Below are 72,089 nucleotides of genomic sequence, written 5' to 3'. Positions count from 1 at the left end.
GTCCAGGTCTCATGTAGACACTCAGAATATAGGGATGAAATTAATATGGTCTTTGGCCTGGAAAATAATACAGTCTAATGAGAAAGACAGGATGTCTACAAATAAATTACCCTACTGACTAGAATGTAATATAATATTTACAGTGTGTTACAGGACCACACTCTGGTAAGTCAGCAACATCACAGCAAACAGTAGGGTTTCTGCCACCAATTATGGAAACTGAGTCAGCTCAGTCCCTTGGGCTATAGGCTTTTTTTCCGGGAAAACTCATCTGCCCCTACTTTCCTGGCATTGCTAGCACAAGAACACATAAAAGATTTTACATTTTCTCAGAACCAGAATTGTTCACGCAGAATAAAATAGAAACATAGTGGGAGAATGTCCTAGATCTAAAACTACCCTTAGTGATGTTGAAAGACTATCATTTTGAAATCACTATTAGACGTTTACAGGGTAAAAGTTTAATAACAAACGCACACAAATAAGCAAACCTATACTCTTTCAATTCTATTATTGCATTATCCTTCTTCTTTACCAAAAGACAGTGGTACCAAAAGATGATGCTTCAGAACCTTTCTTTCTGCCATGATAGTTACTCCAATGGAGTATTGTAGTTCTTTTCAATTTCCTGATGACTAACCCTGACCCCTTCCCACCTCTTCTCTCTGAAGAAAGCTATCAGAATGCGTGCAGCACTACGACTGTAAGAGTAAACACAAGTCTACCCTGATCGCTTTATATGTTTATCTAGAAATAATTATAGATTCAGAGACGATGCAAAGACTACAGAGAAGTCGTTTGTGCTCTTTACCTAGTTCCCTCAATGGTAACAACTTACATAATTATAGTACAATATGAAAACATTGACATAACTAGAGCACAATATTAAAACAAGGAAAACAACATGGGTAAAATCCACAGACCATATTCCGATTTCATCCATTGTACAATGTATTCATGGGTCTGTGTGGTTTCATGTGATTTTATAACCTGTGTACGTTCGTGCAGCTACCACAGTGATCACGCTACGGAACTGTTTTGTTACCACTAAGATCCCTTGTACTGTTCCTTTGTAGTCACACTTTTTTCTCTCTCATTTGCCCCATCCATAAAAACCACTAATCTGTTCTCCATCTCTATGATTTTGTTATTTCAAGAACGTTATATAAATGCCATCATGTGGTATGTCACACTTTGACACTGGCTTTTCTCAGTCAGCCAAATTCCCTTGAGATCCATCCAAGTTGTGGCATGTATCAGTAATAATAATAATAATACTCAGTCACTAAAATCGATCAATAATCATGGAAATCAATGAATAATCCATCCAAGTTGTCATGTGTATCAAGTGCATTCCTTTTCATTGGTGCATAGTACTCCCTGGCATAGATGTGTCACAGTTTATTTAATTGCCTACCTGCTGAACATTTATGTCATTTCCAGGTTTTGTCTATTACTCATAAAGTTGCTATAAACATTCATGTATAAGATTTATGTGGGCACTCGTTTTCATTTCTCTGAGATAAATGCACAACAATGCAATTGCCAAGCATGTAATAATCACATTTAATTTTGTAAGAGATGGACAAACTGTTTTCCACATGGCTGCCATTACTTTAAGTTCCACCATCAATGCATCGTAATCCAATTTCTCTGCATCCTTACCAGCTTTTGGTGTTGTCACTATTTTTTGTTTTAACCATTCTGATAGGTCCATGTTATATATGATTGTGGTTTTAATTGCATTTCCCTAGTGCAAATGATGCTCCACATTTTTTCCTGTTTTCATTTTCCATCAATACATACTATTTTGTGAAATATCTATCCATAGCTTTTGTCTATTTTCTATAGGGCTTTTAAAAATTTTGCCATGGAGTTTTAAAAGGTTGTGTTATATTCTAGGTATGAATCCTTTGGCAGATGTATGGTTTGCAAGTTTTCTTCCAGTGATTGATTACTCAAAGTATGTACTTAGGGGAGACCCTTGAGGATGGTGGGGTAAGGACCCATGAAAATATTCTTCTCCATAAAAACAATGAGAACACCGGCAGAAATTCTGAATCAACTTTTTAAGAACTCTGGAAACTAACTAGAATACATAAATAACTCTTACAACTTAACAATAAAAAGACAATAACCCACATAAAAATGGTCACATGATTTCAATAGACATTTCTCTAAAGACTCCATAAAAATTGCCAATAAATACATGAAAAGATGCTCAATATTGTCAGCCATTTGGATAATGCAAACCACAACCACAATGAAGTTATAATAAATACAGCCGCCTAAGGCTAAAACAAACCAACAAAAGATAACACATATTGGTGAGGATGTGAAAAATTAGGATCCCTCACACAACTGATGGTGGGAATGTAAAGTGGTGCAGCTGCTTTGGGAAAAAAAAAAAAAAAGTCTGGCCATTCCTGAAAAACTGAGATGAAGTTAGCATATGACACAACAATGCCATTCCTAGGTACAGACTAAAAAGAAATGAAAATATCTGTCCTCAAGAAACCTTGTACAGGAATGTTCACAGCAGCATTAGTCACAGTAACTAAAAAGTACAAACAAGCCAATCGTCTACCAACTGATGAACTGATAAACAAAATGCGGTATGTCTATGGACATACTGGAAAATTATACATGTGTAGAAAGAGTGAAGTATCGCTATAGCTAGTATGCGCACGAACCGTGAAAGCATGCCGAAAGGAAGCAGACACAAAAGGCCACGTGACATGTGATTCTTATATGAAATGTCCAGAACAGAGAGACAGAAAGTAGATTAATAGTTGCCATGGGTGGGGAAAGGTGAGGTTGGGGAGTGAGTTTTATTTATTTTTTATTTTTGTAGAAGATTTTATTTATTAGTCAGAGAGAAAGAGTATGTGCACGCGAACGTGCCCACACACGCACACACACAGCCGGCTCTCCACTGAGCAAGGAGCCCCATGTGGAACTCGATCCCAGCACCCTGGTTTCATGACCTGAGCCGAAGGCAGGTGCTTAACCACTGAGCCACCCAAGCACCCCTGGGGGAGTGCCTTTTAATGGGTATTTCCTTTGGGAATGATAAAATATTCTTGAATTACTGTTGTTTGTACAATGTTGCGAATATAGTAAGAAAGGATACAAACTAATGGTTGCCGGAGGGGAGGGGACGGGTGAAACAGGTGAAGGGGAATGGGAGATACAGGCTTCCAGTTACGGAACAAGTAAGTCATGGGAATAAAAGGCACAGCATAAGGTATGCCGTCAGTGGTACTGTAATAGGGATGCAGTGGGACAGACAGATGGCAGCTACACTTGTGAACATAGCATAATGTATAAATTTGCCAAATCACTAAGTTGCACACCTGAAGCTAATGTAACATGGTGTGTCAGCTATCCGCAAATAAATAAATAAGCCTGTGCAATGTACACTTCAAAAGTTGCAAAACTTTATAAAAAGTACATAATTAGCTCACTTTGGTCTTTGAACTAGCATTGGTAACCAACTATGTCTGCCATCTTTCACAACTTCCGTATCCTGTCAATGCAACTGAGATGCCCACCTCTGGGGAACAAAAAGGGAAAGTGCTTTCTAAAGCTCTGTCACCGGAGAACTGGTTTCTTTGGGCTCATATGGTCCCCCTCTGCTATTTTATATGCTGGTGTGTCATTCTGATGATATAGAACTCCACAGCCCTAGGGTCTTTTTTTTTTATTTTTTATTTTTTATTTATTTATTTATTTTTTTTTTTTTAAAAGATTTTATTTATTTATTTGGCAGAGAGAGATCACAAGTAGGCAGAGAGGCAGGCAGAGAGAGAGAGGGAGAAGCAGGCTCCCTGCCAAGCAGAGAGCCCGATGTGGGGCTCGATCCCAGGACCCCGGGATCATGACCTGAGCCGAAGGCGAAGGCTTAACCCGCTGAGCCACCCAGGTGCCCCAGGGTCTTTTTTTTTTAAAAAAAGACATTCAGTAGGGATAATCATTGTACCTTTCTTAGAGTTTTCTTACGAAGATTAAAGCCAAGAGCTTAGAACGGGCACTGGCACCTGGCGAATAAGAAATGTTCGCTCTATTATATAACACACAAATACAGGTATAAAACAAAAACAGGGCTCAAATAAGAGCTTAGTGTTTTCTATCATTATTGCTGCTACTGCCACTGCTGCATTATCCCTTTTGGAAACGAACAGAGCCATGTGTGTAACACATTGGTCTTTCTTAGCCTACCCCCTATCCAAATGAGTAGTCATTATGGAGAAAGAATGATCATTTTTCTTTTTTATTATTACATATGTAATATGTTGGCTGTGACTTATAGGAAATAGGAAACTGCTCACATGTTTTTGGTTTTTGTCCATGTTTCTAGCTCACAGCTCCTAAAACACTGGGAATTCCCCACAATAAGGTTGATGAAGGTGTCTTTTGTTATGTTAATGGAGTGACTGTTGGACCCCACCCAGGGGCGGGGCTGGTTGCTAGGAGGACCTACTATGTGATTAGAGGTTTGGAACTTTTAGTCCCATCTCCCAGCCCAACTTCTGGGCGGGGCAAGGGGCAGGAAGTTGAATCAGCCAATGGCTAATGACTTCCTCATGAATATGCAATGAAGGCTCCATAAAAATCCAGAAGGCATCCATGCAGAGAGCTTCCCGCTTGTTGAATGCGTGTGCTTGGCGTCAGGGGTGCACCTGGAGGAGCATGGAGTCCCGGTGCCTTTCCCCAGTCCGTCACCCTATGAGCTCTTCCTCTGGCTGTGGATTGGTATCCTTTATCCTGTCCTTGACTGGCAACTCTTAAAAGAGTTTCCCTGAGTTCTGTGAGCCGCTCTAGCAAACTCGAAGAAGCTGAGGAGAAGGTTGTTGGAACTTCGGCCTGTAGCCTGTTGGTCTGGAGCACAGGTAAGAGCCTGAGGCTTGCGTCCGGTGTCTGAAGTGGGCGGCGGGGGGCAGGCTTGTGGGACGGAGCCCTTAACCTGTGCACTAGTTCTGGGTGTCAGAGCTGAGGTGCGGTGGAATCCCCCCCACGCTGGAATTGGCCCTGGCAACCCCAGAAGAGTGGCTCTGTAGAAAATTTGAAATATGTAGAATAGGAAATATATTTCAAATATAAAAATTACCAAATTAAAAATAGCCAATATGTATGTATGTGTGCATATATACATATATATACACACACATAGATATGTAAAGTTATATGTAAGTTGCATGTATATATTTCTTGGGAATGTGGAAGCCCATTTGTTATGAGAGTGGTAATTTCAAGAAATGTTTTGTCACACCCCGAAACAGGCAATGTGGTAGAATATCAAAGCTGGAAAGAATCTTGGTTTATTGTCTCTTATTTCATGCTTTGAAAACATGCCCTCTTCTGTCCTTTACTTCTGTCCATTTATTCCTGAAGTTCATGGTACAAATATTGGATAGTTTACTCTTCTTCAGTATAGTTTTGGTTGAAAACTATATTCTCCTCCAAACATTTATTTTTACAGACCAAGAAATGGAGAAACTGAAATTTTAATTCCTTTGTCCTTGGTCCCAAACTTCATAACTGAGCCTCTTTATAGTTCCCAGACCAGGGCATTACCTCATTGATTGGACTGAGAAGCATTTGATATAATGTCCAGTGCCATTTAGCAGGACGTTTGCATTTGGATTTGAGATATTTAATTTGCTTCTGAATGTTTATGTGTCTTCATATATTTAAAGTGAACTTCAGAAGGGGCGCCCGGGTGGCTTGGTTGGTTAAGTGTCACCTAAGCATCGTTAAGCAACTCTTGGTTTGGGCTCAGGTCATGACCTCAGTGTTGTGATGTCAGGATTGTGAGATCAAGCCCTGCATCAGGTTCTGCACTTAGAGCAGAGCCTGCTGAAGTTTCTCTCTTGCTCTGCCCCTCCCTCCGTGGTCTCTTCTCTCTCTCTAAAATAATAAATAAATAAATAAATAAATAAATAAATAAAAAGTGAACTTCAGGAACTCTACATAAGGTGGGACATGAACAGAAGTGTCTACCTCTTCCCAAATATCTACCTGTGGAATAAGCACAGAAATTAAAAGGATGGCAGGGGACCTGTTTCATGTTTGGAAGGCAGGTAGGAATGCTATTCACACACTAGAAATTTCAAGAATTTTCTTCTAAATATTATGAACATGTCAGCAGACTGAAGATAGGTCCAAATCCCAGTCTCTCTCTTCTGAAAAGCCATAACAGAATATGGCTACATGTAGAGGCCATGGTGGGAAAAGCTAACCATTACCACCTCATTTGGAAGGCAAGGCTGAGCCTTGGGGCAGATGTGAAACAAGCCTCCTCCAGCCCCTTTGCCAATAAAGAGCCACAGTATCCACAAGCAGCTACCCTGGAAGGCTCCAGGATGCACAGAGCGACCAGAAGCAGAAAGCCAGCTCTACAGATGGTCACACTTCTGACAACAGCCCCGGGAACAAGGCCAGACAGAACCATCAAAGAGCTGGAATGGAGGCTAAGCTAAAAGACATCTAAATACAAGAAGCTGTCCCACAGCTCAGTGGCTTTTCCAAACAGAAGGAAGTGATCAGAGAGAGATGAAAATCTTTCTGGAACTTCCCAAAGCACCAGCCTCCTCTCCATACTCTGTACCATCACCAACCATTACACTGAAAGTATATGTCTGCCCATTCTCTTGAATAGCAAACTGATAGTTAGTAAATGTATAAAAGGAAAAGCCATGCACATTTATCTGTGTGGGAGAAAAATTTATTTTGACCATAACCCCCTCTTTTTAAAAAATATTTTATTTATTTATTTGACAGAGATCACAAGTAGGCAAGAGAGAGAGGAGGAAGCAGGCTCCCTGCTGAGCAGAGAGCCCAATGCGGGGTTTGATCCCAGGACCCCGGAATCATGACCTGAGCCCAAGGCAGAGGTTTTAACCCACTGAGCCACCCAGGTGCCCCAACCCCCTCTTTTTCATGTAATAATAATTGGCATTCTACATTCACAAACTGTGTTTTGGGAAATAGTTTTAAGGGAAATGTTTTAAGCTAATATTATCTGCTCAGGTAAAGTATTATCGATATATGTTCTGAGCCTTTGCATAACTGAGAGAATGACTAAAATATCCTTTCTGATATCTATCTGTCTATCTTCAATGGCATTCATCAGCAAAAAGTCATATATATGAAAATGAATAACCCAGAAATAGAAAACGTGCCTTCTGAAACCAGTTAAATACAGTTAAATAACTTGAGTCTCATGCAGCTAATTGTTTAATGAGAACTTCCCTGCATTCCAAAGGCTGAGATAGGTAGGTGTCCTGAAACCTCTTCATCCTAAAGTGAGGAGCTAAGTCACGTATTAGGACTTGCAAAGCCGTGTGCCCAAACTTAAGTCTACCACCATGTGTCCATCATTGATCTCTAAGTAATATGAACAGAGGCCAAGAATTCTTTGAGAAATTGAAGAGTGTGACACATTTAGACTTTTGGTGTGACATATCTGGTCTCTCATGGGAACTCACGAGGGTGGAGAGGCAACTTTCTTCCCACGTGAAGCCAAGTCAGGACCACCTCAAGAGAACTGTTTGGAGAACTTGGTATATGACATTGATATTACACGGAACCAGACTTTTCATTATCTGAATGCCACTGGAGGAATTTTCTGTTGCCTGAGGATGGCCAGAAGGGATACGGAACATACCCAGTATTTTCTCTAAGGTCAGGGAGGAATACACTGATAAAACTTAAGTCTAACAGGAGGTGCTGAGATACCATCAAAGAGCTTCCTCCAGTTCCTACTGAGGCCAGGTCATTCAATGAACAGGTTCAGTAAATTTATAAAATATAATTTAAATGTCATAAATGATTCTTGGAAAAGACGCACAAGAAAAACATCTAATTCAATAGTAACCAACTTGATCTCAGATACAGGACTATGAAAAAACTTGAGGGAGTAAAGGGGAGAGGGAAGAAGTGCAGGGGAACTTGTAGGAGTGTAATTAATACGGTGTTTGAGTTGTTAGCACGTTATCCATCTCCTGCTTTTCTGGTAACAGAACCACTTGTTCCTTTTAGGAGCCTATTTTTGTGCTTCTTTTGGGATTCAGCTTTCCTTGGACCACTATGTGAGTGAGCATATGGCTCAGACCTGGACATGGCATACCATTTTCTGGTCCATTATGATTGGTTCAGCGATGCACACATGTCATGGGCTAAGGCGATCTCAGTCTTCCAAGGGACTTTTCCTGAAGTGATATGGCAATAGGCACTCTTATTCTCTGGGATCAGTAGCCATGACAATATGTGTCTAAAAGTTCTGGGGGCCATCTTTGTTACCAAATGAATCAGCCTAAAGTGAAAACAACCAAAAGAGAAGTAGAACTAAGAGCAACAGAGGGGCACCTGGGTGGCTCAGTCGGTTAAGTGTCTGCCTTTGGCTCAGGTCATGATCCCAGGGTCCTGGGATTGAGCCGTATGTTGGGCTTCCTGCTTGTCCCTCTCTCCCTGCCTTGCCCCCTTGCTTGTGCTCTCTCTTTCTCAAATAAATAAAATCTTAAAAAATAAAAGCAACAGAAAATTGATGACATCATTTGTGTCTCTGACTACAGTATTGACTAAAACTACAATCACTGCACTTTACAGTTATGTAAACCAGTAAATGCATATCCCTGGTATTAAGCTGTTTTAAAAATGCTTCCAAATTTATTTACAATGTTATCATGACCATGACCTTAAATCCAATAAATATGATAGGAAACCAAAATCACTGACCAATTTTATGAAAATAGATGCAAATACATTGAATGCTACCTTAAAACTAAAATCTAACAGATAGTAAATGAATACTATATCAATAAAAATGTGCTTTACTTCATAAATGCAAGGAATTAAATATTAGATAATTTACTAATATATTTCTTGCATTAATAATTGAGAAGAAAAACCATAAGTTTACCTCCATGGATGCCAAAACATATTGTCTTTTTTTTTTTTAAGTCTGTCAAAGTGCTATTCAGCTACAAGAAAATACAACTTTAAGTGTGCAATTTATTGAGTTTTGGCAAATTGGTATACTCCTATAAGCACTACCATAATCAAGATATAGAACTTTTCTATTATCCCCCAAAGTCTCTTGTGCCATCAAAGTTCCATTATGACCCCATCACTGTCAGTCCTCCCCTAACCCACATGTCTGGCACTAGCTCCCGGTAACTTCTGATCTGTTTTCTGTCACCATAGATTATGCCGTCTTTTCTCTAGTTTTATATAAATGGAATAATGCACTGTGTACTCTCTGTGTCTGGTTTTTTTTTGCTCAGGCTAATTTTTTTGAGATTCATCGATGTATCCTGTATCAGTAGCTCATATTCCTTTTTTGTTGTTAATAGTATTCCACTGCATTGACGAGTTGATGAATATTTGGATTGCTTATATAGTTTTTGGCTGTTACCAACAAAGCTGCTACAAACATTCATGTACAAGTCTATGTGAAGACATATGGTTTTATTTCCCTTGCATAAAAATGTAGGTGTGGGATTGCTGAGACATGATAAGTGTATGTTTAACATAATAAGAAATTTCTAAATTGTTTTCCAAAGTGATTATACTATTTTATATTCACACCAAAAATGTGTGACTGTTCCAGTTGTCATTTACCACCCTTTTGTAAATTTTAGCCAGTGTAATGGTATGCAGTAGTATCTCCTTGTGGTTTTAACTGGCATTTTCTTTTTTTTTTTTAAGATTTTATTTATTTATCTGACAGACAGAGATCACAAGTAGGCAGAGAAGCAGGCAGAGAGAGAGGAGGAAGCAGGCTCCTCACTGAGCAGAGAGCCCAATGCGGGGCTCAATCCCAGGACCCCAGGATCATGACCCGAGCCGAAGGCAGAGGCTTTAACTCACTGAGCCACACAGGCACCCATAATTGGCATTTTCTTGATGAATAATGATGCTGAGGTTCTTTTCCTGTGCTTAATGACTATTCATAACCTTTTACGAAGTGTCTGTTCACATCTTTTGCTCATTTTCATTTGGCTGTGTACCTTACTGTGGAGCTGTCTTTTTTTTTATTATTAACATATAATGTATTATTTGTTTCAGGGGTAGAGGTCTGTGATTCACCAGTCTTACACAATTCATAGCACTCATCATAGCTCATACATACCCTCCCCAATGTCCATCACCCAGCCACACCATAAGCTGTCTTACAGAGCTGTAACTTGTAGAGTTCTTTGTATATTATGTATGTAAGATTTTTATCAGCATGCTTTACAAAACTATTTCCCCAAATCTGAGACCTGCACGCTCATTTCATTAACCGTGTATTTTGAGGAGCAGTATTTTTTAATTTCGAAGTCCGATTTTCCAAATTTTCTTTTCATGCACTTCGTGTCCCCTTTAAGAAATCTTTGCCTTGGGGTGTCTGAATGGCACAATTGGTTAAGCAGCTGCCTTCAGCTCAGGTCATGATCTCAGGGTCCTGGGATGGAGCTCCCTGGCAGGCTCCCTGCTCAGTGGGGAGTCTCCTTTTCCCTCCCCCTCTGCCCCTCTCTCTGCTCATGCTTTCCCTCTGTCTCTCTCAAATAAATAAATAAAATATATATTTTTTAAAAAATTTGCTTAACTTTAGGCCAGAATGATTTTTTCTTTATTCTGTAAGTTTTATAGGTTTAGAACTTAGATTTAGGTCTATGGTGCAGTTCAACTTAATTTTTATGTATGGTCCAAGAAAAGGATCAGATTGTCTTGCATCCAACTGTTTCTGGACAATTTGTTTAAAAGACTATCCTTTCTCTGAATTGTCTTTGCACCTTTGTCAAAAATCAGCTGGTCATACACGCATAGGTCCATTTCTGGACTCTGTTTCATTCCATTGGTCTACATGTCTGTATCCTTATGCCAATTCCACAATGTCTTGATTACTGTCACTTTATCTTAAGTCTTAAAATCGGATGAAGTAGACTCTCTTAACTTCATTATTTTTGAAATTTGTTTTAGTTATTCTAGATCCTTTGGATTTCCATATACCTTTTTTTGAACTTTTTAAAAAGATTTTACTTATTTGACAGAGAGAGACACAGTGAGAGAGGGAACACAAGCAAGGGAGTAGGAGAGGGAGAAGCAGGCTTCCCATGGAGCAGGGAGCCCAATGCGGGGCTCAATCCCAGGACCCTGGGATCAAGATCTAAGCCGAAGGCAGACACTTAACAACTGAGCCACCCAGGTGCCCCTGGATTTCCATATACATTTTAAAATGATCTTGCCCCAAATTGGTTTTTAAAACTTTTTCAGCATTTATTCCTAATGAAAATTCGCAGCAAATTAGAAGTAGGTAATTTTTTTTACATTTTCATAGCATGATTATGTCTATCCATCTGTCTCTCTATCATCGCGTATATGTGCCAACAGCCAGCAACATACTCAATGCATAAATTTAAAAGGTATTTCGAAGCCACTAATGACTACTATGAACATCACTAATAATTAATACTACTTTGGTAAAATGACACAGATTTTGACTTCTGACTTCCTGGGTTTGCATACAAATCCAAGGCTTATAAGCTGTGAAACTTTAAGGAGGCAGTATAATTTATCTGGCCCTCAGATTTGCATCTGAAAATGAGGATGATAATTTTTGCTTACTCCTAAGATTAATATGAGAACTCAATTGGATGATGCATGTAAAGTGCTTAACCCATGTCGAATTCATACTAAGTACTTAATGGATTTTAACTGTTAATATTATCACTATTGGAATTTCTAGACAGTGTAATAATAAATAAATGAGAGAGAAATTTTAGAACATAGAAACCAATCCCTCCTTGAAATTCTCTTTTTTTGGGGGGGGGGGCTCCTGTGACACCACTTGGTTGTCCGTCTACCTCATGGCCCCCTCCTTTCTGTGTCCATTCCTGGGTCTCCTTATTTTCCTGATACAACCTTGGAGTGCCCCAGGGCTCAGACTTTGAGATCTTGTCTTTATATGCAAAATTATGTGGAGATCTCATTCAACCCAATGGCTTTAAATTACATCTCTACAAATAGATGAATCCCAAACTTTGTCTGCAACTCCGTCATGCCCCTGAATATACTTTGTATTTTTAACTGGCTACATGCATCTCCACTTGGATGTTTACTTGGAAACTCAAACTTACTGTGTACAAGGCAGGACTCTCGATTCTTCTACCCCAACCCTGTCTTTACCCAGACTTCCTCATCTGCTTAATAGATAAACCATTAACCCAGTTGTTCAGGCCAAAACCAGAGAAATACTTCACCCTACTGTTGATCCCCTTTCTCTCATAATTTAAATCCTGCCCATGAGTAATTATGACCAGTTCTATCTTCAGAATGTACCCCCAACACCATCATGTCTTGTCTGGACTATAGCCTTTTCTCTACTACTTTCCATGTCTCCACCCTCCCCTATCAGCCTGTTCTTTACATAGTAGCCAGAGTAATCACTATAAAATTTAAGTTGGATTATGTCACCTCTTTCATTAAGATTATTTCACGGTTTTCCACCTTGCCCAGAGTAAAAGTGAGAAATTTACAAGGCTATACACATTCTTCAACCCTCACTACTTCTCTGACCTCCCCTCCTAATTCTCCTTCTTGCTCACTCCACACCAGGTACACTGGCCTTCTTCCTTTTTCCTTTAAAATATCACTCATTTCTGATGTAAGGCAGCACTTTTCATTTGCTGTTCTCACCATCTGGAACACTGTTTACCCAGATGAAGATCTTGTCATGGCTTACCCCCGAACTTCTTTCAAGTCTCTTAAATGTTACTTTGTCAGAGCATCCTTCCACCTACTTAAAATTACAACCTCTCTCTGCCATCGTCACTCAATATCCTCTCTCCCTGCTTGATTTTTCTTCATAACACTTATCACCACCTGATATATTGTAGAAGGTTTTGTTGGATCATTATCTCTTTTCTGCTGTGAGGGTAGAGTTATCGTCTGTCTCATTCTGTGGCTGGGGACATTGCCCAGTGGGAGGAACAATGTCTGGCATAGATTAGGTACTGAAATGTGTGTTGAATGAAGGAATAAATGAATTGTTATAGTCAAGTGACATCATAATCAACATGGAAAGAAAAGAGAATAAACTAATAAATAGTGAAGAAAATAAAAGTGGATTTATTACAAGAGTGACAGAGCAAAAGTGAGGGAGAACCTGAAATAAGTGACAGTTAATAAAAAAATGGAGAGGAGCGAGGCAGAAAATAGAACAGTGATTGTGATAAAATATTAGAAAGGAAAGGAACTACATGGGGCAAATCATTAGTGAGCATATATAGTGATTGTATTTTTGTAAGATAAGAATGTGAGCTCCTTTTTTTTTCTTGGCCAGGGATGGGCTAGATACAGATTTTGAGGAGGGGGAGTATTTTCAATCCAGGGCCATTGCGGGTGGTTCTATTAAATTTTGAAGCCAGAACTTACAGTCTTCAGAAAAGCACATGGGCAGTTGGGCAGATAACTCTCTGTATTTCATTTAACCACATGCTCATTTTGATCCTGAGTATTACAGCTTGAGGATCTGCCTAGGAAATAGATCCATAAATAGTGGGGTAGGTTCTGCTGCTTACTTTTTGATATGAATAAGTATTTTTATATTTTCTTAGCTTTTCCTAAATAGACAACAGAAATAATGCTATATAGAATAAAGAAGTAGGCTTAACTAAAATTAAATATCAAAGCCTTTTTTATATACCAATATTACTATTTCAAAAACATAAAGTACAAAAATCCTATTCACAGTAGTGAAAGATATATTGATAACTAAGCACAAGTAATGTTTAATGTTTATATAAGTAAAATTGTGACATTTGGCAGCATAGAAAAAAATCTGAAATAGAAAGGAGGAACCAAGAAAGAGCTTACATGTTCAATAAAGGGTTATCTGCTTAATAGAGTACACCCTTATCAATAAGAAAAAATTGATTAAAAATTGATTAAAATTGAAAACAATAAAATTTTAAAAATCAAGGGATGAATAATCATAAAATCAAAATGAACATTTTTAGCAAACATACAAAGACTGCACAGCTTTATTAGTATTTAAAGAAATGAACATTAAGATAAAACATTGCTTTGAAATATAAAAGTATTCAAGGCTAGAAAACTTTGAGGGAGGAACACCTGGCGGGCTCAGTTGGTAGAATACGCAACTCTTAATCTTGGGGTGTAAGTTTGAACCCCACGTTGGGTATGGGGGATAATCAAATTTAAAAAATCTTAAAAAAAAAAAGAATGCTTTGAGGTAATGGGAAAGCTCCAGCCAACACTGTTGATCAGGGTATAAATTAATAAAATCATCTCTTGAGGGAAATTTAGTAATGTGTATAAAAATAATTTGACATTTTGTATCTTTTATGACCATAAAATTAAGTAAATAAGTAAAGTAAGCTTTACACTCAATGTGGGGCTCAAAATCATGACCCTGAGGTCAGGAGTTACATGCTGTACTGACAGAGCCAGCCAGGTACCCCTCCACGACCCGAAAATTTTATTCTAATATTTTAATCTTAGGAAATAGTCATAAAAATGAAAAACAAATTTTCTACAAAGATGTTCATCACAGCTTAAAAAAATTAGAGGCAACTTAAAATGTCCATCAATAAGGAAATGGTTAAACAAATTATGTTTCACTCACCATAGAGATGTATTCGGGTAATAAAACAATTTTATTCTATAAAAGAAATTGATATGATATATAGTAAAATGTTCACAAGAATATCTATTGGTAATTATTATTTTCTTTCTATATTTCTATGTTTTTAGATTTTCCATATTTTAATTAGAACTTACTACATTAATATTCGTACAAAATGATGAATATTATTTTATGAAAAATGATTTGGTTGAGCCAGATACTTTATTTTGGAGAATAAATTAAATAGTACAAGTTATTTATTCACTCCACAAATAATTATTGAGCTTATGCTATGTGCCAAAGAATGTTATATGAAGTTAAAACTGTAAACAAAATTTACAAAGTCTTCATCCTTACTAAGTGACTCTAGTCTAGAGGGAAAGACAGTGATTAAGTATGTAGCACAATGCCAGGGACTATGAGGACAATATAGCAAGGTAGGTTGATGGGGGTATTTTAGAAGTGGATGAGAAATGTCACTCTGAGGAGTTATGATGTCAGCAAATATCTTATAGAAGTGAGGTAGCCAACTATTTGAAGATTCACAGAAGGAACATTCTAGTCAAAACAACAGCAGTTAGGTGACGTCAGTGGGAATAGTGGAGTAAGGAACTTTGAAACCCCTTTCCTCCCAAAAAGCAATAAAAACGCTAGCAAAAATTATCAGAATCAATGTTTCAGAACTCTGGAAATTAACCAAAGGTTTGGAACAATCTGGGAACATTTATTCAAGAAAAATAGCTGAATCTTGGTAAGGATGGAGAGCTGTGTGGCATTTCAATCTGCCATATTTCTCAGCCCCTCTTCCCTGCTCCAGCCTAAAGAGCCAACAACCTGCAGCCAAAGTGAAGGGCAGTAGTTCAGCAGCCACCGGAGAGGACAGTCCCATTCCCATCAGTGTTTAATCTGGGGTTCTCCGGATGCTAAAAGCCCTGACAGCTGTGTGTTGTTGTTGTTGTTGTTGTTGTTGTTGTTGTTTTCTGTTTTGTTAATGCAAGGGCCTGACTTAAGCTTTGATTGCCAAGGATCTACTTCAAAGTGGGCTGTCTGGATTTAACACATTGTCAGCCATGTGACTAGACAAAGAACCAGGCCACCCTGCATTGAGGCTCCTCTGTTTTAAGGATCTTGATTGATTTAAGTAACTGAGCAGTTGGGCCACTTGTCTTTAACCCCACTCTTTAAATTCCTGGTCTTGTGTTTTAAGTTCACCAATAGAAATGAGCCCATGAAACCCTATGTATGCTCTACCTTTGACCCCAATAAAAGAACCCCATCCCATTTGCTTGCTCACTCTCTCTCTGCTCTCCGAGTGTTGTTGCTAAAGGGAATTTTTCAATAATAAGAACCACAAGGGTCAGTCCTAACATTGGTTGGGGAAGAGGTATCTATGGAAGGGCTTCCAGGGACTTATAGCCCATAGCATTACTAATGATAGGCTAATACCAGCATAAAACACCATAGAAGACTCCATTCCTGAGACTTGTCTTTATTCAACCTAACCCAAAACTCACCCAATGCTATCTTAAAGGAATTTGTTGAAAACAATTGAACAGTTGTTTAAAATTATAGCTGTTTGAGGCAGTTGGTAACAGGGCAAACAGTAAGCCAGCCAAAAGTTTAAAAGGAGGGGCACCTTGAGGGGCACCTGGGCGGTTCAGTCAGTTAAGTGCTTGCCTTTGGCTCAAGTCATGATCTTGGGATCTTGGGATTGGGCTCCATGTTGGGCTCCCTGCTCAGTGGGGAGTCTGTTTCTTCCTCATCCTCTACCGCACCCCTTTCATGTCCTGTCTCTCTCTCTGTGTCTCATAAATGAATGAATGAATGAATACATAAATACATAAATAAGTAAGGGAGGAAGGAAGGACAGAAGGAAGGAAAGCTTGGGAATAAGATGGGGCTTTGAAGAACTGACATATTCTGGAAAATCTAGAAGGCTGTGCACATGTGTAGAGAAGGGTCCATTCCTATGATTTTGTGAGTGCTCAGAACACACCCAAGAGCATCCTAAGCTGTCACCTTGTGTTGAACTCAAGGCTCTTCACAAGCAGGAATTAAAGACTAAAGGAGAGGTGAGAACACTGGAACTCATGAACATGAGGGCGGAGCCCCCAGGCTAACACTGGGAGACTTTTAGTTTCAGCATTTAGGAAATCTCTGTGTAGTCATTAGTTGACCAATAATCTAACTAAGCAGAGACTTCAGTGGCCACACACAACAAACAATTTGCTTATACCACACACAGAACTTCAGAGAATTAGTTCGGGAAAATAACTAAACAAGCAAACAACGGACAGGAAAAATCACAAACCCCAGGGAGGAGGAGGAATCCGATTTCTGGAGTTGACACATTATTTTATATAAAATGCCAAGATTTCAACAAAAAGTTGTGAGACATGCAAAAGAAACAAGAGAATATGGCCCACAAGCAGGCAGAAAGTCCTCAATGGAAACTGTTCCTAAAGAAGCACAGATTTGTCCTTCAGTAGACTTCAAATCACCTTTTATATACTCAAGATCTAAAAGAAGTGTGGACAAACAACAAAAGGAAACCAGGAGGCCCATGTATCACCAAATAGCGAATATCAGTAAAAAGAAATTAGGTATTTACAGCTCTAAATTTCATTCTAAGCACTGCTTTAGTTTTGTAAGTTTTGTTCTGTTGCACCAAGATGCCAGCAGTGCGATTGGTGAGTAGGGGTGGAGTTTGGGATATATTTAAAGGTAGGGTACAGTAAATTTGCTGAAACAATGAATCTGGGTATGAAGCAGGAGCTAAAACATGAAGACACTGAGGATCTTTACCTACGCAATATGGTTTATGGTGGTGCTGTTCAATAAGATGGGGAACACTGGGGAACTCAATCTCATGGGTAGAAATCCAGGATTTTGTTTCGGGCCTTTTAAGATTTAGGTGCTTATTAGATGTGAGTCTGGATGGTAGAACCTTGATAAGAAAACCTCAGAGGTTATTTATTACTAGAGGTAATAACCGCAGAGATTATTTATTATTTATTACCCCGGTAGGCTCCACTATTTAGAGATTAGATAAAAAGAGGAGTGTGGAGGCCAAGAAAAACAAGGCTGTACCCACCTCGAGTCTAGCCCTGACATAAGTACAGCCATCTTGACAAAGCAAAAGCTGGCACCTTGCACCCCCTCTCCACCCGCTCCCCACCCCTCCCCTCGGGTAATTTGTGTGACATTCCTCAGCCACCCCTGGCTGCCCTAAAAGAAAAACAAATAGTTAACTTGCAGAGATCACAATCCTACAAGACAGGAGTCTCCCTTGGTTTACAAATGTCCTAGAGATTTAACAATATCACAGTTTCCAGAGGCAAATAACTCAGTTCCCCAAGCCCTAATGTCGCCCTCCCCACCATAAAACTGAAGGAGGCTGAGGCAGAAGGAAATGGAAATAAAGTTAAATTTCTTCTAAACCCAAATCTCACTAACAAGGACACTTGATAGGAGAAGTGTGAAACCTTATCTCTATACCTCTAAGATAGTGTCAGCAATCATTCCCAAGCATATGACCCACTGGTATACATCTAAAGCGTCTCATGAGAAGATTTTTATTACTAGTAATAAATAACCTTTCTCCCAACAATAGCTAGCCCCTCAAGGTCCTGGAGACCTTGCTTCCAAAATTCCTTAGAGACTAACATCATCCCCTTTATCCTCACCCACTGCCAAGTCCACCCCTACTCTGCCTTTAAAAACTCTGACTGTAGTCTGGTTCGGGGTCCAAGTCCCTACTCTGCTGCGTCGGGTATACTTGGGCCCACACTTAAGCATGTCACCTCAGGGTCCAAGTCCCTACTCCGCTCTGTTGGGCATACTTGGACCCAAGCTTAAGCTTGTCAAGTAAACCCTCATGTGATTGCCTTGGTGCTTGGCTCCTTGGTGGTCTCTCAGACACGAAAACTCGGGCATAACAAGGTTAAAAGCCAGCAAAGGAGACTAGAAAGGAAAAAGCCAGTGGGGTATCAGGAGAACCAAGAACTGTGGAGTCCTAGAGGCCATGTGAAGAAAGGGTTTCAAGAAGGAGGCTGTGATTAACTGTCAAATGTTGATATATCCTTAACGTAAGGACTGAGAACGGATCGTTAGATTTGGCAAGGTGAAAGTTGTTCCAACAGAGCGGAGGAGGCAAAAACCTTCTAGGTGTGGGAAGTGAGAAAATGAAGATAGTAAGTCTACACTACACCTCTGAGGGGAGTGTGGCAGTCAGTGTCTGAAGTACTCTCCCCTGATTGCCTGACTCCTGGTGTTCACACCCCGGTGTAAGCCTCTCCCCTTGAGTTCCGGCTGGATGTAGTGACTCACTCCTAAGAATAGAATCCGGCAGAAGTGATAGGATGTCACTTCTGGAAGATTAATTTACATAAAGACTGTAGCTTCTTTCTTGGCTTTTCTCTTTCTCTGTCTCTGTCTCTCTGAGCACTGGTGCTGGGAGAAGCAAGCTGCCATTCCAACTCTGGAAAGGACCAAGTGGTGTGGCGAGGAACTAAGGACTGAGGTCCAATAGCCCACGAGAAACCAAGGCCTAGCAACAACTTGGTGAGTGAACTTGGAAATGAATCCTTCAGCTCCGTTGGTGATGCGACTGCAGCCCTGGCTGGCAGCTCGATCCCAGCCTCATGAGAGAGCCTGGGCTACACCACCCACTAAGTTGTTCCCAACTTCCCGATCCAGGTGAACTGTGAGATGATCTAGGACATTTCCAGCTGTTAAGTTTTGGGGAATTTGTTACACAGCCACAGATAAATAACACAGGGGTGGAGGAGTGTGGAGGGTGGTTGTATGGTCTAAGCAGTGTTTCTTTTTTAATGGGGAGATTTTATAGCATGTCTGTTTTTTCTGCCTGTCATAGATCACTCTCGTCTGCATATAGCTGACATAGTAGAGAGGAGTGCTAATTGTAATCCTTGCACAGGGATCCAGGACCAGGGTGGAAAGGTTGCTGTTAGATAAGAAAAAAGGACGAGGCAGTGTGTGTACAATGTAATTGGGTTAGTAGATTTGATGGTAGAAGGATGTGTAAATTCTCTTCTGACTGCTTCCATATTCTCAATAAAAGAAGGGAGGTCACCACCTAAGAATGAGCAGAGAAAATGAAACTAAACTAGTGATAAGTACTTTTTTTGTAACGATTAACCTATGGTATAAAGACAGTTCATAGGATTTGAGAACAACAAAACTCTTCCTGCACAAAGTAGCTACGATTTCTCCCAGCTGTCCTCAGAATGCACCTTTAAGCTTTTAAATCTCCCATCCCTTTCCCTAAATTACATAAGGATCTAATAACTAGAAGCTTTCCCACAGCTAAATACAATGGCTGTAGAAATTCCTGGGAAGCCTTCTTTGGAACATCTCTCTGAGGACCATATGCACAAGTAGTACTGAGAAGAGTATGCATTTGAAGGTATCAAAAGTGGACTTGGGCACTTAGACCTCACATAATTGAGGCAAACGCTGGGACTGAGATTGGAAATCCGTGAGCTCCAAAATCTAGGTACACTCGAGTCTGGTCAGGTTAATTTGGACTAAGTAAACTGGTCTCAGTCAGAACTGGAGAGAAGTTGGCTGGGAGCTCAGCTAAGGATTATCAAGGGTTACAAACTAATGAAAGAATGAGAAATCCACAAATACAAAAGCAAAACCATCTAAGAAGCAACACATATAATGAGGCTTGGAATTGACATCCTAATAGCCCCATCATTGGTAAATGGATAAATAAAACATGCCATAATTCCAATCCACTGAGAAGTTCTCAGAGCATGATTAATAGGAACTGAGCAGTAATTCAGTGAACCCGTACTACAAATAGAAAGCTTCAAAGTGTAATCAGTTCTGATGTCTAAGGTCCAACTACCGTCCCTGAAAAGTTTACAGTGAGAGTCACTTTCACTTTGCCAGTATTGATGAGAAACATTTCAGATATGAGTCCACATATTTGGAAGCCAATTTGAAATAGATGGAGACTCTGGAATAATCACAGTAAAGCAGTTGAACTGACTTGACTCTATGAACCAAAAATGTATTCCCTCTTCTAAGCTAAGTCATAGAGTGAGTCCAATGGCTGATGAATCTTCTAACCTCATCTCACATTTATCTTTACCTTCTCTACGCAGTGTACCTGGAGATCTTTGTGCTTATCTGTAGTGTGAGGTATCTGAAGTTCCTATCTAGATAATGGGCATGATCTCCATAAAGATTAGTTTGGTCCCACAAATTGGAAGTAAAGGGAGTGCCTTCATAGAAAGGAATGGTGTGCTCTTAGAGCACCATGGCCAAAGAGATCTCTTCCTCCATTCAAGTCCCATAGTACTTTATCTCATTTCTTTGGCATTTATTCTGTTCTGCCCATTTTGTAGTTATCTGTGGATGTAAGTAATGAACTTAGAGCACCTTGAAGATATATATATATTATGTCATATTCATCACCAAGTATGGTAGTCATTACAGCTATTCACCAAAATATTTCTGATTCTCCTTCCAGAAATTGTAGGAGGTGGCTGACACTTCCCTGTCTAGCCTCTAATTTACACTGAAAGTAGAAGAGAATACCCAAACCACAAGAACTAACCGAAGAGTTCAAAAAGTTTGCTTAACACAAGTCGACACAAAAATCCATAACATTTCTCTAGATCATAAATATCTAGATCTAGATAATAAACAATTAGAAAATACAATAAAAAATAATATAATTTATGATAGTAGGCACCACTATAAAGTACCTGAAACTAAATCTAATTACAAAAGCACAAAATCTAATGAAGAAAATCTAAATGTTTACAAAGGACCTTGAAGTCTACCTGAATAAATATATAATATCTTTTTGTCTGATTTCTATCTAAAATGATCTACAGCTTTGATGCAGTTATAATAAAAATCCAGCTTTATTTTGAGAGTAATTGGGCATACAGACTCTAACATGTACAGGAAAAAGTAAATGTCCACAAATAGCCAAGATAATTCTAAAGAAGAAGACCAAAGAAGGGTCTTGCCTTACCAAATTTTAAAATACATTACAAAGTTGTACCAAACCAAGGACAAATTATTTAATAAGTGTTACTGGGAAAACTCACTTACCATATTGAGAAAATGAAATGAAACCTGTACCTGTCACCATGTACAAAAGCTCCAATGGAAGGCGAAGTTGTAACTTCGTTAGAAGAAAATATAGCAGATCCATTTATCACTGGGTTTCAAGAGGATTCCTTAAGAAACTTGCAGCAAGCCCAAAATGTAACGGGAGGAGTTCCACTTAACCACATCAAAAGTCGAGGCTCAATTCATTAGAAGACACCATGGACAAAGAATGGTGAGGGACGTAATAGGGGAGAATCTTTTGCAATGTCACAAACACAAGCAGATTAATATCTGGAACAGTGGATCTCAATCCTATCAGATCTAATGTTCTCTTAAAAAATTGTTTTGTAACCACCTTATATTACCCTGAAATCAAACTAGTAGATAATATTATCTACCAACATACATAATTAAAAATAATTATTACAATGTCCTCATTGTCATAGCAGAAGAAATAAAAGGATAATAGTTACGTGTTTCAAAATGTAAGTGATAGGGCCAAATACTTTAGAAGACGCAGGAAGTAGAGAGATGTTGCATATAGACATAGAATCACTAGGAATGGGACAGCTATGTGTGTATGCCAGGTATGTTTTATTGCAGTCACAAATTCTTGAGCACTGTTGCATTGGTTACCTGCCTTTCCAAAATGATAAGCAAACCTAGGTAATCATATGAACAAAAGGGAGTAGCATTCTTGAACAAAACTCAGGACTATTTTGTGCTTTAAATTATCTGAACTCAGAACCCAATATGTTTCATACACAAAGAGCTTTGTCATCTCCTCGAGTATCTGACCATCCATTTGAAAGTTAGGAGGGGTAAAAGAATGGTGTGTGTGTGTGTGTGTGTGTGTGTGTAGGATGTCTAACATTCCTGGCCCTCATTCACTAAAGCCCAGTAACACCCTCTGACTATTGGGACAACTAAATTTGCCCCCACAAATTTCCAAAATATCCACTTGGGAGGAGGAATGCTGTCTCCATTGAGAATAGTTGGTCTAGATATATAAGAAACTCGTGCAGGTCAGCAAGACAAATAGACTTTGCAGAACAGAAAACTAGGTAAAGATCATGGAAAGGTAGTTCACAGAAAGGGAGCATGAATGAATAATAAATGTATGAAGGGATGATCAATTTCATTAGTAATTAGAATTACACAAGATGAGACACAACATTATATTACTTTATGCTCACAGCTCAAACTTTTAAAAATGGATACCACACAGTGCTAGAAAGGATATACATAATCAGGAATCCTCAGCTATGCTTGTTAGAAGTACAGACTGATGCAGCTATTATGGAAAGACATTTAGAAGTTCCTAGTGAAAACAGAAATGTGAATTTCTCAGGCTCCAGGACTTCCACTCCTGAGTATTGAACCCAGAGAAATTACTGTACAGACAAACAACACATGTAGGAGTACGTTCATCACAGAAGTGTTAATAACAGAGAAGCATTAGATGCCATCTAAATGTTTCCAAGTAGAGAAATGCATAAAGTAAGGTATGTGCAAAGGATGGAATATGATATGGTAGTAAAAACTGAAATTGATTAGTGTATATTTCAACAACATAATGTTGAGTGAAAAGAAAGGGAACTGAAAAGAGTAAGATGTATAGCCCTATATTGTTTGTATAAATGTAACACCAAAATTATACATCACTGGGGATACTTGTTGTATGTGCATAAAATGTCTGGAAGGTAGATTGAAGAGAGCCACATGTATTCAAGATGAAGTCAAATGAACTGCATGTTGGTTTGAAGTCCATGTTGCACTTTGAAGTTGAGAGATAGGGGAGGAAATGGGGGTGGCAGTACTTGTAGAATTGGGGGCAATAAACACATTCTGGAAAGCAGAAATTGTATGGACAAATGAGTCATCATTAGACAACCATTGCATTCCCAGGGAAGACTATCAGTCCTATTCTCTAAAAGTCCACAAAGAAAAAGCTAGAGGGATCTACAGAATGACAATTATATATTCACAAGATTTTGCAGGAAATCATGATGGTGTCAGAAATCAGTGGTCTTTTTCACCTCCATTAGAGGCAGAGCCAAACAGTCAGGTTTTCGGAAGCCGAGATTTATCTGCTGCTTAGGTGCCTAACAAGACACTAAATGCCAGAAGATTTTTGTGAAAGAATTACGAGATCATTTTTAGTTTCTGCTAGATACTGTCAAAGCCTAGGAAACATAGGCCGTAGGGAGTTTGAAGGATTGACAGATCTATGATGGTAACACAGGGGTTGAGGGAGTCTGTTTCATTACACACTGGCTTATTAGGAAAAGTACCACCACTCATATAACTTGATCGTGTATTTACATTAGCTGCTGTCGTTGCTCATGGTCAGCCCATTATCCTTGATTAACATACATTAATCTCAATACAAATTTGCCTGTGTGTAGAGTGACTCATCCCTAATGGTTGTGATTTTGTGCAATTATCAAATGACTTTTGCTAAAAGAAAAAAAAAAAAGATCTGAGCTAAATTTATAGCTAAGGGATAGTAGAAGTAGTCACTGCTCTGATTTCCTCTCACTTCACAGAAAGAAAATAGTTGCCCCACAAATGAGTACGGAATTTTGTTATCATAGGTCAGCTGCAATGGTGTCCTCTGCAGGCTGTGTATGGTACATTTCATTATCTCACAAAAGCGCTAGAAAGAGTGACTGTAAGGCTCTGCTGTATGATCCCGGGTTTTATATATAATTTTAATGAATCTCTGTACTCCATAAAATAAATTAGTGAGGCACTTGGCTGGCTCGCTTGGTAGAGCATGCAACTCTTGATCTTGGGTTTGTATGTTCAAGTCCCATGTTGGGTATAGAGATTGCTTAAAAATAAAAGTAAAAATAATCTTAAAAAAAAGAAATTAAATTTCTGTACAGGTGTAATCAAACTTTCAGGGTGATTTTTACCCAAGCACATTAACATCTGCAAGGTGTCTGAAATTCCTGTGGACTAAGAGAGTAGAAATTATTCCAGGGCCATCTATTTGAGCTCCTAATAATAGTCCCTTTCTAAAAAAGACCTCAGAGTCATAATCTGGAAAATCAGGGCCAAAGTAAATTCTGCTTTCCGATATGATAGAGCTTGCTGCACCCAGTACCCAGTCCCTGCCTGTCACATTCCTTGCTTCTGCAACTGGGAGTAGCTTCTGTGTCCCATTTAAAAGATCCAGGAGAAATTAAACAAAAGTTTTCCCCAAAAGGTCAGGAATCTTTGCCCAGTTTCCTAGAGTGACCAGGAAGTGGGAGGAATCACTGGTCTCTGAAGTCCTCTTATGAAAGAAAACGTGCTTACATCGCATATATGACAGTGAAATTGTAGTTTCACAGAAATCATTTTTCTTGTACATTCAGTTTTAAAAGGACTTCAGATTCTGGGAAGAATTTCTATTTATTACCAGACCACTTGAGCACTGAAAAAAAATTCTCAGTACCCCATCAATGCTCTCCCTCATGCAACAGAGCAGCCTAGTCTGCCCGCAAGAAGAGCAGAAAAGCTAAAGATTGGGTCAAATGATGAAATCACAGGGTCTTCCCAGTGCAGTAAGATTGACTAGATTACCCCCCACTCTAAACTGGGTACCAGTTATATCATCAGGGTAAAGCAGACCACCGATGGTCTTGGGTGGTCTAGGCAAGACCCCCAATGGGAAGGAGTACAGACTACATTGGGACTGAGAGCACCCGCCCGCTGGCAGTTGACGATGAAACCATGGACTCGAAGCCACAACTACAAACATTTTTTTAAAATTCTGCCACAACGATGACAACTTGGAAGAAGACTTTGGGCTGCAGATGAGAATGCAGCCTGAACCCAAACCTTGATTTTAGCCTGGAAACCCCAAGCATAGAATCGTGCCTGAATTTCTGACAGACTATGCGCTAATAATTGGTTGTTGATTTAAGTGACTAAGTTTGTAGTGATCTGTTATGCAATAAAAGAAAAATAATCATCAACAAACACCTGAGCAACGGGAACTGTAATCAACTATAAAACAGATGTGTTTATGGGTGCTTAAAGAAATGAAAGAAAAGCTTTAAAATATCAGCGGGAAATAAGAACCCATGAAATTTATCAGATTTCTACAGTTATCCATGGTAGAATATAAAGGATTGGATTTACTTCTCTGACTTACACAACTAGAAAACTCGATAAAATACATGAATCAATTGCTTTCAGACTGGACAGCAGGCAGCACAGGACTATTACCCCAAAGAGGAGAGAAAGAAATGACATGACCCCTCTGATTCCCTCACCCTATTGCTGGGAGGTGCTTCCAAGCTACTGTGCAGAGGGAGGGGGAACCGGACTGAAAAGTCAAAGATCAAAATGTAGGGAGGCCAGTGCCACTGGTGATCGTGTGAGCAGAGCACCAGAGAGGAGAAAACTGCGGGCAGAAAACTCCAGAGATCTGCAGAGGTGTTCCCTTGAGTCTTTGGCTTATTACTCCCGTGCATGCACGAGAGGAAACTGCCAGACACAGGAAATAGAATCGCTGAAAAGCACCAGGCTGAACAATTTCCGCAGGTCCCATAGGGCTGAGAATATTTTGTGTTCCCACCAGCCAGAGTGGAAAATGTCATAACACGCTGTGCTTAGGGTAGAGTTGTCAGAAGGATAGCCCCATGGTAGAGGAGGTATATTAGATCTTGAGTGAAGCATACTGTAAGAAGGCTCAAAGGCCCCTAAACATTGGTATTAGCAAAGATTTTTTGGACACAACAACAAAAGTGCAGGCAACAGAGGCAAAAATAAGCAAGTGGGACTACATCAAACTAAAAAGCTTCTGTACAACAAAAGAAACAATCAACAAAGTGAAAAGGCAGCCTATGGGATGGGGGGAAATATTTGCAAACCATCTATCTGATAAGGGTTTAATATCCAAAATAAGTAAGGAACTCATACAACTCAATAACAAAAATGCAATCAGATTTAAAAAATAGGCAAAGGACTTGAATAGGCATTTTTCCAAAGAAGATAGAGGGCCAACAGGGACATGAGAAGATGCTCTCCATCACTAATTATTAGGAGAATGCATGTCAACATCACAGTGAGATCTCACCTCACACATGTTAGAATGGCGATCATCAAAAAACATAAAACAACTGTTGGCAAGGTTGTGGAGAAAAGGGAAACCTTATGCACTGTTGGTGAGCATGTAAGGTGGTGTAGACACTATGGAAAACAGTATGGAGGTTCCTTAAAAAATTAAAAATAGAACTATCATCAGATTCAGCAATTCCACTTCTGTGTATATATCCAAAGGGGATAAAAACACCCCCCCCCATGTTCATTGCAGCATTATTGACAATAGCCCAGACATCGAAACAACCTAAGTGCCCATAGCTGGATGAATGGATAAAGAGAATGTGAGAAACATATATCCATTATCTATCATCTATCTATACACAGTGTATACACACACACACCCCATATATATACATATATATATTTATATATGTCTCTAAATATACAGATATCTCACAATGAAATATTATTTAGCCAACAAAGAGCAGGAAATGCTGCATTTTACAATAACATGGGCAGATCTACCTTGAGGGCAGTATGCTAAGTGATGTAAGTCAGACAAAGAAAGACAAATACTGGGGGCATCTGGCTCAGTCCATAGAGTATGTGATTCTTGATCTCAGGGTCATGAGTTGGAGCACACGTTGGGTGTAAAGATTACTTAAAAATAAAATCTTTAAAAAAGAGACAAATACTGTATGCTCTCATTTATATATGGAATCTTAAGCTGAAGTCATAGAAATAGAGAGTAAAATGTTAGTTCCTAGAGGCTGGGGCATTGGAGAAATGAGGGGATACTAGTCAAAGGGTACAGACTCCCAGCTAAAATATGAATAAGTTCTGGGGGTCTGACATAAAGCACGGTGACTGTGATTAACAATACTGTATTATATACTTTAAGTTAAGAGAGTAGATCTTAAATGTTGTCACCACAAAAAAACGTGAATTGCATGAGGGGGTGGAGGTGTTATCTTATTGTGATGATCATTTTGTAATACATACATGTATCAAATCGTGTTTTTTTTATATCTTAAACCTTAAACTTACATATGTTATATGTCAATATCTCAATACAGCTGAGGGAAAATGTAAAAAACAGGTAAGACAAGACGCCTTTATTGCTCTCTACAAAGGATGAACATGTTGTAAATGAACATTCACAAAGAAGTTGAAAGCTTAAAGATGGAGAATAACATATAAACAATACTGTAAGAAATCTGGAGTGACTATAGAAAACATAGTTCAAGACCAGTAGTTTTATTAGAGGGAAAGAAAGGCATTTCTTAATGATAATAAACAATACATCAGGAGGATGGAAAATGCCAATTCTGCGTGTTCCTAAAACACAGCCAAAAAAGGAGAAATGAAACAAATTTGACTATGTTAAAGAGAGAAAAAGAAAAACCCACAAACATAATCAGAGATTTCAAAACATCTTTTCTGAATAACTAATCAAACTAGATAGAAAATAAGTATATAAAAGATCTGAAGAACACTGTTAACATTTAACCTAATTGGCATTTATAGAATTAAAACCAAAAAACTGCTAAGTATATATTCTCTTTACATATATATGAAATGTATACCAAGATATACCATATATAGGGACATGAGTCAAGTTTCAATAAATTTCAAAGTTTGAAATCTTATGGACATGTTTCTGATTAAAGTGAAATTATATTAGGGGTGCCTGGCTGGCTCAGTCAGTTAGGCATCTGCCTTGGGTTCAGGTTATGATCCCAGGGTCCTGGGATCAAGTCTTGTGTCAGACTCCCTGCTCAGTGGGGAGCCTGCTTCCCCCTGCTCTTGTGCGCACACATGTACTCTCTCTCTCTCAAGTAAATAAATAAAATCTTTAAAAAAAAGAGAAGAAAATACATAGGGCTGAATATCCTAGTGATGTAATAAGGTAAAATACTCTACGCAAGCCACCATTTTGACAGAAAATAAGAGTAAAAGTTGAAGAATTATATTTAATAAAAATTAAAAACAATGCAAATAGTTCATTTTGTGGGGAGGCCTGCTTGTCCATTCCAGCAAATAGAAGAGTAAGATCTGGACTGGGCTAAGGCTAAGAGGGCTTTGTGGCTCTCTCATAAATCACAATTATTGTGGGTGAACATTAGACAGTGAGTTATTTGAAAATATATATATATATATTTTTAAGATTTTATTTATTTATTTGACACACAGAGATCACAAGTAGGCAGAGAGGCAGGCAGAGAGAGAGGGGGAAGCAGGCACTCTGCTGAGCGGGGAGCCCAATGTGGGGCTCGATCCCAGGACCCTGAGGTCACAACCCGAGCTGAAGGTAGAGGCTTAACCCACTGAGCCACCCAGGTGCCCCTGTAAATATATTTAATGAGCATTATGTAGGAAGAAGGATCTCTTGGACTTATTTACAGAATCACGTGTTCCAAAGAGCCGCAGGCCCCCAACCGGTTCTATTACTTTCATCCTCAGAGCGCTCCTGTGTAGCAGGCAGCGGCCATGCCGGGTCGGTCCTTTGCCTCGACAGATGGTGGAAAGCTGAGACAGGATAGGTCGCCAGGCAGTGGGGAGCTGAGAGGAACCCAGCGTGTAGACTGTCTAGTTCTCTATTTGAACTCTGACCTCTTATGCTCAGAGCACCCTTTTGTCTCTCCAGCGGCTGCCTTCCTCCCAGGTCATGACCCCTCAGGCCTGCTTCTCCTCCTTCCTCTGCCTGCTGCTTCCCACGCTTGTGCTGTTTCTCTCTCTCTCTCAAATAAATAAGTAAAATCTTAAAAAAAAAAAAAGAGCCAGGCCTAAACATCTGGTATATGTGGAATAAGGTAGATGTAGCTACTCATTAAGGATACTCTGTGCCGAACTGAGGTTTGCAGACATACACTTGCTTAATTCTTGTGAAAACCCAAAAATGGAAGAACTTGTTTTTCCCGTTTTACAGATGAGGAAGGGGATATTCAGAGGGAATAAGTGAATTCCCAAGATCACATGGCCAGTAAGTGGTGAGCTGCTGTTTGGAACCCAGTCCATCTAGTTCTGCGGCTCAGGTTTTCTGGCCAGCCTCTTACCAGCCCTCTGTGAAAAGGCGAGAGGGGCCCCAGAGAGCAGCCTTCGTGTGTCCAATGAACAAGAGAAAACCTCAAGTAACGGCATGGTGGAGGGTGAATGGTTATTATGCACAAAAATTAATCCCTGGGTTTTACGTGTAATGTGCTGTCTGATTTTAGGTTCATACAAATGCATTTAAGTGGTTTTTTTTTAATTTAATTTTTTCAGTGTTCCAAAATTCATTATTTAAGATTTTTATTTTCTTTTCTCACTTGGAACAGAATTTATATAGAATATATGTACATCTTTTAAAACACGTATTCAACCACATTTAACTCTGATGTTCTATCCAGTGTGTGATCATCATTGGTGTTTCATAGGAGAATGAGATAATTGTATTTACAATGGAATACATAAACAAATCCATTCATTAATACCCAATAACCATTGAGAACTGCTTATTTGGCATGTCTTAGACCAGAGAGTAGCTTATAGGTAATATGCCTATTTATTTGTCCACAAGAGGTTGGAAGGATCTTTTCTACCAGAAGAATCACAGTACTAATAATCCCTGCTTCAAGTCCTTTTGGAATGAGACAGCTTATAAGTAATTAATACATGAAACCAACATGCCCATTATTTCTCTGTATTCTTGTTTACCATTTCCTTCATCACTCCTCCGTCTTCATGTGAAAGCCTGTGTGCCGTTAAGTTCATGCCAATTGTTATGTCACCCTCCCCCACCCATCCCCACTGCTGTCACCTTCTGACCAGCTGGCATTCCCTAGCGTGAACCAAGCCTTCTGTATGTACCTCCTCATCTTCTGCTCCACCCCCACGACCACCACTGTTCCGGGAATTCAACAAGCCTAGGAGGCCCCCTCCCACACCCTGTCCCCGCCAAATTTCTGGCCTCAACAGGGTCTTACTTCCTCAGAGCCAATGGGGAAGGCTTCTTATCCCCACTACCTCAGCCTCAGAGCCGGTGGGGAAGCCTTCTTACCCCCACGCTGGTGAGGAAGCCTTCTTACCCCCACTACCTCAGCCAGGCACTCCCACCAGGACCACCCCACACGCTGGTACCAGTGGAAACCGCCCCTCCGAAACCACTGACTGAAGTGGCCCCCACTGACCACATCCTCTATCCTTCCCACTCTCCTCTGAACTTATTCTCCTGGGTAACTCCCGCACAACTTCCACCCAATATGACTACAATTGAGAGCCAGAAACAGGCCAATGGAATTCGCTTCTTTATTGGCGTGTGCAGGTGTTAGTAGCACAAGGCTCCTTCTGTGGAAGGTTTCGGCACTGGGTGAGGTGGTGTGGACTCCTTCTAAGCCCTGGGACCCAGGCACCAGTGGTTCTTGCTGGACTAGAACGTTTCAGAGCTGAGAAGTGGTGTCATCCTCAAAGAGGTGGCTGTTCTGCATGTTGTTGTTCATGGCCCTCTGGACCCTGCAGTTGTGCTGGGCCTCGTTGCCCACCAGCTCCAGAATGTTGGTGGCCACGTACTTCAGGATGGCCGACAGACAGACCTGGCTGGAGAAGCTTAGGTTCTGGACAGGCTGGTGCTCCTGCAGGATGGGCTCTACATGGCTCACGGGGACCTGCAGCTTGGTTTTTGTGGAGCAGGACGATGTCTGCTTCCCTAGCCTGTAGGAGGTCTGACCGCTTCTTTTCCCAGACATGGTGTTGTGCTCTGATCGGCCTACCTTGACTGTCCAGCTGGCCTGAGCCTCTCAACACACCAGTCACCAGTGCTCACTCACGCCCACTGTGTCCCCGCACTGCAGCCCCTCGTTGGTCAGGGAGCAGCCTTTGTGACATCATAGACGTTGCTGTGTCATTGGTGTCCTCTGGGCCCTGATCAGGCCTTAGCCTAAAAATGTGTGTGCTGGGAACTCAGGGGTCATCCTAATGGCTAGACCAGAATGTGACACCAATATACACACAGGCATGGCTGGTAACACCTAACATGGCTGAGGTAGAACAACTAGAACTCTCTCATACATGGTTAGCAGTGTGGGGGAAGGTTACCGCCACCACTGGAAAAAGTCTGGTAGTTTCTTGTAAAACTAAACGCATGTACTGTGTGATGCAGCTATTTTCTCCTGGGTCTTCAAGAAATGTAAAAGTCTTGCCCCCCCCCCACACACTATGCACCAGAATGTTCAGAATAGCCAACACTGGAAATAGCTCAGGTGTTCATCAATAGAAAAAAGAAAAACCATGGTATATTCATAAATTCAACAGTAAACAAAGGAACTGCTGATGTACATGGTAGCAAGAGTGTGTCTCCCAGGTACTGTGCTGAGTAAAGGAGCCAGACACAAGATGTATGTTATATATGTTCTAGAAGAGTCAGAATTCTGGTTGCCTCCAAGGTGGAGGAGGGGCAGGGCTGATATGAAGGAAACTTTGTGGATATAGGTGTGCATTGCATGGATAGATCCATTTTTCAAGATTGTGCTTTGAAATGTGTACATTTTGACATATGCCATTTTTACTCACAAAAGAAGTGTATGGGTGTGCCCAGGTGGCTCAGTCGGTTTAAGGGTCTGCCTTCGGCTCAGGTCATGATCTCAGAGTGATGGGATTGAGCCCTGTGTCAGGCACCCTGCTCCCTCTCCCTCGGCCCCCACTCCCCTGCTCTCTCGCTCTCAAATAAATAAATAAAATCTTTAAAGATATAGAAGTGTATGAGGGTAAGAACCCAGCAGGGAAGTGGTGGGGGCAAATACAGACGAAGCGGGAGTGACAGAATGTTGGTACTTGTTGAAGCTAGGCGATGAGTACATGGTGTTTCATCATATCATTTTGCTGCTTTTATGTTTGAATTTTTTATAATACAAAGATATGAAAAAGAAACAAAGGATGAAAGAATGAAAGAAATAGGCAGACGGTAGTAATCCATCATACTATCCTTGTCTAAGAATCGTCTTTAGTCCATCATCTCCAATAAGTAGAAGAGCTCATGAGAGAACATTTATTTTCCATCCTTGGCCTGAAGCGTACACTCCTGGCTTCATTCAGCACACACACACACACACACACACACAAATGCGCACGCATGCGCACAGAACAAAAAATAACGAGAACAACTTATCCCGGTATATTAAAGTACTTAGCTTCAGGTGATAGGATTATGAGGGTTTTCTACCCCGTCTATATTTTGCTGCATCTTCCAAATGAATGATTATGAATATACATTTCTTTTCTAATCAGAAAAGTAAACCATATTTAAAATATAATTTCTCATTGGGTTTTTCCTATATTGTTACTATGGTTTCAAAAATTCAACAGGCTTCACCACATTATCACTCTTAGTAAAAGCAATGCTGCTGATCATATTATTTGTTAGCAAAAAAAGACTTTTGCCAAGGTACGAGCCTCCAGGGTCCTTTTTTTGTGTAGATTAAAAATGCAGTACCACACAAGAGATCTGCTTATTAGACATTGGGCATGCTCTCTGTAGAACCAAAATAACTCTTCAGAAATTTCCTGCCAAATTCACAGCTAAACTGTTATGCAAATGTAACTACATCTAAATTAAAAGTGTTGAGATGATACAGCCAACCAACTGAAGTTTGAGTGCTTTCCGTGGCGTAGGCCAAAAGGTTGGGGCGTTTCAAAGTAAACAAGATGCATCACACTTTATTTTGTTCCCTGTTTCACCAGGGGTTTACAAGGATGCAGGAGAATCAGAATAATGAGTGAAAATAACATAGAGTGAAAGAGAAAGGAAAGGTTAGGCTTAAGTGTTTGAGGGAAGAGCATCAAACGGGACATGGTACGCCTTAGAACTCTACCTAAAAAGGGGATGCCCGCCTTTGTATGATATATGTAAGAGTTATTTAACTCTCTTGCATTTATGTCTTGCCTGCTCAACTTGATTTTAAAATAGCTAGCCCCCAAGAGGAAGGAATCTATCTTTTACTTCTGGCTACTTGTGATTGAGCTAGCCATAAGCTCTAAGAGGGCATACTAAATCCTCCGTAGTCAGACCCTTCGGACCTAGCCCAGTGTCTCAGACATAGTAGGCACTCAGTATTTGTTGAATAAATGAAAGACTCTTCCCAACAGCATGTTATCTGGAGCCTTGCCCACAGTAGAAATTCGGTAGGTCTGTGTTGAAGTCGTTTTCCATCAACACATGTGTTCATCCCACGAATATTACTGGGTATGTGCTACATGCCAGGCACTCCTGTAGGTGTTAGAGACATGGCATTGAGCAAAGTAACATCCCTTTTTCCATGGCACTTACATTCCAAGGAAAAAATTACCATCTAGACAGCAGAACAATATAATTTTTAGTTTTCACTGACGTCATGACAACCACCCCCCATTTTAAACGTTGCCATACTAAGCAACGTCTGGGTGCGTTGGGTCACCATTTCACTCTTGTGGCACTTTGCGTGGGTAGGTGAAGGTGCTTTGAAGTGACACATACCTAATTCTTGCAACCGGAGTACTTTCCAAGATAACATATGAGAATTGCTACTGAATATACAGTTCTTGAAGACTACATCCTCCGAACCAGGAGAGAGATGGTTTCCAATAGAAACAGATTCCTTTTATTGACAAAGATGAATTGTTCCACTATGACTCTCCTCTTTCTAATTTCCTGGCTAGTCGAGATCAATCAATACTCCTTAGACAGTACCCATTTAAGGCTCTGATAAGTGTTATTTTTTTAGAGGCCATTCTTTAAGCTTCTCATTAATGAAAAGCAGTATTGTAGTGTTCATTGCTACTTCCACTCTGTTGCCTGGCCTTGCTCCGTCTGGTCCTGATATTACAAACAGCTGAAATCAGTACATTGTGATATTATGCAAATGTGCTCTGGCAGATTGAGCTAAGAATAGCGTGCATTGGGCTATTTCAATTTATTTGGTGTATAGATGAATTTGGTGTTTTTCAATTAAAGAACTTTACGGACACTTAAAAATATCTCTGCATTGGAAATCTGTTTCCTTACAAAGGTTAAATAAACACCAGTCTGCCAGACAACTTTAGACTGGCTGAGGTTAAAAGTAGGAATTCAGAGAGGAAGAAAAAAGAGGGCATCCGGAAAGCAGATACTAGTGTTTTTCATGATGTTCTTTTGGATGAGCTGCAGAAGCATGGGCTAGATGCCCAGTAGAGCTTGGTGGATTCAGCCCTGGTCAATTTACTGTAGCCAAAAGGTGCTGATTATAGCTCACTGCAATCCTGGAGGGAACTTTCTAGTGTCATACTGCAGAGCTGGAAATTGGGCTTGTCTTGTTCAACAATTTTTTAATGACTTGGAGGAGGACATCCGTAACCTATATATAAAATCTACTTATCACAAGAATTTGGTAGGGACAGTGAATGGACTGTTAGGACATAATCAGGCACCTTAAAGATCTCTCCAGGCCAGACTCTTCATCTGAATCTAGAAGATGAAACTTGATTGATATAAACATAAAGTTTGATCTTTATGTTGAACAAGGAGCCCATTTCTTATTTCAGGGGAGTTCTTAGTGAAAGATCTGAAGACACTTCTTTCCAGGCCCTCAATTAATTGATCATTTTCATAAGGTGGTAAGTAAAAGCTTTTGGACTCAAAAAGAAAGTTCAAAGTTTTTCAGCAAAGGTTAATGAAGATAATATTTATTTACTGACTTATTTTTATTATTATTAAAGAATGATTCTATTTGACGTGTAATGGTTTTTCACCCCGAGGCTGGTAACCTTTTTTTCTTTTTCAAAAGTGTCTGAAAGGTGTAAACCCCATCCCTCTCCACCTTGTCGGGAGAACTTAGCTCCTTGAGCCTTGTTTATTGCATTTTGGGGGGAATACAACTGACCCCTATAAGGAAGATGGTAGTCTTGTCTGATTACCAGTTTTCCTTCTTCACTTGGGACACGAGAGGTGGGCTTCCTCTGTACTTAAATTACAAAGTAACTGACATACATATTGTCTCAGGACAGAAAAGAAGATCGAACAATTTTGCAAAGCATCTCATGTTTTGTTCCCTTCCCTAGTAAAGTATGTGATGCCTAAATTATCCTTTGCAAATAGGATGGCCAAGTGCTGGTAATACTACTCTCTAGGAATCCGAATGAGAGTATATTAAGCCCATTTCCTTTTTTGTAAATAAAGGATTGTCACAGGGCACCTGGATCCCTCAGTGTGTTAAGGGTCTGCCTTCAGCTCAGGTCATGATCCCAGGGTCCTGGGATCGAGCCCCACATCAGGCTCCCTGCTCAGTGAGGAGTCTTCTTCTCCCTCTCCCCACTACCCACTCCAGCTCATGCTCTTTCTCTCGCTTGGGCTCTCTCTCAAATGAATAAATAAAATCTTTTAAAAAATAAAAATAAAGGATGGTCACGTGGAAACCAACCATATCTTCCTGGCTAGGAAGAACAGGATTTTTCATGTGTCGCTTGGCACAGTACTAAAGGAGCATACTGGAAAAAAGAATAAACCACATAGGTTTTTCATTTGCTGAAAGTAGATATACATAAGTATAAAGTGCATCTTCCAAAAAAGCTAGTGTAGCCTTGCTTGGTTCTATTAACCAAAATGGAATGTCTAAGGAAAACAGGTATATATACAGGTATATATATATACAGGTATATATACAGGTATATATATATATATAAGGAAAACAGACCATATATACTAGTCTGCTATATACTGGTCAGACCATCCTTGTGTTTCTGTGTTCTGTTCTGGACACTGTATTTTGCGAGAGACTGACAAATGGGAGCATATCTAAATGCTACTATCCATAGAGAGGATGAACATTCTGGAAAGTATGTTATCACTATGAACTTATAAACAAGTCTGAGCTATAACCTCCATGAGGATGAGACACCAGAGAGACATCATTAGATGCCCAGCCTTCCCAGCTATAGCAACCCTTAGAGCTGGAGCCCTGATGGGCTAGAGAGGACATCAAGGAACAACCAGTTCCCCAGCCAACCCACCACCAGACTGAAAATGCATCTCTGCCACTGGCAGAATGTGGAGCAGGGATGAGCCGTGCCACCTGAGCCCTGCCCAGATTGCCAATCCACAAAATCATGAACAAATAAATGGCTGTTGTTTCATAGAGCAGTTTGTTACACAACAGTACAAACTGGTATGGGCTTTTATCTAGCAAATTTTGCTCCTAAAAATAACCCTATGCAAGGTAGATGTACACATACGACTACTACAGTACTTCTTTTTTTTTATTTTTTGAAAATTTTACTTATTTAATTGACAGAGAGAGATGACAAGTAGGCAGAGAGGCAGGCGGGGGAGGGGGGGAAGCAGGCTCCCAGCTGAGCAGAGAGCCCCACACGGGGCTCATTCCCATGACTCTGGAATCATGACCCGAGCTGAAGGCAGACACTTAATGACTGAGCCACCCAGGTGCCCCCACTACAGTACTTCTAATAAGGATCAAAATAGAAAAAAAGAGGACTGGTTAAAAATTATGGCCTATCCGGGTAATGGAATACTCAACACTGGAAAGGAATTGGGTCATTCTCCATATATATGTGTGTGTGCAAAAATGTGTAAGGTATGTTGTTAAGTGAAAAAGCAATGTTCAGAACAGTGAGAACAGTTAACCACATTTATGCAGGTAGACAAGCATAGGAATACACAAAAATGTTGGGTACACAGAAACGATCTGGAAGGATGCACACCAACTGGAGGCAGTCTCAGGCTAAGAAGTTGGGCTGAAAGTTGAGGACAAGAAGAGGACTTTGTACCTTTTATTCCCTTCAATATGTTTTTTATTTCTTTTTTTTTTTTTTAGAGATTTTACTTATTTATTTGATAGAGAGCACAAGTATGGGGAGCAGCAGGCAGAAGAAGATGGAGAAGCAGGCTCCCTGCTGACTGGGGAGCCTGATGCAGGGCTCGATTTCAGGACCCTGGAATCATGACCTGAGCCGAAGGCAGAGGCTTAACCCACTGAGCCACCCAGGAGCCCCTATTTTTTTATTTTTTAGAATTTATTTGGATTTATTTATTTATTTGAGTGAGAGAGAGTGAGAGCATGAGCACACAGAGGGAGAAGGAGAAGCAGACTCCCTGCTGAGCAGGGAGCGGGACATGTGGCTCCATCCTAGGATGCTGGGATCCCGACCAGAGCTGAAGGCAGACACTTAACTGACTGAGTCACCTTGGTGCCTCCCTTTCAATATATTCTTTTAAAGATTTTATTTATTTATTTGAGATAAAGAGAGAAAGCAAGCGAGCACAAATGGGGGAGACAGGCAGAGGCGGGGGGGAGGGAAGCAGACTCCCCGCTGGGAAGGGAACCCCAGGTGCAGCTCCATCTCAGGACCCTGGGATCATGACCTGAGCTGTAGGCAGATGCTTAACCAACTGAGCCACCCAGGTGCCCCCAAACTTGTATATTTTCAATGAATTCAGTTTATTTTATGTAAATCCTATCTAAAGTTAATTAAAAAGAAATATTAGAAAGTATACTAACTGGAGTGCACAAGAGGGAAACAAAGTACTCTCCTAGATGCTGGGGATACAGTGGCGAGCAGGAAAATGCCTTTGGTCTTTTTCACGTTGATTATAGGTTCTACAGTGAAGATGACTGCAAAGAAAACAATCACGGCGAGTTACCGACTCCAAAAAAGGACTAGCAAGGAAAGCAGAGGTTTTTAGGAGAGCCTACACTGAAAGAGCTTGCCCTAGCTTGTGGGGTTGGGGGAGGAAGGTAGGAATTGGTCCAAACAGATGGAGAATCATGGACTGACCTAACCTTTACAAGCCATACCTCTCATTCGGCACATGGCACAAGCTTTTAGTGCAGGATTGTCATGCATAGATATCTTCACTCCCTAACTAGACTACAAGCAACTAGAGTCTGGAGTCTGGAGCTCATGTGGCACATCTCTTTGGACCTCCCTCTTAGAGTACTCAGAGGAGGGTGTGCACCTCCACCCTCCCCTCCCCATCCCTTTCTAAGGCCATGTGCACCATGGCTCTTGCTGGCCCTTGCTTCTGGCTTTTCCCAGTGCCTGCTCAGTGGACACACCATTTGGGGGAACTTTTAAGGTATCTCTGCCTTGTTCGCCCAAGCATTTTCATTTTAGCTTTTCATTTCATAGATTTGATCCATGCTTCAAAACTCCCATTTTGCCTTCTAACTCTGTCAAACAATTCGGTCACTTTGACAGCCATGGACACATGGCGAGGGCTCAAGAAATAACTATCAGTCAGTGGGAATGTCAGCCTCAGCCCATTAAAGGGCTCACACTGAACACGGATACAGCATCTATATGAACCTGAGCTGAAAATAGCTCTCCCGAAGTTGTGCCGGGGTACCGTGTTTACACAGCCCCGGATTTAACCATTAACCACACAGAGCTTTTAACTGCCAGGATTGGGGATTTTAACGGTGAGTCTACATGTCACCTGTCTTAACATGCTGTTTCAGGTCGCAGTTGGCCAGGTTGCTCCATTGTGTGAAAATCGGCCATTAGCACCAGCTAAAAATAGAGAAGTGGCTCTTCTGTTAGATCCATGACTTTAGAGGTGTAGGGATATGAAAATGGTTGATGTCCTAGAACAAAGAGAATATCTCACAGACTTGAAGAAAGAATCTCCCAGAAAGTGCAGCGGGGGTGGAGGGGTGTGGGTTTAAAGCTACAAGAAAGCAGAGGAGCGATTGCCCTCAGCATGACCATTGATTACTTTATCTGCTGCTCATTCAATGAAAAGTAGCTCTTCTGACTCAGCCTTGCTCTTTAAAGAGGAAAATTAAGAAAAGAAACTGCGTAACCACTAATTATGTAAATTGTGCTCAGACGGTTATTTCTTAGGTGAACAAGGGCGTGAAACCTAAAGGAGGATTGAATTAGTCTACAAACTGGAGTTCTATATTAAGTGTCAGAGTCCTTGACCCTCAAAATAGAGCATCTCTTCAGGCCAAAGCCACTATGCTTTAGAATACTGACAGGGCATGTTCAAAGTTAATATAAAGGGAAACCGTAGACCTCCAGAACTTCAAATCAAGGAACATTGCTCTCCCAAAACTGCGTCGATGAATCATGTTATGAGGCATATGCTGTGGTAGATTGGCTATCATTCATGTCACTGTGCTGTATTAGTCTCGATACTGACATGAAATATAAAGGCAACCATTTCTGTACATAAAAAATCAGAGTGATGGTGTAATGGGAGAGATTGTAAGTAAAATATGGCAACAGCCGGTTAGCATGAATAATTAACTTGCTGGGAAGACCCAGGAGCCACAGGAAACTGGGATTTGGTGCAATACCTTTATATTTTAGATTATTATTTTCCAAGCCACTTTGTAAAGTGTCAAAGGCTTCATTCCTTTCAAAAGGTTACTTATTTGCCCTTACTGTTCCAATAAGGATAGATTTCCTTTGCTTGAAAAGCATTCTCGCTTCTGTTATCTTGTTTCATTCTCACAACGGCCCTAAGAAGCTGGCAAGAAAGATGTTATCCTATTTTATGCATGAGGAATAGAAGCCCCTAGAAATTAAGAACTTGCCCAGCGTTGTCAGCTGGTATGTGGCTGAGCTTGGCCCTCCCAGCACCTTGGCTTCAGCTCACTGAGACTAATTGTCAACCTCTGGCCTTTAGAACTTAGAGTTCAGAGAACACATCTGTGTTCTTCTCAGCCTTTCAGTTTGGGGCAATATATTATAGCTACAATAGAAAATGATTACAGGGAGAGACATAACCAGAGAATAAAGTGAAGTGCGAGTGCTTACTTTGTCACTGTATATACTAAACCCGGAGCCATAAAGAGAAGAGTGGCCTGAAGCAGAACCACAAAGTGTTTCATAGTAGGAAGAGGAATACAGTTTAATAATTTGTTCTAGAAAAATAGGCTACCCATATGAAAATTAAGTACATGTGGATTTCTACTCCACACTACACACAACACTCAGTTCTGGGTGGCCTGAAAGTCTAATGTGAAAAGCAAAACTTATTAATCTTCTAGAAGAAAATACAGGGAAATATCCTTAAGGATTTAGAGTAGAAAAACAGTTCCTTAAGAAGACAAAGAAAACATACACTGTAAAAGGAACAACCTGATAAATAGAACCACCATGATTTTTAAACATTTGAATACAAAATAATAGGTTTTTCAGTGATAAGACACACTGTACATTGGGAGAAAATATCTGCCATGCACATAATCAAAAGAAAAAAAAAGAAATTAGCATCCAGGCTATCTAAGGAACTCCCACAAATCAGTAAGGAAAAGTCACTCCAATGACAATGAAGGTATGAATCTAGCTCGTGCTGTGGTGGCCCCACAGAGAAGGGACTGAAGGAATGAAAATCCTGTCCTCCATTCAATTTCCTTCAGTGCTCTCCACAGGAAACCAAATAGAAGTGGCACAAGACCCATCAGATCTTAAGTCCAACCATTCTAAGTGTTGGCGAGTTTAGAGACCAAGGGCAAATCCCATACAGTTATGATCAGAGTGTAAATTCCTACAACACCTTTGGAGAGCAATTTGGCAATATTTGTTAAAGCTTAGCTCATACATACTTCATTTTTTTAAAAAAGATTTTACTCTTTTATAAGAGAAAGATAGAGAGAGAGCACGTGCATGGAGTTTGGGGAGGGGCCCAGGGAGAGAGACAAGCAGACTCCACACTGAGGTCAGAGTCTGACTTAGTACTCAATCCCAGGACCCTGAGATCATGAACCGAGCTGAAGGCAGATGCCCAACCAACTGAGCCACCCAGGCACCCCTCATACATACTTAATGATCCAATAATTGTACTTCTATGTATATGTTCTATAGAAGGATATACACTAGTGCAGCAAAGAGACATATGAGAAAGTTCATGGCATAATTATCTTAAAACATGTTTTGAAAAACAATCCATCGATTAGAAGAATTCATGGCTGCCTTATAGTAGACTCAATCCTGAATATGTTTTATAATCAGGGAGACCACACAGAAGAATCTCACACAGAACATCGAGTAAAGGTGCACATCACACAATGATACTTTCAGTATAAGTCCATATAAGGTTTTTAAAAAATTTTTTTATTTATTTCTTAATTTTTTTTCAGTGTTCCAGAATTCATTGTTTTTGCACCACACCCAGTGCTCCATGTAATACGTGCCCTCCACAATACCCACCACCAGGCTCCCCCAACCTCCCACCCCCCCCGGCCCCTCTAAAACCCTCAGATTGTTTTTCAGAGTGCATAGTCTCTCATGGTTCGTCTCTCCCTCCAATTTCCCCCAACTCCCGTCTCCTCTCCATCTCCCCATGTCCTCCACGTTATTTCTTATGCTCCACAAATAAGCGAAACCATATAAAATTGACTCTCTCTGCTCGACTTATTTCACTTATCACAATCTCTTTTAAGAACATGCCAAATCATACTATATGGTGTATAGTTCTACATCTGTTTTAAAGATGTAGCTAAATGATATAGAATTACATGGAATAATGGACATCAGTTCAGAATAGTAGCTACCTCTGAGAGTTATGGAAGGGCTGCCTTGGAGGCTTCAATATACTGATGATATCATCCCTTTTTAACTTGGTGATGGGTAAACAAATGATCAGATACTATTTTATTCAAATATGTTAGATATATTTTATGTTAGATATATTTTATAATGCTCTTTCAAACAGGAAGTGTGACGGGTGCTAGAAAGGAGATATGCCCAGGGGCTTCTGAGAGCACAGAGGAGGGGCCCCTAACCTAGACCTGGTTGGGGTGGTCAGGGAAAGATTGCTAGAAGAGCTAGCATTCATCAAATGGTCTAGACCATCATAAAATCTCTGGGACATCAGTACGGGAATAAATCAATGTGGTGTGGCTACATCATTGAGGAGTTAGACTTTACATGGGCCCAAAAGAACGGGGAAAAACTACATGGAGAGAGCAGTAGTTGTAAATAAGTAGCTAACTCAGAGAGAGGTGACAGGCATGTTTCTAGAGAGAGAATGTTTCCATACAGGAGACAAGTTTAGCCCGTAAGTCTCTAAGATTTATTCACTGAGAAACTAGAATTTCCCTGGGCCAAATTTATGCTCAGTCCATGAAGAAAAGCTCAAGGTAGGGGAATTTGTTTATGATATGGCTATACCTTTAATGTGTATTGTGCTCTCTTGCCTACAAAGCTTGTCTATACCCACAGACCCAAGAGGTAAGAGGACAGGCAGCATCAACCCCCATTTTACAGGTAACAAGTCAGAGCCTTAGAAAGATACAATGACTTGCCCAAGGTAACCTGACTAATAAGTGATGGGGTCAGGCCTAGAACCAGTTCTTCCAGGTGCAAGTTCAAAATTTATTCTGCAAACATCTCCATATTATTCCACATTTTCACAGCTGAAGTTAGACCAGCAGTTGAACATACATAAACATGAATTAACTGAAAGGCCTTTTAGCAAATTTGAATAGAAAGAGAGTGCTCATAGACACATTGCTGATAATGTATTTGTACAAGGCAATGATTTATTGCAGTGGAGTGAATTGTCCAATCCCTTGGGAAGGGCGGGTTGGAAGTAATTGGGATATTCTAATATGCATAACCTTTTTAAAAGTACACAGCCTGATTAAAAGTGTAGTCTTCCAGTAATAAATGGTTCAGAGGTTACATTTCTTCTTTTAGACTGAAATTCTATAAATGAAATTAGTGAAATAAAGCTGAGGAGGTTTTTTTAATAGAGTGGCTATGAAAATTGTCCTTTGGCAGATTGGTAAGCCTGTTTGTGAGCCCACAGAGTGGGCAACGCATGATCTCAGTGCAGTTGTAGGTGACCAGTTGGGTTAAAAAGATAAACTCTTCTGTTATACTCAGAGCCTATATGGCTCTCCAAGGCCAGTAGCCAGGGCGTTGAAGGAGAAATGGTGCTGAAACATATCGATCACTTCACATTTGGAGACCCATTCTGACCCTAATGTTTCACTTGATCTTATGGGGGCAAACAAAGGCGTGATGTAGGTTCTCCACCTTCAAGAAGTTTACAATTACATTTGGGAACCGTGCAAAACATTGCAACACAATAACTTTTGAGATATCTGCTGCAAGAAGTGTTGGGAAGAAACTAATTACCATGCCCAGCAGATAGTTGTTAATAAAAATAGGAGGGGTGGCATCTTGAGAAATTTTATGCCAGTGGTTGGCTTCTTCATAAAACATTTGAGAAATATGGTGAAACCACCATATTTCTCAGATGGTTTGAGCCCTACACAATGTGAAAGGCCAGAAAGGTCGAAATGGCTCCTGGACTGATTATGCAATCAACAAAGAGCTTCTGAAGCCATTGATTTGCAAAAAAAAAAAAGATGCAGTTGTGTTTAGATTGCATCTACCTTGGAGTGGTAATAGTTTAAAGAGAGAAAAATAGTTTGTTAAAAAAAGAAATTCCAAACAATATTCCATAACTCTCATTATACCCCAAGAAACAAAGAGATGATATTTTACCCACTCTTTTAATACATGCCAAAATGCCAGGCATTTAACCATGATTTTAAATACAACTGGAAATACTTTATAATTAGGACAAGATCTAAGAAAAATCTCGTAAGGAAAAAATAATAAAACTAGTGTTTAGGGCTAAGAAAACAAAAGCAGTGTGCAGTAATTGGATGAGCTCAAAGAAAAAGAACAAAGGATAAGCAATAACATATTAAATTATTGTTAATTGGAAAAGCCAAGATGTTCCTCCAGGCAGAAATCAGTAATTAGAATGTGGTGAAGCTCATTATCGTCATCTGGGTTGGAAATAAAAAGTGGATTGCATCTCCTCTCTATTCAAGTTTCTCCCAGTCAACAACATTTAGGTATTTCTACCGGTGAGAGAAAGCAGTTCAGGAAGTAAAATGTAGCATTTCAACCTTTTCTCCCTTAGAGACAATATACCTGGAAGCTTCTGAAATCCTTGCCTTCCAATCAACACCTTCAGGTTCAAGGCCACCCCGACACAGCAAGGGTCATAGAGGTAGGTGGTGAGCAGCCTGTGGTAGGAATAGGTTTCAGCTCTTGCAGATCTCACTGATTTCCTGATTTCCACTGTTTGAAACAGTGTCTGACTAGACCTGTAGTCTACGACACCCTACCTTCATCCCCCCTCCAACCTTGATTCACAAACCTACGTGGTTCCACTTGGCCCGCCCATTCCATTGTCACCCCTGCCTCCAGGGTTAGGAGATTCCATGGGTCCTTTCTCTAGGCTGAAAGTTCTGGATTCCCCGGCCCATTTTGGGTTTCAGTATGCAGATCCATCCCACACACCAAGAAGCAGGCCCTAGATCTGTTGTTTCTCAAAATATGATAGACTACCAGAGTCAGGAATGCCTTGGGGTGGGCAGGAAGCTTGCTAAAACTCAGATTTACTGAACCAGAATAGTGGAGCTGGAGCCCAAAAATTGTCATTTAAATCAGTACTCTGGGAGATTTGAACATACATGAATATTTAAGAACCAGTCCTTATTGCTTGTTGTTGTTTCTTCCCTGGGAAGTGCCTTGCCCCAAGTCCACATACAGCTTTTTCTCATCCTTCAGGGGTCAGATCATATGTCACCCCCTCCTGAGTCTTTCCAGGGCCTCTCTAAACATGGTGCCCTGCCCCCCCACTCTAAGTCATGGTTACATCACCGTCTTGCATTTTCTTTGCCCTAGTTCTCGTCATGGTCGGTTATCTTATTGTGCATATGTTTACTCACGCATCGTCTATCTTCCCCAATGAGAATGCAAACTCCACAATAGCAAGACCTGATCTTTCTTTCATAGCTGCCTTCGCTGTACCTACGAGCGTGCCTGGTATGTCACAGGTAGGTTCTCAATAAATATTTGCTGAATTAAGCAAACACTGATCTAACGGAAACACCCAGCTTCCCAGGAACAATAAGGTTTTTTTATTGTACTCAGCTGAGTTTTGTTTTTTCACAATCTGAACCAGATAGGTACAAGCATTCTGCATCTGTCACTTTGGGTTTTTTTTTTTAAGATTTTATTTATTTATTTGACAGAAGTCACAAGTAAGAAAAGAGAGGGAGAAGCAGGCTCCCTGCGGGGGGCTGGGGGGTGGCAGTCTGATCCCAGAACCCTGAGATCATGACCTGAGCCAAGGGCAGAGGCTTAACCTTCTGAGCCACCCAGGAGCCCCACCACTTTGGGTCTTTGTGTGTCAGCTCTACTTTAGTTGGAAAAGCCCTCTAAAACCTTTGGAGAAGTAGCTGTTTGGATAAACTATTTTTTCTGGATAGATGAAGAGTAACCCTTAGGTTTAATGAGATTCTTTCTATCCTGTTTTATGTGCTTGCAGTATTATGGTTTATTTAAAAAAATGTATCTGAATGACCAAAATATATTCCTCATTTGTATGTGGTCTTTGTCTGCGGTTCCGGCCCCAGAGCTCCCAACACCTGGGGGGTTTCCTACAGGATGAGAGCTTAAAGGTGTCTTTTGTTTTGTTAATTTGGGTTACTTTTGGCAAGCATTTCAGTATGGGGGGCTGGTTGCTTCTGGAGCCAATCTTGTGATTAGAGGGTTGAAACTAGAAGTCAACACCCTACCCTCCAACCTCGGGGGAGGGGAGAGGGGCTGGAAATTGAGTTCAATCATCAGTGGCCACTGATTTAATCAGTCACACCTCTGTGATGAAGCCTACATAAAAACCCAAAAAAGAGGCCAGTTTCTGAGAATTTCCAGGTTGGTAAACATGTGGAGGTTTGGGGAGCATGGCAGCCTGGAGAGGGCAAGGAGGCTGTGCGCCCTTTCTCCAGACCTCACCCTGTGCCATCTCTTCCTTATGCCTGTTCCTGAGTTACATCTTTTAAAATAATAATGAGCCTAAGGAGGGGGTCATGGCAACCTCTGATGTATAGCCCATTGGTCTGAAGTACAGGTAACGGTCTAGGCTTGCTACGGATGTCTGAAGTCCGTGTGGGGGGCAGTCTTGTGAGACGGACTCTGGAGTCTGATCTGTCTACTGGTAGATCATGTTAAAATCAAGCTGGGAACCCCTTCCCCAACACACACATTGGAAATTGATTCTCTGAACACTAAAAGAGCACTTCTTGGCCTTAATGAAGCTATTTTTTAAAAAAGATGTTTCTTATTTATTTGAAAGAGGGAGAGAGAGAGTGTGAGCAAGCAAGGGAAGGTGCAGAGGGAGAGAAACTCAAGCCGACTCAGTGCTGAGGGCAGAGCCCAATTCAGGGCTCCATCTCATGACCCTGAGATCAAGACCTGAGCCTAAATCTAGAGTCCAACGCTCAACCCTTTAACCAACTGAGCCACCCAGGCGTCCGGGCCTTTTAAATGTATTAAAGGGCTGGGAACTTGGCATATGACTTGGGATCACCTGAGCAAAGGTTCCTAGGCATTCAGATATTCAGATATCAGGGGTTCATTAAGGAGGAGCTGAAGCCCCGTTATCAGCCTGTGTAGAATGTAGCAATCCCTCAAGTTAATAAATTTATTTTGGCAGTTTATCAATGCTTTCCTGAGTGTTTGGGCTCCTATGGTGGCTCTTTTGAAGAAATGTACCTTGTTTTATTGAATCCAGCAGCTCAAATGATCTCCAGTCCACTGTTTACCACTCTGTTTGGGGGGTTATTATCAGGGGGCTAATACCTTTGAGTATACCTTGCACCACCCATGCCATTTAATTGAAAGTCGCAGCCTTTTATCATTATCTTAGCAACAAAGGCTCAGAAAATTTAAGTAATTTACCTAAAGTCCTCCCCGGTGTATGACTATGTATAAAGTGATCTTCCAGAAATGGTTTACTTGACTGCCCAGATATAAGACCTCATTGGATTCTCAAGTTCTAGTCTTTCCTAATAAACTTTGCCTATTGCTAGCTCATTAAATACAGATGAGGAGGAGTATGTGGATTCATTTTTATTTTCCTTCTTTTTAGGTTTTACAGAGGCATTTTTGGGAAAGTAATACATTATCGTAATAAATTTCATACAGTATAGGCGGGTATACAGTGAGATGTACCTGAGGCAGGCACAATGCAACCACCATTGATGGTCTCTTGTCTGTCCTTCCAAAATATTTTATGCATAGAATACAAGAAATGATATGCACATACACACAAACACACCTGTAATATAAAATATATATATATACACACATATATAACACAAATGGAAACATCTCTGCCTTGACTTTTTTCACTTAATGATATATTTTAGAGACAATTACTTTAATTTTTTAATTAACATATAATGTATTATTAGTCCCAGGGGTACAGGTCTGTGAATTGCCAGGTTTGCACACTCCACAGCACTCACCATAGCATATACCCTCCCCAATGTCCATAACCCCACCACCCTCTTCCTACCCCCTCCCCCCAGCAACCCTCAGTTTGTTTTGTGAGATTAAGAGTCTCTTATGGTTTGTCTCCTTCCCGATCCCATCTTGTTTCATTTATTCTTTTCTTACCCCCCAAACCCCCCACATTGCATCTCCACTTCCTCATATCAGGGAGATCATATGATAGTTGTCTTTCTCTGATTTTGCTAAGCATAATACCCTGTAGTTCCATCCACGTAGAGACAATTATTTTTTAAAAGGTATTTTTATTTATGTATTTGAGAGCAAGATTGAGAGAGCACAAGTGGTGGAGAGGGACAGAGGAAGAGGGAGAAGCAGAGCAGGGAGCCCAATGTGGGGCTCGATTCGAGGTCCCTGAGATCATGACCTGAGCTGAGGGCAGCCACCCAGGCGCCCCTAGAGATAATTATTTTTCATTATAAACCAATACATCTACTCCTGTCGGTTTGAATTTACCAGCATCTTAACAATGAAATCTTTGAAGCATACACAAATAATTAAAAGAATGAGACAGTTAGTATGTATATACACATTATGTAGATTTTAGAATTAGCAGTCTACAATATCTGTTTTATCACATCTCTCTCCACCAATCAATTCGTCTTATTTTTGGCAATGCATTTCAAAATAAATGTCAGTTGTCAGTTCACTTCAGCAGGAAACACCACAGAACGCCTATCAGCAACCAGAGTTAAATGTTTGTGTCCAGTTCTTAAGGTAAAATTTACACGAAATGAAATGTAGAAATCGTACATATAACATTCAGTGACTGTCAATAAAGGACTATAACATGTAGCCCCAAACTCTCTCAAACTATGTAGAACATTACCGTCACTCCAGAAATGTCCCTGATGCCTCATTCCCTGTCACACCCTACCTACACCGTCACCAGAGGCCATGTTCTGATTTTTTTCACATTAGTTTTTTCTGGTGTAGAATTTCCTGGAAGTGGAATCAGACAGTGTGTACACTCTTGTGTAGTAAAGCTTTTATTTGACATAATACATTTGAGATTTGTTCATATTGTTGTGTTATCAATAATTTGTTCCTTTTTATTATGAAACTGTTCCATTGTATAAATATGCAATATGTATTTTACATTTATATCAGTGATCCATTTCAAATTAATTTTTGTTTATGGTGGGAGGCAGAAGTTGAACTTTATTACCCTTCCTTATGGATAGCCAGTCATTCAACTGCCATTCGTTGAAAAGATATTCCTTTCAACATTGGATTGCTTTAGTGACTTTTTCAAACACTTACATAACTGTTTTAAGTGTGGGTCTTTTCCTGGACTCTGTCGCATTATTTATTTATGCCAGTACTGTAGTGTCTTAGTAACATAGTTTGAGAGGGATCCTTGAAAAAAGGTAGTGTGCTTCTCCAAATTTGTTCTTTTTCTAACTGCTTTTACTATTGTAGATCCTTTTAATGCCATAAACATTTAGGGAAGTGGGTTGTCATTTTCTCCAAAAATCATGGTGGGGTTATGTTTGAGATTGCATTGAATCTATAGATGAGTTTGGGGATTGATAACTGCCGTCTTAGAAATGTTAAGTCCTTGGGGCCCCTGGGTGGCTCAGTGGGTTAAGCCTCTCCCTTCGGGTCATGATCCCAGGGTCCTGGGATCGAGCCCCACATCTGGCTCTCTGCTCAGCAGGGAGCCTGCTCCCCCCCCTCTGCCAGCCTCTCTGCCTACTTGTGATCTCTCTCTGTCAAATAAATAAAATCTTAAAAAAAAGAAATGTTAAGTCCCCCAATTCATGAACACAGCAGGGTCTTCATTTATTTCCATGTTAATTACTTCCAGTAAGGTGTTGAATAGATAAGGTGGAAGTGATTCTTCTTCTCTTGTTCTGAGGGGACAAACCTTCAATGTTTCACTGTTAAATGTGGTGTTGACTCTAGGGCTTCTTGGTAAATGCCTTTTATCTAAATAGAGAAGTTTCCTTCTATACCTAGTTTGCTGATGGTTCTTATGATGAGTGGGTGTTGAATTCTGCCATATGTGGTTTTTCCTTTATTCAATAAATATGACAAATTATGTTGTTTAATTTTTTCAATTATACCAATCCTATGTTCCTGTGATAAATGTTATGTAGTTAGGATAAATCCTTCTGTATTTTTGAGTTTTATTTGCTTAAATTGTGTGAAGGGTTGTGTGCCTGTACTCATGAGGGGTACTGGTCTCTTAGTGTTTTTTTTTTAAGTTTTATTTATTTATTTTTAAGTCATCTCTATATTCAACATGGGGCTTGAACTTACAGCCCTGAGATCAAGCACTGTAGGCCTCTACTGGCTGAGCCAGCCAGGTACCCCTGTTTTTTGCATTTTCTTTTGGCAACGAGTTCCTTACATTTTCAGATTATGTTTATGCTTTGTCTCATAAAATAAGTTGTGAATTGATCCTTCTTCCTCTGTTATCTGAAAGAATTTAAGAGTGCTCGCTTCGGCAGCACATATACTGAAAGAATTTAAGATTCATGTTATTTTCTTCTTAAATATTTGACAAAATTCACCGGTGAAACCATAAGAGCCAGAAGTTTTCTTTTTGGACAGTTACAAAAAATAACAAAATCAATTTCTTAAAGATTTATTGTGTAGGGGCGCCTGGGTGGCTCAGTGGGTTAAAGCCTCTGCCTTCAGCTCGGGTCATGGTCCCAAGGTCCTGGGATCGAGCCCCACATCAGGCTCTCTGCTTGCTTCCTCCTCTCTCTCTGCCTGCCTCTCTGCCTACTTGTGATCTTTGTCTGTCAAATAAATAAATAAAATCTTTTAAAAAAGAAAGATTTATTGTGTAATTTAGATTTTCTGTTTCGTTTTTTGGTCAGTTTTGGGAAGTTGTATATTTCAATAAATTTGCACAGTTGTCTGTTTTTAAAAATTAATTAATTAATTTATTTGACAGAGAGAGATCACAAGTAGGCAGAGAGGCAGGCAGAGGGAGGGGAAAGCAGGCTCCCTGCTGAGCAGAGAGCCTGATGTGTGGCTCAATCCCAGGACCCTGGGACCATGACCTGAGCCAAAGGGAGAGGCTTAACCCACTGAGCCACCCAGACGACCCAGTTGTCTGTTTTTTTCTAAAATGATCCATATTTCTTTATTATACTTTAATATCTGTAAGATTTATAGGATAAATACTCTTTCATCACTTATCTTGCTAATTTGTGTTCTTCCTCTTTTGTCCTTAACCAATCTAACTAAAGGGCTTATCACTTCTGTTGGACTTTCAGAGAATCCAATTTTGGCTTTGTTTGTGTCCTCTGAGGATTGTTCTGTTTTCTATTGCGTGGGTTTGTGCTCTTCATTATTTATTTCCTTCTGCTTAATTTAGAATTAAAAGTTATCTTTGCATTTCTTTTTCTAGCTTTTTGGAATGGAATTTTTTTCTCTTGTAAGTACTTAGAACTACGGAGTTTTCCCAAGCACTGCTTTACCTACTACATTCCACAACTTATATATGTCAGATTTTTATTTATATTTATATATTTTATTACTATTGTTATTATTATTCAGTTCAAAATATTTTCTAATGCCCCTTGTGATTTATTATTTCATCTCCTGATCATTTAGTAGCAAGTCGTTTTAGTTCCCAGATATTTATTTCCTTTTCTTTTCTCTCTTTTTTTAAGATTTTATTTATTTACTTGACAGACAGAGATCACAAGTAGGCAGAGAGGCAGGCAGAGAGAGAGGGGAGGAGCAGGCTCCCCGCTGAGCAGAGAGCCCAATGTGGGGCTCCATCCCAGGACCCTGGGATCATGACCTGAGCCGCAGGCAGAGGCTTAACCCACTGAGCCATCCAGGAGCCCTTTATTTCCTTTTCTAGATACATGTTATTGTTATGGTTTATAAATTAATTCCCTGTTATCAGAGAACCTATTTTGTATGATTTCAGTCTGATTAAATACAATGAACTTTTTCTTTCGGCCCAGACAGTGGTCTCTCTACATCAGATGGGAATGTGTACTCTACAGTAAGGACAAACCAACTCAAAGTGCTTGATAAAGGTTGTTCACGTTTTCTATCTCTTTACTAATTTTTGCCGTCTTCTACAGTTACTGAAAGAGGGATGTTAAACTCTCCAGCTATGAGTGCAGAAGTGTCAGGCTTTCCTTTTTACTCTGTCAAATTTGTTCATTATTTTGAAGCTCTGTTATAAGGTACATAAACATTTATTATTGTTAAATCTTCCTGATGAATTGACCCCCCCGTTTTTTTTTTTTGAAGATTTTATTTATTTATTTGACAGAGAGAGATCACAATAGGAGAGAGGAAGGGAAGAGATCACAGAGAGAGGAAGGGAAGCAGGCCCCCCGCTGAGCAGAGAGCCTGATGCAGGACTCGATTCCAGGACCCTGAGATCATGACCTGAGCCGAAGGCAGCGGCCCAACCAACTGAGCCACCCAGGCGCCCCAACCCCCCCGTTTTTAATTATGAAATACCCTCCTTTATTTCTGGTAATACTCTTTTATTGAAGTCTTTCTTATCTGATATTAATATAGTGACCCATGATGTCCTAGGCATACTTTAATATCATATATCTTCTTTTCCCATCAATATACTTTTTAAAGATCTTATTTATTTATTTGAAGGAGAGAGAGAGTGTGCGAGCAGGAGGAGGGGCAGAGGGAGAGGGAGAAGCAGACTCCCCCCTGAGCAGGGAGCCCAATGCAGGGCTTGATCCCTAAAGCCTGGAATCATGACCTGAGCCAAAGGCAGACACTTAACCAACTGAGCCACCCAGTTGCCCCTCAATATTTTTTAAATCAATTTCTTTCTGTACCTTTAAAATGTATCTCCAGCTGATAGCACATACTTGGGTCTTGGTTTTTATCCATTCTGACAACTTCTGCATTGTGATTGGAGTGTTTGTTTATCATCAACATTTACTGTACAATTTGATACAGCCGAATTTAGGCTTACCATTTTACTATTTATTTTGTGATGTCTTCTTTCTTGTTTATTCTACTAATCCTCTTTTACTACCCCCATTGGATTAATTGAATATATTTTTTTAGAAATACATTTTATTTTATCTTTTGGCTTTGTAGCTCTATCTCTTTCTTATTTTTTTTTTTAAGATTTTATTTATTTATTTGACAGACAGAGATCACAAGCAGGCAGAGAGGCAGGCAGAGAGAGAGGAGGAAGCAGGCTCCCCACCGAGCAGAGAGCCCAACACGGGGCTGGATCCCAGGACCCTGGGATCATGACCCAAGCCGAAGGCAGAGGCTTTAGCCCACTGAGCCACCTAGGCCCCCTCTTTCTTATTTTTATTTTAGTATTCACTCAAGACATTACACTAGCTTGACTTTTCAACAGTCTGCCTAGGGGCACCTGGGTGGCTCAGTGGGTTAAGTGTCAGACTCTTGATTTCCACTCAGGTCGTGACAGCAGGGTGGTGATTTTATTGATTCCAGGTGTTTGTAGTTTACATATTAACGTAGCGACTCTAAGAGAGGCAGGTTCACAGGATCACAGAATGTCAGAGCTGGGAAAGATCTTAAAAACCATCCAGTCCGGTGTTTCCCCAGAGGGACACTACTGGCACTTTGAAGGAGATGATTCTTTTTTTTTTTTTTTTTTTTTAAAGATTTTATTTATTTATTTGACAGAGAGAGATCACGAGTAGGCAGAGAGGCAGGCAGAGAGAGAGGAGGAAGCAGGCTCCTGCTGAGCAGAGAGCCCGATGCGGGACTCGATCCCAGGACCCCGAGATCATGACCTGAGCCGAAGGCAGCGGCCTAACCCACTGAGCCACCCAGGCGCCCTGAAGGAGATGATTCTTTTTCTTTTTTTTAGATTTTGTTTATTTATTTGACAGACAGAGATCACAAGTAGGCAGAGAGGCAGGCAGAGAGAGAGAAAGGGGGAAGCAGGCTCGCCACTGAGCAGAGAGCCGGATTCGGGACTTGATCCCAGGACCCTGGGATCATGACCTGAGCCGAAGGCAGAGGCTTTAACCCACTGAGCCACCCAGGTGCCCAAGAGGGAGATGGTTCTTGATTGTGCAGGACTGTCATGCACACGGTCGGACTTTCAATATCACTGGCACCTGCCTCCTAAATGTCAAAAATGCCACCCAGATTTCCCCAGTGCCGAATGGAGGTATTGAACGGCCCTCAGTTAAGAATCATTGTTACAAAATCACATTGTCCAAGTGGGGAAACTGAGATTCAGAGAGGGTAGGTAACTCGCTTAAAGTTGAACACAAATTTTTTTTCCCACAGAACTGTGACTAAACCCTAGTTCCTATTTTAACTCTCTTAACTGTATTGCACTGTGAGATTGGTCATGAAAATACTCCAACTATAACCAAAATGTAAAACTAGGAGATATTTTTATTTCTCGTGTCCTAACTTAATACCATGTGTTGGAAAATCACCCCGAAGAGGTTAAGACGTGGGGGCTCTGAACAGGATTTAAGTCCACCCTTTGTGGACCTTTCACAGCACGAGAGCTGTGTTTGCTATAATTCTCTGCTGGGCTGCCTTAGCTACATTCGGAAAATGCTCCATGCAGAAAACCTTCACACACACACACACACACACACACACACACACAAGGCTCAGTATAATCTCAGTAGAATAATTAGTGCTTTATTTTGGTTCGGTATAAATATGTATACATTTCTATTTTTAAATTCGGAAAAGCTCAGTTCTTAGTATTTTTTTTTCTAGAGTTTAATGGGCATGAATACCGTCTTTTGCTGCTTACTGTCCTAAGCATGGCTACTCAAACAGCTCCTGGAAGCAGCTGGAGAACTACCTCCCACAGTCGTGCTGTCCACACACACCTCAGCCCGTCCCTACAGCCCCAGTGTGAGGCAAGGGACTTAACGCAGTCCGTATGAGATCTGACCCCGGGTCACATCAGCCCGGCGGCGAGCAGAGGGGTTCAGAGCGCCCGGGAGGAGAAATAACAGCAAGTCTTGGACAGGAAAAGGCTAAATATGTACCAGACACTGAGATTATGCTTCTTGCTTTGGACAAGAAAAAGTTTAGATGGGACTAAAAACAAAGCCACAAGGCAAATACATGAATAGAAACATTTAGCAGATGGATAGGGTAAAGGGGGTTCTGAGTGGGTGTTGGCAGAGACTGTCATAGTTCTTGGACTCTATCCAACCGCATTGATGCTGCTTAAGTATGCAAGACTTTCTTTGTCAGCGTGTGTTAGTAATTAATAGGAAGGATTTTCACTGGGGCACTCATTTCATCATTAGGTGGCATGGGATTATTTATTCATTTTTTTCATATAGCAGATATTTATTGAGTGCCTACTAAAAGTCTAGCAGTATTCTAAAATGCTGTCGTGAGAAAGACAAATACTGCATGATCTCACTTATGTATGGAATCTTTAAAAAAAAAAAAACAACCAAAAAACAAAGAACCCAAACGCTTACGGTACAGAGAAGAGATTGCTGGTTGCTAAGGGGAGGGGGTAGGGATGGGGCAAAAATGGATGAAGGGAGTTAAGAAGTACAAACTTCCAGCTGTAAGATAAGTACTGGCTGTGGACTCTAGCTAATGATGCTGTATTGTGTGTTTGAGAGCTGCTAAGAGGGTAGATCTTAAAAGTTCTCATGGCGAGAAAAAATTCTGTATTTTTGGTGACACACATTCACTGGACTTACTGTGATTATTTCACAAGGTATACAGATACAAAAATCATTATGTCTTACACCTGTAATGAAGCTAATGTTATGTGGCAGTTACACCTCAGTTTTCAGAAATTCTGTAGATACCATGGGGGTGGGTGAGAGAGAGAAGGATTGAGAGAAGAGCTTCCTGTCCCAAGGCTGACCGTCTCACTGGGCGTATCGATAGTGGGGGGTGGGAGGTGGGGGTGAGGATGGTCAGAGAAATCTCGGATAAAACACCCGGTGGGCAGAGACGTGAAGGAAGTAGAGGAGAAGATAGGTCGGGGCAGAGGCAACAGCAGGGGTCTCTGTCAGCCTGGGCCAAGCCTAGTATATTCCAGGAACAGCGGAGAGACAGTACGGCTGGAGGGACCCAGGGAGGGGGGAGTGGTGGGAGATGAGGAACGCTTTCATTACCGTAGGTTCGTGTCTCGTTATAAATGTGTCATGGGACTGATTTTGTGATTTTGCAAGAGGAAGACGTAGCTATGGGTGAACCATGTTCTCATGGTTTCAGATCATCTTATGTGTCCCTCTGCCAGTATTGAACCTCTGTTCCCTTTATCCTGTCTTTGTCCACATCTCTGTTTATCCTTTTCCATCTGTGAGCGAACTGAATTTAGCAGATGTAGTCGAATAAATCCAGGAGCTAGAGTAGACAGTTGTGGAGGACAAATGCCAGTTTTGAGTACTATTTTTTTAAGATGGCCAAGGGACACGTGGGTGGCTCCGTGGGTTAAGCCTTTGCCTTCAGTTCAGGTCAGGATCTCAGGGTCCTGGGATCAAGCCCCACATCGGGTTCTCTTCTCCGTGGGGAGCCTGCTTCCCTCCCCTCCGCCTGCCTCTCTGCCTACTTGTGATCTCTGTCTGTCGAATAAATAAATAAACTAATTAATTAAAAAAAAAAAAAAGATGGCCGAATTGTCTCCTCAAAGGCAGATTCGCGATGGTCGTAAGAGTCATGGGCGCAAGCTAACTTTTCTCCAGGAAAGGAATCCAGGCCACTCAGCTCCTGAATCTTCCCTCCTAGAGTCTCTCTTAATATTTCCCTATCAGCTGTGACCTTAGACTGTTCTGCAGAGGGCAGTGTGTCTTTCACAATAATCTGCTTAAAGATGAGTATCTTCTCCTCTCCGATTCCAGGAACTGACTGATTTTACTCCTGATCACCTGATTTTACTCCTCTCCAGTGGTTTGACCATTGCTGATTGGAGCAACTCCTCTGGGCCGTGTTAGCATCATACTCGATGTATACTTTGTGGAAAGTAAATTACAGCAGTCCAGGTGCAATAGAGTCATGGCTTAGACCAAAGGAAAAGCTGTGCAAAGGCAGGAATACTTAGCTTGGCATATCGCCAGGACTCGAGGATGGGTAAGCCAGCCGGCGTTGAGGGAGAAGGAGACGTTATAGCTGACTCTTAGGTTTCTGACTTACCAAACTCAGTGGAAAGTGGAACTACTCACTGAGTCATGTCATCATAAAAGAGGACCTGGCTGGTGGAGGAAGATTATAAGGGAAAATTGCATTTCAAATGCCTTGGAAAAAATTGAATATCAAGTAGACAAAGGAAGAGATGTGTTTCTGTGGGTCGGAGGAGAGGTTTGGCTCAGAAGTTTAAATTTTGGAGTCATCAGCATATAGATATGAAATGGATCTTTGGATGCCTTCCGAGGGAAGTCTCGTAGGAAAAAAGTAATAAAGAATGAGAAGAGATCCCCCTGTGACTGAATACCTAAGTGCTCCATCATTTTCAAGTCAGGCTGTGGAGGAAGGGCCAACCAAAGGACACTGAGTGGGATGGTAGGTAAACCAGGAGAATATGTGGTCACTCTCAGTGTCTTACATTCTGAATTGCTTTATTGAATGAAAAGAACAGGGATGCAAGTATGACTGGTGCCCTGGGGCTTTCTCAGGGGAGTGGGGTAAGCATATTCATGCTTTCGGTTCCATGCACCATGGGAAAATCAAGTTGAGAATTGTTGCCTTGAGTCATGCTGTCTTTCCATTTACAGTAGCCAGATAAATATGAAGTCTTTAAAAAAGATTTCTTTTTAACTACAGCCAGGAAAATTTAAGGCTACTAAGACGAAACTGTTTTTGCAAGCTAAAAAGGAGTAATTTTGGCGAATGGGTTGGTGGTGGGAGGGACTAGGGATTTGAAGGGCTAGAACATTCCCAGGCTATATAGTATTTTAAGTGACGTTGGTGAAATGCTTGAAAAGGAAACTGTTTTTAAGCAACCGAGTCCCTTCATTCCTGGGAACGTTCTAGCCCGCAGAACATCAGTATTCTGCAGTTTCATCTGAACCATAACTGGGCCAGGCTATGTCATGGCAGAGTCCCGCAGGTAACAGCTTGTCGGGAGGACAGTGCTACTGAGCCAACAGCAGGAGTGAGGGCGGAGGCAGTGAAGTGGCTTTTATAGTTCATACTTAGTGGGAAGTAATGGCTAGTATCCTAAAAAATGCTGAGAATGCATTTCTTTTTTTTTAAGATTTTATTCATTCCTCTGACAGAAATCACAAGCAGGCAGAGAAGCAGGTAGAGAGAGAGAGGAGGAAACAGGTTCCCTGCTGAGCAGAGAGCCCGATGCGGGGCTCGATCCCAGGACCCTGGGACCATGACCTGAGCCGAAGGCAGAGGCTTTAACCCACTGAGCCACCCAGGCGCCCCAAGAATGCATTTCTTTTGTGCTCTTGGCTGCTGATCAGCTGGAGCAGCCAATGGTCTTTGCTATGCAGTCGCTCTGTCCTACGTAGGAAGCGTGACTGCAGATACTTTGAAATGAAGGAAACGACCAGCTTCCATTCCAAAGGCCGAAGTGATGCCAGAATTGGACATTTTGTTTTGTATCCAAGAAAGGAGGGTGGCAGGTGGGGTGAAGGGGCGAAGGGAGACAGATTGATTTCCCGATGGCGTGGTCAAGAAATAGTTCCCTCCTGACAGGAGAATCATCTACAGAAATTGTCTAGGAGAGCATCTGGCTCCCACCGAATGCTTCACACATGTTTGTCGCAGCTGATCTCTTTAACTGTTTCTCTCACAAGGAATAATTACAAGTGACTCGTGATTCCGATCAGTATCTGGCATACTGATATCAGATCATTAAGTGAAACAAGCAACAACCAAAGAAGCAGTTACATAGTCACACTCGAGCCCAGTATTTGGCATCACATCGTGTGTGTGTGTGGTTTATCTTACACCAGTAACCTAGTTCCTCCCAAGCCTGACAATTCTCCAATACTTCTTAGTAGGCAGTTGAGTAGGAATGTTCTGCAAGTGTGGGAATATTGACCTGGTGGTGCTGAGCAGCTGTTTATCTTTCCCGAGACAAGGACAAGAGAAAATGGATTTCAATTGTATAAATTAAACACCTCCTGTGACATCAGATAAAACTTACCTATAAAGATTATTTGAAACTGACACGATGCAGCCAGATTAAACTTCCAAAGCATAGCTCTGATCTAATAATTCTCTTTGCAGAAAGCTTTAATGGCTCCCCCTTGGCTGGGGAATAAAATTAATCTCTTAATCTGGCTCTGTGATGCTTCTGCCTTTCAAGGTTACATCCAGCTCTTCCACTTCACAGACCCTAAAACTCGACCTAAGCTATTCTTTGCATGTTCCCTTGTTTTCCCTTACGCTGTGCCTTCTAAAGTATATGACCTTGGAGCACCTGGGAGGCTCAGTGGTTTAACGTCTACCTTCGGCTCCGGTCATGATCCCAGGGTCCTGGGGTTCCTGGGATCGAGTCCCACATCGGGCTCCCTGCTCAGTGGGAAACCTGCTTCTCCCTCTCCCACTCCCTCTGCTTGTGTTCCTTCTCTTGCTGTGTCTCTCTGTCAAATAAATAAGTAAGTAAATAAATAAATAAAGTATCTGACTTTTTTTTGTAACATTCAGGTCCATTCCTAGCCAGTCCATCCTTTATGTTGAAACTCAGTTCAAAGGTTACCTTTTGCATTGAGTTGCTGTTGATCCCTTCAGAATAATCACATTCTCCTTTCTGCAGAAACTCGGAAGAGTTTTTCTGGTGCTGACACAGGCCAACCATCTCCTGCAATTCTCAGATCCCCAAAGCTCTGAAAATAGAAAAGATATCGTAGTTCATTGAAGAGTCAGAACGGACCTAAACTTATTTGGTAGTAAAATTGTACTTGAAGTGATGTGAGACTCTCTCTAGTCTTTATTTATCTTACTTTCCTGTTAATAGTCATGTATTTCAGGTTGCTCTGGTGGCCTAGTTAATTAAGCATCTGTCTTTGACTCAGGTCATGATCCCCGGGTCCTGGGATCAAGCCCTGCATCAGGCTCCCTGCTCGGTGGGGAGCCTGCTTCTCGCTCTCTCTCTGCCCCTCCCCTCGCTCATGCTGTTGCTGGTGTTCTCTCTCACTCTCTCAAATAAGTGAATAAAATTTTCAAAAAAAAGTTGTATGTTTCAGTTCAGAAATAGAAATGTGTTTGATCATGGGCTACAGCCCCAGATGCCACTCGGTGTGTTATTTAATATGCAGTATATGGATCTTATTACTGTTCCAAGACTGAAAATTTATGAATCATGAAATAATCTGTTTCTAAGCTTTTTAGATAGGGATCGTAAACTTGATTATATTTATGCACATTTTTCTTTCTTTTCTTTTTTTTTGGCTGTCTAACATCTGAACAGTCATTCTGTTCTGGGAGAACTGGCCGCTGTAAGTCTGGGGTGGTGGTGGGGATTGGTGTTCCATCGCTGTCGTGGATTGGGTTGTGGCCAGGTGCTTTGACCTCTTCCTCCCTGGTGCCTAGTCATGGAGACATAACCTCAGCTTCCACCAAAGCCTAGGTTATGCTCCCTCCCGGGACTTTGAATTCTGAGTGACCGATGCAAGGAAACAGGAAAAGTCAGATATTAATCACGGTGGGAGAGTCAAATGGCCAGTGGCAGTCATGCCAACAGCAGCTATTGTTGTGGAGTGACACTGGCTGTATTTCTTGTTTCCCAGTCACCTTTGGTTCTTGACTATTTCTGAACCTACTTTGCCAGAGTTCCTGCTGGTTCTGTGAACCAACCAGTGTACATTCAAGCAACATTTCCTTTCCGTTAGCCACGGTTTGTTTCTATTTGTATCCCCAAATCTGAACTTATCCTAGACTATCTTGTCTTTCCATCTTTGAATGACTTGGTCTATTCAGGCTTCTATAACCAGGATCATAGACTGGGTAGCCTGTATATACAATGGAAATGTATTTCTCATAGTTCTGGAGACTGGCAGTTTGACATTAGGATGGCAGCGTATTTAGTTTCTGATAAGGACTCTCTTCCAGGTTGTAGACGGCTGACTTCTTGCTGTACTGTCACGTAGTGGAAAGAGCTAGCTAGCTCTCTGGCCTCCTTTTAAGGGCAGTAATCTTATTCATGAGGGCTCCATGCTCATGAAGTTATGACCTCTGAAAGGCCCCACCTTCAGTGCCATCACACTGGGTTAGGGTTTATTTTGAGGGAACATAAACATTCAGTCTATAACACCACCCTCATCTAGATTTGAAACTCTTTAAAAATAAGAATCACCGGGACGCCTGCGTGGCTCAGTCGGTTTGTGGTTCTCACTGTCTTCAGCTCAGGTCATGATCTCCAGGTCCCAGGATCAAGCCCCACATTGGGCTCCCAGGTCAGTAGGGAGTCTGCTTCTCCCTCTGCCTCTGCCACTCCTCCTACTCATGCTCACTCTCTCAAATGAATAAATAAAATCTTTTAAAAAGATAAGAATCACATATTTTTTTCATTTTTGTATATACTCAGAACCCCTAGTTATAACAGGTAATTGATTACTTTTCTGTATGGTAGTGGTAAGATCATTCTGGTATTTTAGTAAGATCATTCTCTTTGACATATGAAAAATGGGGTAGAAGAGGAAAGGTTGGCATATTCTAGTACTGGAATTACGGGAGGTGATAGTTTTGTGATATATAGTAGAAGTGGAGATAGAGAGAAATTTTATGGGTTTGAGAGAGATTTAAGGAAACAGAGAGGTCAGGATTTGGTGATTGGTTGATCATGGTGGATAATGGGGTAGGGAGGAAGAGAAATCACTCCCAAATGTCTGGCTTCATTCACTGGTTGGATAATGGTGCCATTCAAAAAGCTAGGAACATAGGAACAGTAGGAGTTTGGGGATGATGAAAAAGATAATTAAGTCAACTGGAATTGTGTTGTGTTTCAGGACCACTGGAGAGGTCCTGTAGACAGTGGGTGATGGGTCTCGAACTCATTCGGAGTCAGAGATTAGGTATCATCACAATATCAGTAAGGGACTAAAAGTGGCCGAGTATGGAGTTGACCTTATGGACAGTATGGAGTTCATCTGGGCTTGATCTTGGCCCTTGAGCTTTTTTCTTTTCAGGATGACTGTTTTAAAACACAAAGAACTCTGGAGTGAAAAGAGGCATCCTTGTTTCTAATTCCACCTCCGTTGCTCGTTAAATCTGTAATCTTAGAGAAGTCACTTTTGCCCTCTGGGTCTTGGTTGCTACATGTTTACAAGGGAGCTGCTATCTGGCCCAGAAACCTCATAGGAGAGTTGTGGGAATCAAGTGAGAACTTGATATAAAATTGCTTGGGTAACATAGAGGTGTTTGTGGAAGACACTTGTGCTCTTACATTTTCCATATGCTTCCCTACAGATCCCAGGATCTTTTGAGTTATGTTGGGACCATGTGAATATTCTGGCTAATGAGCTGTGAGTAGGTGTGACACGTGTCACTGCTAAGTCAAAGCATTAAGAGTTCGTGTGCCATCTCTAAGCTCTCTGTTCCTCTTCTTTAGTAACCATGGATACGTTATGTTGAGATGGGGGCATTGTAAAATAGAAGGAGCATCAGTCTCTGAGTCATAAAATGGAGGGAAGGAAACCCCACCTTTCTCATGACCCCCAGTTCACTTTGCATAACTGAGAAATTTTTGTGACTTAAGTCTCCGTGATTTGGGGGCTATATGTTACTAAAACATATCAAAGCCTCTTCTGGTTAACATACTGTTGCAAACGTAAGGCATCATTGCTTGCGATTTTCTGTGGAAGGTAATTTGGGGTGAGGGAGAACTTGGAAGCTGGGGGGCTTGACTAGGAGACTGTGGCAGTTAGCCAAGGGTGAGGAGATAAATATTTGGGAATGGGCATGGCAGAGGGAGATAATATGGATGTAAATGATGGTCATTTTGAAAGAAAATGGATAGATAGTGTCTGTGACTAATTGAAGTGAGAGCTATGTCAGTAGAAATTGCCAAGGATGATTCAAAGTTTTAAGCCTGACTAGCATAAGAGAATAAAAATGTTATTATCAGGGACAAAGCTATTTGAAATGGAACAGAATTTGATTGGAGGAGGTAGTGGTGGAAAGGGAGGTTCACTTATAGTTATAATTTGTTTGGGTAGAAAGTGGTCACAATTCAAGAAAATGTCTAGTATCCATGCAGAGCTATTAGCAGTGGGACACAGATGAAAAGAAAAAACTGGAAACGTAAATGATATGTGAAATCATAGTGTGATGCACTGGTTAATACCCCTCACTTGGGAAGATGGGATGGAGGATGAGGAATCCGTGAGAGAAAACAACTGGGGATGTTCATTCATTCATTCATTCATTCTTTCAATAATCTACTACTATGCTTAGTCTACTAAGCATAAATTATGTGTCATGTATTTACTCAAAGATATTAATTACTCAGCAAACTGGTCATTGTGATTTGGGTCAATTTTATTATCTCAGCAGACCAAGATGGAAGGCAGGCACGGTAGTAAAATCGGTACCCATATCTGAGAAGTTGTTTTACAGACATTCTATTCAGAGCCTACTTAATAAAAGTAACGGATACGATGAAGTAGCCTGCTATGACTATAGCTATGACTTTAATGTCCTTATATTAACACAGAAATAAGAGTCAGCATGTCACTTATATACTTCGTGATTGTGAACATTACCTAGTCATCTGGATGATATTAGACATTTTCAACATTTTCCTCTTTCATCAACAGAGAGGGAAGACCATTTTAGTTGCATAATGAAAGTTACAGAACATAGATGTAGCAGATTGTTTTATTTCAAATTCCATTAAATACCTTACAGATACACAAGATCTTTTGAAGAAAAATAGGCACGTTAGCTAAATGTAATTTGACATTAAAATATATATTAGCAGAGAACGGAGAAACCTGTTTCAAATTAAATCATCTCCAAAGCTCCTTTATTGACAGGAGGGTAATAAAGCCTTTACCACCCAGAAAAATAGGAGGGCGGAGTATTTGCTCTGGCTTTCTATAAATAGGGAGCCAAGCCTAGAATCGTGGGATATCTTCAAGCTACAAAACATTGCTGCTAGTTTGTAAGCACTCCCACGTAGCTTCTAGCGATAGCCACTTTGAAAGGACCATTCAATATTTTAATTACGGCCACAAATCTGAGGCACTTTTTAGCCAGAAATGAGGTCATTTTAGAAATCAACAAGATGATTCTGTAGGGGACAGAAAGCTTACTTTCAGCAGAATGGTGACAAGAATAGAGGACAGAGGGTGTAGAGGGCATCAACAGAAATAAAGGAGGAATGGATTTTCATAAACCAGGTTCTCACCATAGCCCCAGAGATTCTGGGAGGAGAACGCCAGCCTCGCAAATGACCATATTTATTTAACCCTAGGCTGAGATGGCGGTCTTTTGGAAAACTCTCCATATCACATAATTTGTTTGCACTATCCTTGTGATCCAACTGCAATATTTCCTAGATCACAAGTCTTTTCGTTACTGGTTTTCAAAACTCCAGGCAATATGCGGCCTCTGTATGAGAGAAAGATGAGGTTCCCAGAGTGCCTGTAGGGGGGAGGGGTGCGGTATGCCTGCAGTAGTGGATGTGGAAATGCACTGGTTATCTCACTTCTGCCCAGTGGCCGCATCACAGTGCAACCACCCAGGGTTGAGTGGAATGGTGAAGCTTACCAGAAGATTCGACTTGCTTGGCACAATTTTTAACCCATCAAGTCAGCAAGCCATGGATCACATAAGGGTTAGTTGTCTGAAAGATGAAATCTCTTCTACAAAACCTGCTGGGTGTCAGACATTGTCTAAATATCGAGGGACCACTTTATAGATACAGATGCAGGCAAGACATTTGCCAGACTGAACTCCTTGTCGCCGTGAATTGTGTTCGTGATGTGAGCGCTAAGAGACATTTTCTCTTTACCTTTGACTAAAGCTTGGCTCTTTTATTTAATAGTGCTTTCTTAATTCTATGGTTATTTTGGAAACAGTAGGTATTCCATATCAGCATTTAATTTATTTCTACAAAATGCCAAGTTTACCTTGAGAAGAAATTTTACTGTGTTTGAACATTAGCTAAAATAGCACAAACCAAATATCCCTGTACTAAGAAAATAACCCCAGGCTGGAGGGGAAGCTTTGCTCCTCAGCCAGTAAATCCTGCTTCCTAAGCCATAGTGTGCATAAGGCTTTCCACACATCTCCTGTTGCTACGGAAACCTCTTTCAGTGTCTGGGCTCTACACAGCTGACTCATTTCAAAGTCTGGCTCTCAAACTCTCCGCTCACAGCTTAGAGAGACAAGTGGAAACAAAGAAAAACACAGAAACAATGAAATAGCAATATATACCATTTCATTAAAAAGTCACTATGTGTTTTGATGTATGGGGAAATGGTTAAGGTCATGCAAATCACCAGTTGCTACAGACTGCAGGAAAGGTACTGTGGAAACACAACAGAGGCCATGGTCACTAAAAAGCCATTTCTGTCCCTTGGACTTAGTGACACAGAATAAAACTAAAGCCTAACGAGAGATTCTCCGTAATTCCCTCTTACCAAAACAGTCTAACCAGATGCATAGGTAAGCATAAGCTTAGAGCTGGAGCAGCGTGGGCAGAGAAGAGGGCAGGTAGAGGTTTCTTAGAAACCCCCACAGGGGTCTTAGGAAGTGTCCAAACAAAGTTCACAAGCCTATCTTCTTCTTTTTTTTAAATTTTGTTTATTCACATGACGGAGAGACACAGCGAGAGAGGGAGCACAGCCAGGGGGAGTGGGAGAGGGAGAAGCAGGCTCCCCACTGAGCAGGGAGCCCAATGAGGGATTTGATCCCAGGACCCTGGGATCATGATCTGAGCCAAAGGCAGATGCTCAACGACTGAGCCACCCAGGCACCCCTCGAAGGCCTATCTTCTAAACATGTTCTAAAGAGGCCTTCCTGTTCTAGTCTCTGTGGCCCTATTAAGTCAGCATATTCAGTGAATACACAGAGGTATGCTTGGAATTTCAAACTCAGGGAGTAAATGTCCCAGAGCTCTCATCCCTGTCGACTGACCCAGAAGATGTGATAGGATCTTCTATATTTTTTACATTTACAACTAATAATAGTCACAGGGAGTAATGGAACTTCAAATCTGAACTCAGGAAAAAGTGATTTACTCTTACATACTGAGGATCAACTTTTGTTTGATAGTGAGAAAGACCTTTTGAAGACTTAGTTTGCTATGGTAGAGATTAGGGGAAAATGCTGCCATGTGGACATGCCTTCACATTTTAATGTTGAGAGTTATATATGTAGTAATACATAAATGGCATATAAAAATTAGATATGTAATCTTTGTGTTTTATGTATATTTAGAAGAATTATTTAGCTTTTGTGAGATCATTCGTCTGTTATCTTGTGCCTCTGAAAGTACTGGTCACAGCATAGCACAAATGAATATTTAAACATCTGTTTGTTCTATTTACCAATACAAATTATTTGTGAGTTTTTAAAAAGATTTTATTTATTCATTTGAGAGAAAGAGAGACAGACAGACAGAGAGAGCACAAGCAGCGGGAGAGGCAGGGGAAGAGGGAGAAGCAGACTCCCCACTGGTCAGGGAGCCCGATACGGGGCTTGATTCCAGGACTCTGGGATCATGACCTGAGCCAAAGGCAGATGCTTAACCATCTGACCCACCCAGGCACCCCTAATTGTGACTTTATTTTATTTTATTTTATTTTATTTTATTTTGAAAGGGAGGGAAGGGATGGAGGGAGAGAGACTCTTAGGCAAGCACCGTGCCCAGTGGGGAGCACAGTGTGGGGCTCGATCTCACAACCCTGAGATCATGACCTGAGCCGAAATCAGGAGTCAGACGCTTAACCGACTGAACCACCCAGGCACCCCTATTTGTGACTTCGCTGTGGGAAAATGCAAGTCTATAATACATGCCGTCAAAATAACATCTTGCCGAAAAGATGCAGAAAGAATCACTAACCAAAGCATACTGAGTCTGCATAATATCCCAAGTATTGCTCCCAGACAGGCAGAGTGTGAACGGCAGTAAGCAAGGCTTGGACTTTAATAAAAATGATAACTCTGGGGAAGTCATTTCGTGTGTGTCCAGACTTTGATGCCAGGTAATTGGCATGCCCAGTTTATTGGGGTACTTTCCATTCAGTTCATCCAGTGCATTGCAGTTAAATTAATGGGTTCTGCTGGTGATCCTTGAAAGGCTAACCAGGCTGGTAAATCAAGGGAATGCTGTTGAACCAAGATGCCTGGAATTCGGCAAAAAAAATTTTATAATAGGCTGAATAATGGCCCATCAGATACATTTGCGTTCAGAACCTTAGTATCTGTGAATCTGTTAATTTACACAGCCAAAAAGATGTTGCAGGTGTGATTAAATTAGGGACCTGAGATGGGGAGATAACATGAAATACTCAGGTGGGCCCAGTGCAATCAGTCTTATAACAGGAAGCAGAATTAGGGCCAGAGAGAGGGGGACTGTGATAACAGAAGCAGAGGTAATGATGCCTTGGAGATGGTTGAAGGGACTGGGGTGGCAAGGAGGGGTGGCATTCTTTGAAACCTAGAAAGGACAAGGAGGTGTATTCTCCCCTCGAGTTTCCCAAGGAAATGAATGCAACCCTGCCAATACTCTGATTTTAAGCAAGTCAAGCCCACTTTAGACTTCTGGCCTTCAGAATTGTAACACAATAAATTGGTATTGTTTTGAGCCACTAAGTTTTTAGCAGTTCACTATAGCAGCAATAGTAGCTTAACTAATACAGATGCTCATTAAATTCAGTGACGAATGTCACTGTAGCCTTAGAAACAAGAGGGAGAAATATGGCCTAGATGATAGGATAGGTAGGTAGCTAGGTAAGTGGCCTCACACCTGGTGGAAATCTACATAGTATGAATGGAGCAATGTTAATATGGGTAGAGAATGCCGCTGACATGCTAGCTGGCTTTGTGCTTGGCTTTGGCCCTTTTATCGGTTTCTCTGAAGACACAGAAGGCAGATGGCTTGGATGGATCTCAAGGGAATTGTGCTGAATGAAAACAACTCATCTCAAAAGGTTACATGCTGTATGATTGCATTTAGATAGCTTTCATTTTTTTGTTGAGGTGAAATTCACATAACATTAAATTAACCATTTTGAAGTGTACGTTTCAGTGGCATTTCGGGCATCCATAATGTTGTACAGCCACCACCTGTATCAAGTTCAAATCATTTTCATCACCTCACAAGGAAACTCTGTACCCATTAGGTGGTCACTCCCCATTCAATCCTCCTCCCAGCCCCTGGAAAAACCTCTTTGCTTTTTGTCTCAATAGATTTACCAAGTCTGCATATTTCATATAAATGGAATCATGGAACATACGACCTTTTGTGTCTGGCTTCTTTCACTCAGGATATTTTCAAGGTTTATCCAAATTGTAGCATGTATCAATACTTTATTCCTTTTTATGGCTTAATAATATCCTATTGTATGGACATAGTACATTTGTTTATTCATTCACCCAGTGATGGACATTTCTTTTGTTTCCACATTCTGGTTATTGTGAGTAGTGCTGCTAAGAACATCTGTGTATAAATTTTTGTTTGAATGTTTTCAAATCTCTTGGGTATAGTCATTCCCAGAAGTAGAATTTCTGTGTCATATGGTAATTCTGTGTTTAACTTCAGGAACCACCAAAATGTTTTCCACAGTAGCTGTACCATTTTACCTTCCCACCAACAATTTTTCACCATCATTGCCAACACCTGTTATTTGGTATTTTTTATTATTATTATAGACATCCTGGTGGGTGTGAAGTGATATGTCCTTATGGGCTTGATTTGCATTTCCCTAATGACTAATGCTGTTGAGCATGTTTTCAAGTGCATGTCATTTGGATATCTTTAGGATAAATGGCTATTCAAGTCCTTTATTCGTTGTTTTTAATTGGGTTGTTTGGGGCTTTTTATTATTGTTGTTGAGTTGTAAAGGTTTTTCTATGTTCTGGACATGGGATCCTAATCAGTTATGTCATTTACATATAATTTCTCTTATCCTGTGGGTTGTCTTTTCCCTGTCATGGTAATACCCTTTGTACACAAGTTTTTAAATTTTGATGAAGTTCAGTTTAGATATTTTTTTTCTTTTGTTGCTTGTGTTTTTGATGAATCCATTACCAAATCCAGGGTCATAAAGATTTATACCTATGTTTTCTTCTAAGAGTTCTACTTTTAGCTCTTTCATTTAGGGTACTGATCCATTTTGTGTTGATTTTTGTATGGTATGAGACAGGGGTCTGAATTTATGTTTTTGCATTGGGAAATACAGTTGTCTGAACACTATCAGTTGAAGAGACGATTTTGAACCCCATTGATTGGTCTTGGCACCCCTGTTGAAAATCAGTTGGCTATGGATGTTTGAATTTACTTCTGTACTCCTAATTCTAGTCCACTGGCCCATGTATCTATCCTTACATAGCACCACACTGTTTTGATCATGGTAGATCTGTTTTAAGTTTGAAACTGGAAAGTGTAAGTTCACTTTGTTCTTTTTTCCAAAATTGTATTGGCCATTTGTGGTCCCTGGCAATTGTATGCCAATTTTAGTATCAGCTTTTTCATACCTGCAAAAAAAAGATACTGAATTTCGATGGGGTCACAATCTATAGATTGTGGTAGTGTTTGAATATTACCTTTTTTTAAAAAAAGATTTTGTTTGTTCATCCTAGAGAAAGAGAGGGGTGAGAAGAGAGGGAAGGACAGAGGGAGAGGGAGGATCCCACAGACTCTGGGCTGAGCATGGAGCGAGACTCAGTGCCCAGTCCCAGGACCCTGAGATCACGACTGGAGCCAATATCAAGAGCCCGATGCCCAACTGACTGAGCCACCCAGGTGCCCCTGAATATTATCTTAGCAATATTATATCTTCTAATCCATAAACATGGCATTTATTTCCATTTATTTTAGTCCTCTTTCATTTGTTTCAGCAATACTTTATAAGTTTCAGTGTATAAAACTTCCACCTTTAACCTTTGGTTAAATTTATATAGAAGTATTTTATTCTTTTGGATGCTACCATAAATGGAATTTTCTCAATTTACTTTTCAGATTGGGCATTGCTGGTACATAGAATTACAACTGAATTTTGTGCGTTGATCTCATACCCTGTACTTTTGCTGAATTTCTTTTAATAGCATTAATATTGTGTGTGTGTGTGTGTGTGTGTGTGTGTGTGTGTGTGTGTATTCTTTAGGATTTTCCATGTAAAAGATACTATCTACAAAGATGGATTGATTTACTTTTGCCTTCAGATCTTTGAGGTTTTGTTTTTTTTTTCCCTCTTGTGATTTTTCCATGTGAAAGTTAGGTCCACCTCATACTCAGATTAATTTAAAAGATAAACTATATTAGGATTGAAACCAGCACAGATCTTTATAATGTGTCGTTGCCCTCCATCCCCACTATTAATAATAAAGCATTCTTCTCGAGGCATTAGTAAAAAGCAAACATTATCGAGGAAAGTGTTTTTTTATCCTTATGGTACTCTCTGAAGTCTTAAGGCCTTAAAAAATAAAATACTCTTAATTCCCTAAAATAAAAGTGAAGCACAAAGTGGAGTCAAACAAAAGTTATCAAGTACTATGAAGGAGTCAGAAGACAAGATATTTTTAAAAAATGATCTGAGTAAACATTTTCCCGAAGAAGACATACAGGTGACCAACAAGTACATGAAAAGATGCTTAACATCACTAATTGCGGGGGAAATGCAAACCCAAACCCAATGAGATATCACCTCATTCCTGTTAGAGTGGCTAGAATCAAGAAGCTAAGATATAAGTGTTGGTGAGGATGTGGAGTAGTTGGTTAGAATATAGATTTGTGCAGTCACTATGGAAAACAAACATGACTTAAGTGTCCACTGGATGAAAAATTATGGTGTGTGCATGTATGTGCACACACACACACTGGAATATTACTTAACCATAGAAAAAAATAGAATCTATCATTTAAAACAACACAGAAGGACCTGTAAATCTTAGAAGACAGATTTAGGACCCACTGCTGCTGCCCAACAATGGGATCTGTGACTTTTTTGTCCTCCTAGTCACTGTGAATATTTGAGGAGGGACTAAAAAACTGTGTGTCGAGGATGTCGGAGAGGGAATCCTATACAGAAAGGGAAGTTGGACTTGATAAACTTTAAAATAGTTTTCAGCACTGAGATTCTATGGCTCAAATCTCAGAAGGTAAATAGACATATGGCAAAGCAAAATGTTGGGTATTTAATTTCATAGCTATTCAGAGAGGGAGGAATCCATGTTATACTATTCCCTTTGAAGAACTCTGTGATGTGAATTGTGAATCAACCAGTGAAATTAGAAATGGTTAGTCTGACTGTGATTAAAAAATAACTAGGCTATATATTTTTGTATAGATATATGTGTCTATAGATATATAATATATATTTTCATATATATATGAAACGCTCAAGTGTAGACTTTAGAAATAAATGTGTCTCTGTAAGTGTTAAGCAACTTCTTTGAGTTTCAATTTCCTCAATGATAAAATGAAAATGACCATATACCTAGCTCATAGGATTTTATGGAAATTATATGAGATAGCATGTCAATTGTTGAGTTCTATGCATGGCATATCAGGCTCTCAGTAATTCACCTACACACTTTTAATTGATGTACATATGGTAGAGCCTTGATAGGTGGTGAAAGACTCCATTTTATTTAACATACAAATATTCTTTCTCTACGTTAAACTGCTCTTTATAATAAACTCACACACACCCACATTTCACCCACATTAATCTATACATTGGCACTTGACTGAATGAACTCCTTTGCTACCTGTGGTTATAACCAATGTTGCAGTGTAGAAATTTTAAACTGTATTAAATGCCCATATTGGCTTAGATAAGTCATTTTATTTATGTTTGTTTACACCTTGTGATGAGAATCATATATGTATTCTACAAAAATATTGATTGTTGGCTTTTTCTACAAGTTGGCCTTTTCCTAGAGGTAATCTCTCACTAATATTTGGGTA

At 40.5% G+C, this 72,089-nt stretch overlaps 1 protein-coding gene across 1 annotated transcript; it reads right to left on the bottom strand.

Moving 5' to 3' along the window:
- Positions 1-31,191: 31,191 nt before the first annotated feature.
- On the bottom strand, positions 31,192-31,497 carry LOC116582374 (histone H2A-like). Its single transcript, XM_032329730.1, has one exon. It carries the CDS (start codon positions 31,495-31,497, stop codon positions 31,192-31,194), a length of 306 nt encoding a protein of 101 aa, XP_032185621.1.
- Between the last annotated feature and the right edge of the window lie 40,592 nt (positions 31,498-72,089).

This window comes from Mustela erminea, chromosome X, assembly GCF_009829155.1.
Source record: "Mustela erminea isolate mMusErm1 chromosome X, mMusErm1.Pri, whole genome shotgun sequence".
NCBI lineage: Eukaryota > Metazoa > Chordata > Mammalia > Carnivora > Mustelidae > Mustela > Mustela erminea.
Note: the sequence above shows the minus strand (reverse complement) of the source record. Positions and strands in the feature narration are given on the sequence as shown.

Excerpts from the sequence above, each read along its gene's own strand:
- LOC116582374 (XM_032329730.1), bottom strand. The coding sequence starts at position 31,497 with ATGTCTGGGAAAAGAAGCGGTCAGACCTCCTACAGGCTAGGGAAGCAG.